This window comes from Salmo trutta, chromosome 25, assembly GCF_901001165.1.
Source record: "Salmo trutta chromosome 25, fSalTru1.1, whole genome shotgun sequence".
In the NCBI taxonomy this organism is placed as follows: Eukaryota; Metazoa; Chordata; class Actinopteri; order Salmoniformes; family Salmonidae; genus Salmo; species Salmo trutta.
In genome coordinates, this window is record NC_042981.1 from 24856060 (window position 1) to 24928148 (window position 72089).

At 44.0% G+C, this 72089-nt stretch overlaps 1 protein-coding gene across 1 annotated transcript; it reads left to right on the forward strand.

Annotated features, from left to right (window-relative positions):
• The first annotated feature begins 16201 nt into the window (after window positions 1-16201).
• Window positions 16202-51945, forward strand: LOC115162231 (estrogen receptor beta). Its single transcript, XM_029713348.1, has 9 exons — window positions 16202-16744; window positions 16943-17073; window positions 17332-17448; window positions 17602-17925; window positions 38152-38290; window positions 41050-41183; window positions 50677-50860; window positions 51099-51201; window positions 51299-51945. Exons 1-8 carry the CDS (start codon window positions 16248-16250, stop codon window positions 51190-51192), a joined length of 1620 nt encoding a protein of 539 aa, XP_029569208.1. The 5' UTR covers window positions 16202-16247; the 3' UTR covers window positions 51193-51201; window positions 51299-51945.
• The last annotated feature ends 20144 nt before the right edge of the window (window positions 51946-72089 follow it).

The window sequence follows — 72089 nt, forward strand, 5'->3', positions numbered from 1 at the left end:
AAGCGGGAGGGATTGTTGGTTCCGCTACCGAACTGCCCCTAATCAAAACGGCCTAAACCCAGCTGTCAGAAAACACAGAAAATTTAACTTTTTTCAATGTGTCAATCACTCTCGAGTCATCTGGGACCCACGGGCTAAGCCCAAGGGACTACTAGGAGGGCACTTGAACATTCGTAGTGTCATTCCAAAAAGTGATCAAATTCAACATCTACTCACAGACACCAAAAGTGTGTTTTTTGATGAGTTTAATAACATGCTTAGGGAATGTGATTTTGGGAAGGAGGTCATCTTAATGGGAGATTTTAATATTAATTATGAAGACAAGGCTTGTAGGAAAACCCTCAAACGGATCACTAATACCTTTGACCATACACAGCTCGTTAAAGGGCCAACCAGGGTGACTTGTTGCTCTAAAACACAGATTGATTTGGTGTTCAGTAATAAACCAGAGAGAGTGACTAAATCATTCAAAATGGTTACTACTGGGCTGTCTGATCATAATTTGACACTTATAGCCAGAAAGTTGTTTAAGAGCAGGTTTAAGCTCTCTACTGTTAGAAAGCCGGATCAACTAAGAATACCTAAGAGTGAATTAAACTATTTTGAAAACGCAATTAATGGAATTAACTGGAATGATCTCTTGTCCTATACAGACGTGGAAGCTGATAGTGAGGTTTTTCTATCCACAATCCAGGCTACAATAAATGGTTTCCTAAAGAAAATCAAATCCAAACCTGGCCAAAAGAGCACTCTTCCTTGGCTAAATGGAGAAATTTGGAAATTGATGAAAGAACGAGATTATGCTCTAAAAACAGCCCTAAAATCCAAATTAGAGCATGACAGACGTAGGTTTACCATGTTGAGAAATAAGGTGATGAAAGAAATCAGACAGGCCAAGGCAAACTTTTTTATTAACATAATTGGTGAGGCAAAGGGAAATTCAAAATTGATCTGGGAGAATCTAAAAAAGTTAACAGGGAAAGACCATAGTAACACTGCAAAAAGACTAGAAATCATGGTGAATAACAATCTAACACAGGATGCAGTCGAAATAGCAATAGCCTTCAATTCCTACTTTATTGACTATGTCAAGGTACTGACACAGAACCCCTCCACTGGTTTATTGGGCTCAGTGCTAGTGAATGACGCTCAACCTGTTTTCATCATAAGGGAGGTTTCTGAGTCAAAGGTGAACAAGGTGATTAGCTCACTAAAGAACTCTAAATCCAAAGATGTGTTTGGGCTGGACTCTACCTTTCTTAAAAACTACAAAGAGTCACTCATTGGCCCCATTACTAAGGTCACCAACACATCTATTGGTCTGGGGGTGTTTCCAAGGGTATGGAAGTCAGCCATAATAACGGCCATCTTTAAATCGGGCGACCCTGCTGACGTGAGTAACTACAGGCCCATTAGTATACTACCTGTAGTGTCGAAGGTTGTTGAAAAGTGTGTAGCAGAACAACTGATTTCCCACCTCAACAACAGCCCCTTCACATTACACTCCATGCAGTTTGGCTTCAGAGCGAAACACTCCACAGAAACGGCCAACTGCTTTCTTCTGGAAAATGTGAAGTCCAAGATGGACAAAGGGGGCGTTGTTGGGGCTGTGTTTCTGGACCTAAGGAAGGCTTTCGATACTGTTAACCATGAGATTCTCATCACAAAATTGTCCAAGTTCAACTTTTCCCCCGATGCCTTGAGATGGATGAAATCATACCTTGAAGGCAGAACTCAGTGCGTCAGAGTGAGCAATGAGCTTTCGCCCACTCTTAGCTATGATGTGGGTGTGCCCCAAGGGTCATTACTGGGGCCCTCTTGTTCAGCCTGTACATTAATGATCTGCCTTCCGTCTGCACTGGGTCTGAAGTTCAAATGTGTGCAGATGATACAGTGATATATGTGCATGCAAAGAGCAAACAACAAGCTGCACAAGAACTCACTACTGTAATGGTCCAGGTTACAAAGTGGCTCAGTGACTCGTGTTTGCATCTCAATGTGATGCAAACAAAGAGGGCAACAGATGCTACTGAGCCAGATGTCTATGTGTCAGGGGAGAAGCTCCAGGTGGTATCTGATTTTAAGTACCTTGGAATCATACTTGATTCCAACCTCTCTTTTAAAAAGTATGTGAAAAAGGTAATTCAAATAACCAAATTCAACCTAACTAATTTCCGATTTATACGAAATTGTTTGACCACAGAGGTAGCAAGACTGTACTTCAAATCGATGATACTCCCCCACTTAACATACTGCTTGACTAGTTGGACCCAAGCTTGCTATACAACATTAAAACCTATTCAGTCTGTCTACAAACAGGCTCTCAAAGTGCTCGATAGGAAGCCCAATAGCCATCATCACTGTTACATCCTCAGAAAGCATGAGCTCTTGAGTTGGGAAAATCTGGTGCAATACACCGACGCATGTCTTGTATTCAAGATCCTAAATGGCCTAGCTCCCCCTCCACTCAGTACTTTTGTTAAACAGAAAATCCAAACATATGGCAGCAGATCCACAAGGTCTGCCATGAGAGGTGACTGTATAGTTCCCTTAAGGAAAAGCACCTTTAGTAAATCCGCTTTCTCTGTGAGAGCGTCCCATGTCTGGAATACACTGCCATCAGACACACATAACTGCACCACATATCACACTTTCACAAAATGCATGAAGACATGGCTAAAGGTCAATCAGATTTGGGAACATAATCCCTAGCTGTGTATTGCCGCTTTCCATGTTGTCTGTAGCTTGTGAGGTGTGGAAACACTTTGTTTTTATGGATTTTGTCTTGTTGCTTTTTGTCCTATGTTGCTCTGTCTGTATGCTACATCTTGCTTGTCCTATGTTGCTCTCTCTGTATGCTATGTCTTGCTTGTCCTATGTTACTCTGCGTGTGCTCACTGTTCTATGATTGTCTGTATTGTAATTGTTTTTAACAACCTGCCCAGGGACTGCGGTTAAAAATTAGCCGGCTGGCTAAAACCGGCACTTTTACTGAAACGTTGATTAATGTGCACTGTCCCTGTAAAAATAAAATAAACTCAAACAAACTCAAAGGAGCAAAATAAATAAATAAATACAGTAAGGGAAGAGGTAGTTGTTTGGGCGATTTATAGATGGGCTATGTACAGGTGCAGTGATCTGTGAGCTGCTCTTACAGCTGGTGCTTAAAGCTAGTGAGGGAGATAAGTGTTTCCAGTTTCAGAGATTTATGTAGTTCGTTCCAGTCATTGGCAGCAGAGAACTGGAAGGAAAGGCGGCCAAAGGAGGAATTGGCTTTGGGGGTGACAAGTACAAACAACATGATGGCATCTGCCTTTTAGGTGGTTTATATAAAAATGTAATTGTAAGTAAAGACTAAACAGAGACTAAGTGAGGACTTATGGTTTGTTTGTTGAGTTCCGTTCTTGTTGGAATGAAGCAGTGGCTTCCATCAGATTTTGATAGGATTGAACATATTGAACAAGGAGGCAATACTGATTGAGAGATGATGATTAGGCTAAACCCTGGCTCTTATCTAAATAACGATGTTAAGACTGATTTATCTTGTTAACATATGTGTTATTCAAATGAGCGTAGGCCAAATATTGGCGCTGGAGGGAATGGCGCCAGAGGGTAAGGCGGACGTTTTACGAGCTCTGACCAATTGTGCTATTTTGTGTATTTTTTTCGCTGATCGTAACTTGTTTTGTACATAATGTTTCCCCCATCATTTCCTATGACCGGAAGAGATTCTGGAAATCAGAACAGCTATCACTAACCTCCATGTGGACGAGGACTTCTACTTGAATGAGTCGGAGGTGAAAGACATATTGATTATCCATGACCAGGCACCGTGATGAGACTACGGGGGTGAATGAATAAACCTCCTCTGCCCTCTGTTCTATTGGCGAATGTGCAGTTGCTGGAGAATAAACTGGACCATTCGAGACTATCCTATCAATGGGAGATTAAGAACTGTAATATGTTATGCTTCTTGGGGTCACGGATGAACAAGGACATGAAAATATACATCTAGCTGGTTTTTCTATGCATTGGCAGACAGAACGGCAGAGTCCGTTAAGATTGGGGGGGGTCTATTAACAACAGCTGGTGCGCAATCTCTATTATTAAGGAAGTCTCAAGGTTCTGCTCGCCTGAGTTATAATAAATATGTATGATAAGCTTTAGACCATATATTTACCAAGAGAGTTTTAGTTCGTTTTTTTTGTAGCTCTCTATTTACGCCTAGTGGCCAGTGATTTTAATGCAGCAAAACAAAAATCTGTTTGACCTCATTTCTACCAGCATTTAACCTGTGCAACTAGAGGGGGAAAAAAACTCTAGATCACCTTTACTCCATACAAAAAGACTTACAGAAAGCTCTCCCCCGCCCTTCATTTGGAAAATCGGACCATAACTATATCCTCCTGATTCCTGCTTACCAAAAAAAAATAAAACAGGAAGTACCAGTGATGCGCACATTATGGAAGTGGTCAGATGAAGCGGATGCTAAGTTATAGGACTGTTTCACTAGCAAAGACTGAAATATGCTGTGTGATTAATCTGATGGCATTAACCTGTCTGGGCCAGTGGGACGCTTGCGTCCCACCCTAATCAACAGCCAGTGGAATCGCGTCGCGCGGAATGCAAAACCTCATAAATGCTATAACTTCAATTTCTCAAACATATGACTATTTTACACCGTTTTATAGATACACCGCTCCTGAATTGAACCACGTTGTCCGATTTCAAAAAGGCTTTACAGCAAAAGCAAAACATTAGATTATGTTAGGAGAGAACCCAGCCAGAAATAATCACACAGCCATTTTCAAAGCAACTAGCATGCATCACAAATACCCAAAACACAGCTAAATGCAGCACTAACCTTTGACAATCTTCATCAGATGACAAACTTAGGACATCATGTTACACAATACATGCATTTTTTGTTCGATCAAGTTCATATTTATATATAAAAACAGCATTTTACATCGGCGCATGACATTCAGAAAATCTTTTCCCTCAAATGCTTCCGATGAATCAGCGCTACAATTTACAAAATTACTATTCGAAAACATTGTTAAAATGTAATATTGTCATTCAAAGACTTATAGATTAACATGTCTTGAAATAGGCTAGGCTATACATGTTGGAGCCATCTTGGAATGATCAACCATCAAAAATACTATTGTAAATAAAACCTTACCTTTGATTATCTTTATCAGAAAGCACTTCCAGGAATCCCAGGTCCATAACAAATGTAGTTTTGTTCGAAAAAGTTTATCATTTATGTCCCAATTGTAAGCGCGCTCCGAAGGCTACTGAAAATGTACCGTGCTGAGTAGGACTTGTCGTCACGAATGTACAAAAAAAAATATTTAAGTTCGTTCAAACATGTCAAACGTTGTATAACATAAATCTTTAGAGCCTTTTTCAACCAGAGCTTCAGTAATATTCCATGGGGACGTTTGCATTGTCTTTCAAAACATTTCGAAAGGGGAGGGTAACCATGGGTGGCCGCGTCATAATGGTAAATGGCCCTCCACCTGTGACCACTTTCCACAGCCTCTCTTTCAGTCAGTTTTGATAGTAGGAGACTCAAACCCCTTTGTAAAGACTGGGGACATCTAGTGGAATCCTTAGGAAGTGCTAAATAATTCATAAGCCACTGTGTGTTTCAATGGCAAATGTTTGAAGTGATATCCACACATCAGATTTCAGTTTCCTGTCAGGATTTGTCTCAGGGTTTTGACTGCCATATGAGTTCTGTTATACTCACAGACACCATTCAAACAGTTTTAGAAACTTTAGGGTGTTTTCTATCCAAATCAAGTAATTATATGCATATTCTAGTTACTGGGCAGGAGTAGTAACCAGATTAAATCGGGTACGTTTTTTATCCGGCAGTGCAAATACTGCCCCCTATCCCCAACAGGTTCAGTCACTGGCATCATTAATAAGTGCATTGACGGTGTTGTCCCCTCAGTGACCATACATACATATCCCAACCAGAAGTCATGGATTACAGGCAACATTCGCACTGGGCTAAAGGCTAGAGCTGCCACTTACAAGAATACAGGACACTTATCCAGACACTCAGAAAAATCCCGCAATGCCCTCAAACTAACCATAAAACAGGATTAAGATATAATCTTACCACACCGGCTCTGACACTCGTCGGATGTGGCAGGGCTTGCAAACTATCACGAATTGCAAAGGGAAACCCAGCCGATTGTTTCCCATTGATGCGATGCCTACCAGACGAGTTGAATGCCTTCTATGCTCGCTTCGAGGCAAGCAACACTGAAACATGCGTGTGAGCACCAGCTGTTCCGGACGACTGTATAATCTCGCTCTCCGTAGCCGATTTAAGTAAGACCTTTAAACAGGTTAACATTAACAAGGCCGGAGGGCCAGATGGATTACGAGGACGCGTGCCCAGAGCATGTGCTGACCAGCAGGCAATTGTCTTCAATGACATTGTCAACCACTTTCTGACCAATTCTGTAATGTTTCAAGAAAACCACTCACATCCGTAGCCATGAAATGCTTTGAAAAGCTGGTCATGGCTCACATAAACACCATCATCCCACTCCAATTCACCTACCGCCCCAACAGATCCACAGCTGACGCAATCTCTATTGCACTCCAGACTGCCCTTTCCTATCAGGAGAAAAGGAGCACTTACGTGAGAATGCTGTTCATTAACTACAGCTCAGCGTTCAACACCATAGTGCCTTCCAAACTCGTCACTAAGCTAAGGACCCTGGGACTGAGCACCTCCCTCTGCAACTGGATCCTGAACTTCCTGACAGGCGCGTCCAGGTGGTGAGGGTAGGCAACAACACATCCGCCATACTGACCCTAAACACAGGGCCCCTTAGGGGTGTGTGCTAAGTCCCCTCCTGTACTCCCTTTTCACCCATGACTGCGTGGCCACGCGTGACTCTAACACCATTATTAAGTTTGCCGCTGACACAATGGTGGTAGGCCTGATCACTGACAGTGACATTTTGTGGGTAGACCTGGCTGCCAAGTGGGTGGGCCTATGCCCTCTAAGGTCCACCCATGGTTGAACCCCTGCCCAGTCATGTGAAATCCATAGATTAGGGGCAAGTGAAATAATTTCACTTGACTGATTTCCTTATATGAACTGTAACTCAGTAAAATCTTTGAAATTGTTTTGCGGTAATATTTTTGTTCAGTATAGATTATCGCAGGGGCGCAGACATTGACATTATGGGGTTAAAAACAGCCTATAAAAAAACACTATTCTTTGGTTTTGTTGTGTAGCATATGCAAAACTTTATAGCCTATTTGTTTTTGGGGCTACTATCCTAAAACAATAATTGTCCACCTCAAGGTTCAGCTGTCCAAGATTTGAGACCTAAATGCATCAGGGCCAATAGGCTTAGGTGTCCACTGTATGATAGTAATATTTAAACAATATATAGTGCATTCGGAAAGTATTAAGACCCCTTGAATTCATCCACATTTTGTTACGGTAACAGCCTTATGCTAAAATTGATTAAATTGTTTTTTCCCCCTCACTAATCTACACACAATACCCCATAATGACAAAGCAAAAACAGGTTTAGACATTTTTGCAAATGTATTAAAAATAAAAACTGAAATAACTTGACCCTTTGCTACAAGACTCGAAATTGAGCTCAGATGCATCCTGTTTCAATTGATTATCCTTGAGATGTTTCTCCAAATCAATTTGAGCCCACCTGTGGTAAATTAAATTGATTGGACATGATTTGGAAAGGCACACACCTGTCTATATAAAAAGGTCCACACATTTGACAGTGCATGACAGAGCAAAAACCAAGCCATGAGGTCGAAGGAATTGTCCATAGAGGTCCGAGACAGAATTATGTCGAGGCACAGATTTGGGGAAGGTTACCAAAACATTTCTGCAGCATTGAACGTTCCCAAGAACACATTGGCCTCCATCATTCTTAAATGGATTGAATCAATTTTAGAATAAGGCTGTAACTTAACAAAATGTGGAAAAAGGGAAAGGGGTCTGAATACTTTCCAAATTCACTCAAGGTTGGGTACTTTACTTTCTAAATGTAATTCGTTAGTTACAAGTTACCGGTCCAAAATTGTAATCAGTAACTTAACTCTTGGATTACCCGAATTCAGTAACGTAATCTGATTACATTCCGTTACTTTTAGATAACTTCCCCCTTAAGAGGCATTAGAAAATACAATGTATGTTACCAATTGAACAACATCTATTGCAGGATAAAGTGTTTAAGTGTACATAGCTGGCCACATATAATGTTAAATTTTACATTCTGTGTTGGTTATGTAGGCTTCTTGTAAAACATCCCTTTCTATTACATATAATAATACGATTAAATTAGATCTTTAGATTAAAAACCAAAGTCTATCAGAATGCCAGTCATTCCAATAAATGTTATACCCCTTGATCTTCAAGAATAGGACTTGGAAATATGGAAGTATAGATTAGCCAAATTGTTTTACCTGAGCATGACCACAAAACTAAGGAATTATTTGGGAGCCCTACTCTGCTGTTTGATTGTGTTGTCATGGAGGACTGATTGGGCTCATTGATTCGAGTTGAAAAATAAATGCTGCGCTCATGGAATGGCATGCTTTGCCGAGAGTGTGCAAAACTGTCATCAAGGCAAAGGGTGGCTACTTTGAAGAATCTAAAATATATTTTGATTTGTTGAACACTATTTGGGTTATTACTACATGATTCCTTAAGTGTTATTTGATAGTTTTGATAATTATTCTGCAATGTAGAAAATAGTAAAAATAAAGAAAAACCCTTGAATGAGTAGGTGTGTCTAAACTTTTGACTGGTATTGTATATATCGTTTATAAATCCCAAAATAGATGCAGCAACTACAGATTGCCCTTTTAAGTCTATCAAAAGTGTGCAAGTTTGAGCATGTGTCCATTAGGTTTATGGATTTTTTAAAATTTATCAGCGTGAATTAGATTGAGCCATAAAAACCCCACTTTTATTCCGTAGACTTGGATTCACACTATGCAGCTGTTGCAAGAGCGCATTTTTCACTGGCTGTCCACAACAATGATTGATAGCCAGCTTTCATTTCTTAAATTCAACCATTATTGGGTTAAAATACACATTTAGATTTGTGAACAGCCATCCACAACAACCACAATCTGTAAGGCGCAAATTGCTAACAAACATCAATGCGCTATGAATATATCAATAATAAGTAAAAGCTGTATCACCGTAGACTACACCCCATTTGTCATCCTTACCTTCAAGCGTTTATTCAAATTTAATAATCTTTTGATACAGACAGCAGTCGCACCATTGGAAGACATAGCTTCAACTTCAGCCTGCAAAAACTTCAGCCTATTCCTGCTCTTTTCCCGCGATCCATCAAACACGTTTGGTGTGTCATCATAGTGGTCTCTGATTTGTGGTCAGACTCGGACATGTGGAACTAATTTAAATTTGCGGCTTTTTTTCAATGATGATTTGAATGTCATTGAGAAAAATGAGAAGTGTCAAAGATTTTTTTTCTCGCAAATATCCTTTCTGAATTTAAAACTAATCCTCGAAGTAATCATCTAGTTTTCCAAAAGTATCGGTAATCGGATTACAATATTTTTGCTGGTAATATAATGGATTACAGTTACTATTTTTTGTATGTAATCCCTTACATGTAATCTTCTACTCCCCAACCCTGAATGCACTGTGTATATATATATATATATATCCTGTGTATATATATATATATATATCCTATTTAAAGGAAGAGAAGCTTAAGCAGAGATAGAAACGTTTGAATGAAACATTCAAATCACGGACTTTTGTGCTATTATTCAAATTACATTTTAACTGCAGCCTAGAGTAGAATGTGTACTCGCTTGAAAACAATAAAGAATTATTCATTACATTGTGGAGTTGTAGGTTAGTCTAGGAAGGATAATTCCATTGTACATAAACAAGATCAATAGGGGAGCTTTTTGAGCTGTATGTCATGTCTTCACTGTTCTTTAATGCACAATGATGAATGTGGCCATCCAGCAGCCTATCAGCTATTTCTATTTGTTCTCGTGGATTCATTTAGGAAATTGGACAAATTATCTACCTAGGACTATTGTCACTATGAATGGTGGGTAGAGGGCAAGATGGACCGTTAGACTGGTAGACTATACTGACCTGTGGTATAGTTAAGCAATACGTCCTGAGGGTGTGTGGTATATGGCCAATATAACATGGCTAAGGGCTGTTCTTATGCACGACGCAACGCAGAGTGCCTGGATCCAGCACTTAGCCGTGGTATATTGGCCATATATCACAAACCTCCGAGGTGGCTTATTGCTATTATAAACTGGTTACCAAAATAATTAGAGCACTAAAAATAAATGTTTTGTCATCCGAGTGGTATACGGTCTGATATACCACGACTGTCAGTCAATCATCATTCAGGGTTTGAACCACCTGTCACGTCCTGACCCTAGTAAGATGTAATTTTCTATAGTAGGTTAGGGTGTGACAGGGGGTGTTTTGTGTTTTTCTGTTTTCTATTTCTATGTTTAAGTTCTAGTTTTTCTACTTCTATGTTGGGGTTGTTTGGGTTGATCTCCAATTGGAGGCAGCTGGTCCTCGTTACCTCTGATTGGAGATCATATTTAAGTAGGAGTTTTTCTTCCTGGGTTTTTGTGGGTTATTATCTTTTGAGTAGTGTTTGTTTCTCTCTGCATCACGGTTTGTTGTTTTTTGTAAATTCAGTTATTTTGTGTATTGCAAAAGTTTAACGGATTTAAGAAAATGTGGAACTACAACCTCGCTGCACTTTGGTCTGATCCTTTAGACAGCCGTGACACCACCCAGTTTATAATTAGGCAATAAGGAACGAGGGGGTGTGGCATATGGCCAATATACCACGGCTAAGGGCTGTTCTAAAGCACGACACAAGGCGGAGTGCCTTTATACAGGCCTTAGCTGTGCTATTTTGGCCCTATATCACAAACCCCTGAGGTGCCTTATTTCTATTATAAACTGGTTACCAATGTAATTAGAGCAGTTAAAATAAAATGTTTTGTCATACCCGTGGTATACGGTCTGATATACCATGGCTGTCAACCAATCAGCATTCAGGGCTCGAACCACATAGTTTATAATATAAGTTAGCACACAGAGAGGCATAACGTATAAGGGAAGTACCAAAACACCTTGATTTAAGGGAGGCGCGTACAAGCAGATTAGGAAATTTGGCTAGGATGGAAAAATGATATAGTAAAACCTGCAAGAAATTAATGTAAACCAGGGGGAAAAATGCACTACCCTCCCCTGTGCCCAGTAAAAAACACACAACCCTCCCCAATGCAACATTTTGAACCACCCCCCAAATAAATTGCAAGCTTCTTTCTCTGTTTTTTAGATGCCCTGCAGACCTCAGTGACTGGCACTTGGCTCAACTCACTGACTAGAAGAAAAGTCACCGTTCACTGATCACAGAAGATCGAAATAGAAAGTGACAGGTTGGTTTGATTAAACTATTGCTATTATTGCCATCTTTGAAATGAGAAACAAAGTTAAAGTCAAAAGTAAAAAAAATGTCTATGTATGAAAGTGACAAGTAATAGATGTTGTTTTAAAGGTAACTCACAAAATTGTCATATAGCCTATGAAATTACTAGCCTTTTACACATGATTAAAGTAACTGTGTTAAAGCTTTGTAAAATTGTACTTTTTATGTGTGATTTGGTAGGGTAGCCTATGCTATACTGTTTCAAATCTATAACTGGTATTGTGCTCTGTAAATACCCTTGGGCTACTGTCAGTGAATCAATGAGACATTTTGTTTAGGCTACACTGTGATTTCGATTAACAGTAGCGGTAAGATTTAATACAGGTTTGGTGACAAACTGATAACAGATCTGGATTCATTAAGTGGAATAACAAGAAATATTATGCAATTGACTTGACACTACATTATTCTCTTTTACTGGAAATTGTTGTATAGTCTAGGCTACGGCATCATTAATTGTGTGCCCATTTTCAGTTCTATTATTTTGACATATTTACTCATGTCTCACAATATGCTGACTTTAAATAGCAAATTGAATGAGATTGACAAAAAGAAACACATTGGCAATTTGAGACAAAATGTATGTTAATTTAGGGTTTAATGAGGCATGCATGAAATGAGCTGTGCAAACGAAGACAATCAGAGGTTGAGGACATGATATTTGGAAAGCTGGGTTTGTCTGTGGGAAATAACATTGGTTGACAAGACACCAGTAAGATAAGAGATTCATGCCTTTATGTTTGCATGCTTGCTCGCTCCTCAATTTAAAGAAATAATGTCCAGACTGTGTGAAATAGAGAATTAATGGATAGATGGGTCATTTGCTTTTATGAGTACCATGTTACAGAGTTAGGTTTTTCCATTTATGTTTCGAGGTTGGACTTTAGCACATATAACACGTTAGCACATAGGCTGCACCGATTGGTGTCACCTCGTTAGTCAGTATTTGTTCCATCTGTGCTGGGTTGTCCTTCTCGTTAGTCGGAAGGAGGTTTTACCTGTGCTGGCATAGGTCATTTTTAAGAGCAGCTTGCCCAGTGCTCCCTGTTTTTGTTTTGCTCCACTTTTTGGATTGCTTCCTTTCTTTAAGTTTGGTGTGGGCATTTCTTTTGTTTGCCTCTTCTTGGGCAAATTTAGTGGACGCTCATGGTGGGTGTCTTTCAGGTTCCAGTTGTTGTTGCTATTTAACTTTCAGTGGACACCCCCATAAGGGTCTTCAGAACCCCTCCTAAAAACTCACCCGTTTCGTTTGTGACTCTTTGTTAGTTCCTATTCTGTCTCAGCGATATTATTTGGTTTTCTTGCCAAATTGGGATTGTAACAACCAGCTTATAACACATTTAAAATGTACAGTTAGATTTGGATTTAGTATGGATTTAAGATACAGAGGGAGGAAATTTAGTCCACTCGCTAATCATAGTGTCGTTATCCTCGCAAGGGGAGGGTGCTATTATAAAATTACTTGTTAAACTAAATCTCTTTCTCTGAGCAATTGTATTAGTATAAAATAATATATTTTTTAACATACAATATAGCTCAATATATGTATTATTTATTTATACAGTATTTTTTGCTAATCTTTATCAAGGGTGCCAATAATAATGGACCCCACTTTATTATACAAATATTATCCTATCTGCCACTGGCTTGCATCACATCATACATATTACCAAAATGGCAGCAAGTCCGTTTTTGTTTCTCGTGTTATCTTATTTACTTGGTTCTTTTATCTTTTTATGCACCAGAATAATATTTTATATAAATGAAAATGGTCTTAGCAATCCATTCATATCATTTCTGGAGCACTGCAAAATGTAAACTGGATTTTACATCCCCTCTTGATAGATAGCCTTGAGAATGCTCACAGAGTAATAATTATCTTACTGTTACTGTGGGTTACTCTCATCCTTTTTACTTACAAATAACAACTGTGGGGGATTTAGTGCATTCGGAAAGTATTCAGACCCCTTGACTTCTCAATTTATACACAATACCCCATAATGACAAAGCAAACCAAATTTGTAGAAAATTTTGCAAAAAACTGAAATATCACATTTACATAAGTATTTACTCAGTACTTTGTTGAAGCACCTTTGGCAGCGATTACAGCCTCGAGTCTTCTTGGGTATGATGCTACAAGCTTGGCACACCTGTATTTGGGGAGTTTATCCCATTCTTCTCTGCAGATCCTCTAATGCTCTGTCAGGTTGGATGGGGAGCGTCGCTGCACAGCTTCAGCACATAAAAAAGGGAATCGTGAATGGAAGGGAATTGTACAAGTTATCAATAGGCTTGCAAGGTGATGAAGTTACATTTATTATCCAAAGGTTTTCACTGTAACATTTGCGAAAACATGAAACAATTTCATATTTGATAGTCCATAACTGAATTAATATAATAATGTATGCCTGTAAGTAGCAAAGTCACAAACCAGCTAGACCATGATCATTTTCTTATCAAGTTGACAACCAACCTGAGCTTCGAAACGTCATTATAGCTATCGATCAATCAATGGTTAGGCTTCAGCCTTAGGCTACATGAATTCTTGCAATCAGCAGTCAGTTAGGAATCATAGCTATGTAGGTAGCTAGCTAATAATTACTATAGCTACCTAGATAGCTATATTGGGATCATACATTTTACTGGTAAAATAGCAATCCTGCAGCAGTCATCTCTTCTGCCTGGCTGATCAAACTGCTGGAGAAACTTTTGGCCTTCGGGAGGACGAAAGCGTAGTCAGGCTGCAGCAACCTTACACTTCATATTAATCATATTGTAATTATATTTTAAAGAAGGACTAGGGGGGTTTCCTATACACAGAGAAAGAGAAAGCCGGTTTGCATATAGTCCTGTCTTACTGAACTGTAGGCCTAGAAAATGTACTCACAGTCTATGTCAGCTAGATAGCCCAAACAAATGGGCTATAAATACAAAACGTTACGGCTTCATGTACCCTGGCCAGAGAGACAGGGCACATAGTAGGCTAGACTATGCAGCTGCTGCTGTTAGTAGCCTACTGTTGATCAGACTGAAAAACAGTCTCACTTCCATGCAATACTACATGTCAGATCGCTAATGTTTAGGTGTAGGCCTATAAACTGCTACATTTATGTAAGAGTTTTTGCTGTTGTCTGCGAGGGATGTGTTATAACGCTTGCTAATAAATACCAGATGAAAGTGTAGTGCGCCTTTATATTTGTGCGTTGCATCGGTCCGCGCAACATGCGATTTTCGTGAATCTGATTTGTTCAAGACACACAAAGAGCCTGCCGCAGCACTCTGATGTGAAGAAGTGAATCGGTCTAAGAAAAACAGCACTTTGTCCCACTTTTAACACTTTACATCGATATATTTTATTCAACCAAAGCAAAAGTGTTGTGTTGCTGCCATACCTGATTGAAAAGTGCTGAGGAAAATGCTTCCTCGCCACGTTTTCCGGCGGCCCTGGCTGTGCTGTCCTCTACCTGTGCTGTTGGTAGCTGTGTTATTCACTTTGACCCTGATTAACGTGCTGATGGCCTGTTTGTCCCAGCCTAATAATACAGTATTTTACCTATAGTACATGTAAAAACTGAATACCTGCATAAAAACTCCATATGTTGCACCTAGTTATATTATTTATATATGAGTATTGAACATGTTCTATTATTAAATATAAGTAGGCCTATAGACTTTGTGCAAACTCGGATTCATGCAACATGGACATTTTGCGTGCTTCTCATCCATGTGACCCAGTGTTTTACCCCTCATGCATAAAGTTAGGGCCATAACCTGCGTCCAGTAAGTAAAGGCACCAGCCAACCGCCTGTATGTGTTTATGATTCTTTACGATTGTGCATGTCACTCATCAGAGGCAGAAAGGAAAGGCAAGCAAATGTATTGTGCATAATTTCCAGGAGGCGTCGGTTCAAAGATGCTTTATCTTCCATACACTAGGCATGAATTCCATCTGGCTCTGATCTATCTTAGCTGTGCTATGCTCCAGGGGATAGAGAGGGGCAGACTCTAGCCTGCTAGCTAGCTAGCTAGCTATCAAAAATGTGTTAGCTACTTATCATAGCCTGGCTTTTAGTATCCAGCTGAACATATTGAACAGAGCAAAAATCTATCAAGCTAGCACAGCTGAGTCAGTCACACACACACACACACACACACACACATACACACACACACACACACACACACACACACACACACACACACACACACACACACACACACACACACACACACACACACACACACACACACACACACACACACACACACACACATAGCATGTTTCTTGGAAAGGCCTTCGGGGTGCAGAGGGAGATGCAACGTATGGACAATCTCTCTGATTCCAAGGATTATAACATTTAGGGGACAAATTAATAAAGTGAGGGAATTAATTAATATATTTAGGGAAATAAATATTCAGGGAATTAATAAAAACAAAAAACAGAGGGAACAAATAAAAAAAACAGAGTGAACTCTTTTGCCTGGCTGTTTTTTTTTTCTTCGTCACCATGACTCCTAAGGGACTCCTTAAATTAATTCAAATAATGATCAAATAGTTTTTGTTGAGGAGGATGAGTGAAGATAACATTATCGTTGAGTGACTTTGTGTGTGTACTTGAGAATATCTATGTGGTATTTGAGTGTGACTCAGTATCCACTTTCTCTATCCCGCTCTCTATCCCACTCTCCACCCCTCCCTCCATACTGCAGATGGACTTCTCTCTGACTGGGTCCAGTGAGCTATGCAATAGACATCAGCAGCAGCAGCCACAACTTCAGCCCAACGTTAGCCCCAGCATGGCCTGTTTCCCTGGGAGTGGGACTGACACTTCTCCCCTGCTCCAGGTCCAGAAGGTGGGCTCCATCAAGGCCCCTGGACTCCTGCCCACCATTTACAGCCCCCTCAGTGTCATGGAGAGCTCCAGCCTCTGCATCCCCTCTTCCCACACAGGCAGCAGCCATGATTACAGCTCTCTAGCCTTCTACAACCACTCTACACAGGGCTACAACAGACCAACCATCTCCGACAGCCCCTCTCCGTGTCCCCCACTCAGTCTCCCTCTCTGCTGGCCCCCCCATGACCATGGCCAGCACAACATGCCCTCGCTGATCCAGCACTGTCCCCAACCCTTGGTGTACAGCAATCCCAACCACCACGCCCCCTTTATAGAGCCTAAACCCCACAACCTCAACCTCACCCCCAGCAGGTAGCTACTGTCTTCCAGCATCTGACACTGACACACCCGTTTGTATCTTTCAATCTTTACACCTGTCTTATTTGACCTTTGCTTGTCTCCTGTAACATCTCAGATGGGTAAACAAAAGGAGACAGCCTCTTAGCAAAACATAGGCTCCTATTTTGGAGTTTGTGTGTTAAACAGTGTGATTGATGTTCCTTCTCATAGCCCTCTCCTCCACCCTACCAAGCTTCCCGGGAAGAAACTCTGTGCCGTATGTAATGACCATGCTTTGGGCTACCATTACAGCGTGTGGTCTTGTGAGGGCTGCAAGGCCTTCTTCAAGAGGAGCATCCAAGGTAGGACCAACAGCAAAGCTGTGTGGTGTCATTACAGTGTCTCTGCCCTGGGGACTGGGGTCATGGTGTCCACTGCAGAGTCTAATCACTGTGTTCTCTGCTGAGGCCTCATTATATCCTGTTTTTACCTACTGCACTATAGGTCTCCAAGGATTATCTGCAGTCTATTATGTAGTAATACGGTTCATTGTAGGTCGATCAGATGTGATGTATACAATTCATATAATATCTCCCAATGTCTAGCTCTATCTTTTCTAGGGCACAATGACTACATTTGTCCAGGGACTAACCAGTGCACTATCGACAAGAACCTCCGTAAAAGATGCCAGTCCTGCCGCCTACGCAAGTGTTATGAAGTGGGCATGAAGAAGTGTGGTAGGCAGCCATCGTCCTTATCTACTCTCTCTCACTAGCTGGGTTGTGAAACCCAACCTTACTTAGTCAAACGTGTGAGCTGTGATCCTGTGAGTTTGTAGAAGTATCTGTAGGAGTGAAATCCATCAGTTGTTTGTCTGTGCTGTTGTTCAGGTATGAGGTCAGAGCGCTACAGTTACAGGGGGGCGAGGCACAGGCATGTACCTCAGGGACAGGGGTCACCAGGCGGGCTGGTGGGGGTCGGTGCCAGTGCCCAGAGGAATCTGGAGGGGGGCTCCCTCCCCCGGCTGGAGTTGCACCACTCATCCCTGACCCCTGAACAGCTGATATCCTGCATCATGAATGTAGAGCCGCCAGAGATCTACCTGATGGAGGACGTAAAGAGGCCCTTCACTGAGGCCAGCATGATAATGTCACTCACCAAACTCGCCAACAAGGAGCTGTTCCTCATGATCAGCTGGGCCAAAAAGATCCCTGGTGAGACTGTGTGTGTGTGTGTGTGTGTGTGTGTGTGTGTGTGTGTGTGTGTGTGTGTGTGTGTGTGTGTGTGTGTGTGTGTGTGTGTGTGTGTGTGTGTGTGTGTGTGTGTGTGTGTGTGTGTGTGTGTGTGTGTGTGTGTGTGTGTGTCAGCTTGCGTGCAGAACATGTTCAAGGTTTGGTTGATGCCCCAGGTTTATATGTGAGATACAGTAGGTATGTCTAAAGAAAGAAAGACTACCTGGCTGGCTGTCTGTAGACCCTTCACACCCTACTTCTATATCTACTAACTGTGATCAGTACTGTAGTAGTTGGCCCTTAGCCTTCTCATTACCTCACGTACTGCAGCCAGCCACATGGCTGTGTAGTCCCGAGGGACAGGAAATCATACAGGCTATGAAGGGGTTACTCCTCCTCTCCACTCTACCCTGCTACAGAGCATTGTTCTCCCCTCACTCATGGTTGTAGAAATGAGCCCAGCAGGTGTCCTCTCAGGGGAGATGGGTCTGAGTTCACACACTCTTGTCTGAAATGGGGGTTTGGGGGTTTGGTGAAATAAGGAGATGTGAAAATTAGCTTGTATTTTCAGTTATAAAGAAGAACAAAACTCTACAGACTAGCTGTGTATTGTGGATTTGCTCCAGAGAGCACTGCAGTTTCATTAATGCAAGGTTCTTCAGCATTTGGCTTTGTTCCAATATCCATCCTTCAGTACTTGTCCAGCTAAGACTGTTGTGCACTTTATGGTGTTCAGTATTTGTCCAGCTAAGACTGTTGTGCGCTTTATGGTATTCCTAGTCTGTCAGGGCTTTACTATGCATTTTATCTGTCCTTTATTATTCCCTTTAAATGAAGGGGCCCTTAGGGAGTGAACGTTGTTTATAATAAGGGTTACATGGAGAAAGTTGGAACTCTCCAAAATGAAAATGGATGGCCCTCCCTTCGGCAAAATATATTTTACCTAAACCCTCACTGAACACTTGAAAAAACAAACAAGTGACCCTCCCATATACCGTAATTTCCGGACTGTTAAGCGCACCTGAATATAAGCCGCACCCACTGAATTAAAAAATATATATTTTATTTTGAACATAAATAAGCCGCAGGTGCCTACCGGTACATTGAAACAAATGAACTTTACACAGGCTTTAACGAAACACGGCTTGTAACAAAAATAAATAGGCTTTAACGAAACACGGCTTATAACAAAAAATAAAAAATTTGCAGTAAACAGTAGCCTACCAAGAAAGTCATTGGTCACTATCTTCCTTCGGTGTCGGAGTTGAATAGCCTCAGAATTGCTTCATCCGATATTGGATCGTTTTCATTGTCGCTCTCGTCATTTTCATCCCGGAGGCAAATCCCCCGCTGAGCCCTCTTCAACAGACAGCAGTCCAGCCTTTCGAAACCCGTTGATGATAGTGGATTTTTTGACAATGCTCCACGCTGTCAGGACCCACGCCGGCCACAAAAAAAGTTATTTGACCTTAAAACCCTTTCACGCATGAGTTCCAAATATCTCTATCGGTCGCCCCAGCGTGATTTTTTTTATGCACGTGATGTTCGAACGTTCTCTCCATTCCAGAATGTGATTGTTACATAAACAACAACACTGAATGCCTCAGAGTAGGAGTGAGAGGTTACCGTGATTGATTGCCTGCACGTGCCATGTATCACTATCAGAAAAAGTTGTGTGTGGTATTATTGATATATTTAGTATTTTATTCACGTTTTTCAATTACCCGTGATAAATCATGCGTTCCGATTTTTACATAAATTGTAATGGCCGCTTAGTATGTGTGTAGAATAACGTTTTGAAGATTGTACTGATTATGATGAGCTAAGCTAATTCCAGCTATGTGTATGGAGCCATGTTTGTTGACATACAATGCATTCTGGGTTACACGTAATCATCTGTTTGACCAAAGATGTTATAACAAAATGAGGTAAGTAAGAGTTAACTCATTTTTTGAGGACTTCCGGAAATGAATGGTGGGATGTGAACAACGGTAGATGACACACCCCTTCAACATGCATACTATAAACAGACCAAACTCATCTTGTCTTCTCTTATTATCTTCGGTTTCTGTGAGGAAAAAATGCATGGCTGCGCGCTGAAACTAATCTCGGATAACTTTCGATTTCTAGAAAGTGTTTTACCTAATTATTTCGATCAATGGTGAGCTCACCCGTGATGTGATTAATTAAACATAGTAATTGCTATTAGCTAATTCATATTGTAGTTTACATCAGCCAAGAGTTAGAAAATATGACTGCTTGTATTGGGTCAATCTTTCCTCAGTTAGCGCTAGGACAAATGTAGCCTACACTTTTCCGGTTAGGATGATTGTGTTGTGCTATATATACACACTTCTGTGAATATCTGAACATTGCATCCAAAAATAAACTGCTCACATTCTGGAGATAACTTTAAGGACTGTGTTTGTGTAAATAGTTTCTGAAAAAAGTGTTGCCAGCTCAAATGTTGATTGTTGCTCATTCGAAACTGGCCGTTCTAAATGAGTGTTCTAATCACATGGGGTGTGATTGTACGCTTCACGGACCACTGTGGAACGATCACACCCATTGGTCTAATGAAAGCTTCATGCCGCCAAAAAACTGAGAATGTGTTTTTTTGAGAAAAAAAAAATTGAAAGCGGGAAAAATCCATATATTATCCGCGTCATTGTTTAAGCAGCGAGGTTCAAAGCGTGGGAAAAAAGTTGTCGCTTATAGTCCGGAAATTACATTACCCATAATAATATTTAAAACAAAGTGGATAGCAGAGAACATGTCTACCGTTTACCCTCACTTCTTGGACAGACCAGAGCCTTCGTCCTGTAAGCATTACATGGCAACGCAGGAATTTTGATAGCACATAGTGCTGCGGGCCAGAAGGTTGTGGGTTTGCAGACCATTATGGACAAGAGTAGGTGTCATAGGTGTCATAAGGATTGGACCAAGGCACAGCGGGTAAAGTGCTCATACTTAATTTATTTAAAGATAACACTTGAACAAAATAAACGTATGACGAAAAACAGTTCCATAAGGCACACAGGCTATACAGAAAATAACCACCCACACAACACAAGTGAAACAACCACAACTAAATATGGCCTCCAATTAGAGACAACGACAACCAGCTGCCTCTAATTGGAGGTCAGTGCCAAAAACCCAACATAGAACCAAAAACACCGAAACACAAACAAACACCCCCTGCCACAAAAACAAACACCCCCTGCCACGCCCTGACCAAACTACAATGACAAATAACCCCTTTTACTGGTCAGGACGTAACAGTAGGGGTGTAAAGATCTCTTTCATAGTTAAAGCATTGCATGAATCCATCATCGTGTTTGCAGGTCCAAGTAAAAATGGCCTTTTATTAAAATTAGATGTAATTCTATGTCATTTTACATATTAGTTGAATACATTTTTTAATACCACACCAATTACCGAAATTACAGGCTAAGAATGGACAGAGAGATTGGCCTATGTGTTCATTTTATCATAATTCTCCAATGCCAAATGAGTGTGTCTTGTTTGCAACAAAACTGTCCCTGTTTAAATATTGTAATATTAAATAGAATTATAAAATGACCAACTGGCTTAATTTACAAATTAGTAACAATGTCTTACCCCCTGTTCAAGAATGGCCTTTTTCTCGCTAATTTTATGTTATTTGAAAAATCTTGAAAATCCTGTTATATCTAAAACAAAGCGATTATTATTTATTTAGAATGTGTCACGATTCCCACCGACGGTGGCGCCCCCTCCTCCTCGGGTGGCTCTCGGCGGTCATCGTCACCGGCCTATTAGCTGCCATTGATTCCCTTTTTTGTTTTCCCCCTGTTTGTGATTGTGTGCACCTGTTCTTAGTGGGGGTGATTAGCAGGGCTATTAGTATTAGCTGGTCTGCTTTCTCATTATGATGGAGCGGCAGCTGGGTGCCAGGGATTTCTGCTCCAGCTCGAGCTGTACCTGGCCACGGTCAGACCTGCTCCCTCGGGAGAGGAGAGCGTGAGTGCCCTCGTTTCCTGCCTGACGGGCCGAGCTCTGGAGTGGGCAAATGCTGTCTGGAATGGTCCAGACTCGGCAAGGGATCACTACCCAGAGTTCACCCGCCGCTTTCAGGCCGTGTTCGACCACCCTCCGGAAAGAAGAGTGGCAGATGAGCGGCTGTTCCACCTCAGGCAGGAGACGAGGAGTGCGCAGGACTTCGCGCTGGAGTTCAGGACCTTGGCTGCTGGGGCGGGGTGGAACGACAGGGCCCTTATAGACCATTACCGGTGTAGTCTCCGGGCGGACGTCCACAGGGAGCTAGCCTGTCGAGACACTGCTCTATCCCTTGATGAGCTCATCGATATGTCCATCCGTCTGGACAATCTGCTGGCTGCCCGCGGGCATTCGGAAAGGGTTCTGTCCGTTCCGCCTCCGTGCACCCCCGCCCCTACTCCTGTGGAAGTGGGGGGGGGGGGGGGGGCTGTGCCAAGGGGCACCGGAGGAGGTGGCTCCTCCTGCACCAGCTGTGGTCAGAGAGGACACACGGCCGACCGGTGCTGGAGGAGCCAGTCTGGGAGTCGAGAGGGCAGGCAGAACACTTCTCGGTCACCCCAGGTGAGTCAGCACCAGATTCACCCACAACCCCATTGGTCACGTGTTCTTACCTTTTTTGTTTTCTGATTTTTTTCCCCTCTTCCCAGCATAGGGCGCTAATTCGATTCAGGCGCTGCTGGGAACTTTATGGATCGCGGACTTGCCATTAAGCTGGGCATTCCGCGAGTGCCGATAGATTCCCCCTTCCCCGTGCACTCCCTAGATAGCCGACCATTAGGGTCAGGGCTAGTCAGGGAGTCTACGGTTCCACTGGACATGGTAACGTAGGGGAATCATAAGGACCGGATTAGTTTTTTCCTTATTGATTCGCCTGCGTTTCCGGTGGTGCTGGGAGTCCCCTGGCTGGCTGATCACAATCCCTGGATTTTGTGGAAACAGGGGGTTCTCCAGGGGTGGTCAGAGGAGTGTTCATGGAAGTGTCTAGGGGTTTCCATGGGTGCCACGTTGGTGGAGAGTCCAGACCAGGTGTCCACCGTGCGCATTCCCCTTGAATACGCACGGTGGAATAATTTGGCGATCGCATTCTGTAAAAAGAGGGCGACCAAATTACCACCTCATCGACAGGGGGATTGTGCGATAGATCTCCAGGTTAACGCTGCACTTCCCAAGAGTCACGTGTACCCCTTGTCACAGGAGGGGACGGTGGCAATGGAGACATATGTCACAGAATCCCTGGGACAGGGGTACATTCGGCCCTCCATCTCACCCGCCTCCTCGAGTTTCTTTTTGTGAAGAAAAAGGAGGGAGGTCTGCGTCCGTGCATTGATTACAGAGGTCTAAATGCTATGACGGTGGGGTTTAGTTACCCACTACCTCTCATTGCTATGGCGGTGGAATCATTTCACGCAGCAAAATTCTTCACAAAACTGGATCTTATGAGCGCGTATAACCTGGTGCGTATCAAGGATGGAGACGAGTGGAAAACTGCATTTAGTACCACATCGGGCCATTATGAGTACCTCGTCATGCCGTATGGGTTGAAGAATGCTCCAGCCGTCTTTCAATCCTTTGTAGACGAGATTCTCAGGGACCTGCACGGGCAGGGCGTGATTGTCTATATCGATGATATTCTGATATATTCCGCCACCCGCTCCGCACATGTGTCCCTGGTACGCAAGGTGCTTGGTAGACTGCTGGAGCATGACCTATACGTTAAGGCTGAGAAATGTGTGTTTTCCAAACGAGCCGTTTACTTCCTGGGTTATCGCATTTCCACCACGGGGGTGGTGATGGAGTGTGACCGCGTTAAGGCCGGGCGTAATTGGCCGACTCCAACCACGGTGAAGGAAGTGCAGCGGTTCTTAGGCTTTGCCAATTACTACCGGAGGTTTATCCGGGGTTTTGGCCAGGTAGCGGCTCCCATTACCTCACTGCTGAAGGGGGGGCCGGTGCGTTTGCGGTGGTCGACGGAGGCGGACGGAGCCTTCAAGAAGTTGAAGACGCTGTTCACCGACGCACCCGTGTTGGCGCACCCGGACCCGTCTCTAGCATTCATAGTGGAGGTGGACGCATCCGAGGCTGGGGTGGGTGCCGTGCTATGACAGCGCTCGGGTACGCCATTGAAACTCCGCCCATGCGCTTTCTTTTCGAAGAAGCTCATTTCGGCGGAGCGTAACTATGATGTGGGGACAGGGAGTTTCTAGCGGTGGTAAAAGCCTTGAGGGTGTGGCGACACTGGCTTGAGGCGGCTAAGCACCCCTTTCTCATCTGGACCGACCACCGAAATCTGGAGTACATCCAGGCAGCTAGGAGACTGAATCCGCGTCAGGCAAGGTGGGCCATGTTCTTCGCCCGGTTTAGGTTTACGATCTCCTATAGACCAGGCTCCCTGAACACGAGGGCCGACGCGCTGTCCCATCTTTATGACACGGAGGACCGGCCCATCGATCCAACTCCCATCATTCCAGCGTCTAGGCTGGTGGCACCGGTGGTATGGAAGGTGGACGCGGACATCGAGCGGGCATTATTATTGGAACCTGCGCCTGCACAGTGCCCGTGGGTCACATGTACGTGCAACTCGGTGTTCGGGATCTATTGATTCGGTGGGCGCACACGCTACCCACTTCGGGTCATTCTGGTGTGCCGAGAACAATGCGGAGTCTCAGGGGAGGTACTGGTGGCCCACCTTAGCTAAGGACGTGAGGTTCTATGTCTCTTCCTGTTCGGTGTGCGCCCAGAGTAAGGCTCCTAGGCATCTCCCGAGAGGGAAGTTACAGCCCCTCCCCGTTCCGCAACGGCCATGGTCGCACCTGTCTGTAGACTTCTTGACAGATCTCCCCCCGTCTCAGGGGAACACTACGATTCTGGTGGGTGAGGATTGGTTTTCAAAGTCGTCTCCTCCTGCCGTCTCCTCCTGTTACCCGGTCTCCCTACGGCCCTGCAGACTGCGGAGGCCCTATTTACCCACGTCTTCCGGCACTACGGGGTGCCGGAGGACATTGTCTCTGATCGAGGTTCCCAGTTCACATCCAGGGTCTGGAAAGCGTTTATGGAGCGGCTGGGGTCTCGGTCAGTTTGACCTCAGGTTATCACCCCGAGAGTAATGGGCAGGCGGAGAGGGTGAACCAGGAGGTGGGCAGGTTTCTGAGGTCGTATTGCCAGGACCGGCCAGGGGAGTGGGAGAGGTACATTCCTTGGGCGGAGTTAGCCCAGAACTCACTTCGTCACTCCTCTACTAACATGTCACCCTTTCAGTGTGTTTTGGGTTACCAGCCGGTCCTGGCACCATGGCACCAGAGCCAGACCGAGGCTCCTGCCGTGGAGGACTGCGTACAGCGCTCCAAGGAGACCTGGAGAGCCGTCCAGGAATCCCTGAAGGAGGCCAGTGGACGGCAGAAGAGGAGTGCTGACCGCCACCGCAGTGAGGCACCCGTGTTCATACCAGGTGACAGGGTCTGGCTCTCGACCCGGAACCTGCCCCTCCGCGTGCCCTGTGTGTGGGGCCCTTTAAAGTCCTGAGGAGGATAAACGAGGTGTGTTATCGGTTACAACCTCGCCCTCCTCGGCGCGCTGCAGGAGCCGCACGTCAGGAGGGGGGGGTACTGTCACGATTCCCACAGACGGTGGCGCCCCCTCCTGCTCGGGTGGCCCTCGGCGGTCGTCGTCACCGGCCTATTAGCTGCCACTGATTCCCTTTTTTGTTTTCCCCCTGTTTGTGATTGTGTGCACCTGTTCTTAGTTGGGGTGATTAGCGAGGCTATTAGTATTAGCTGGTCCTCTTTCTCATTGTGCGGGATTATTTCCTGATGTGCTTGTGTTTACGCTTGTGCATTTGTTTTGCGCCGCATGTTATTTCCCCTGTGTTTGGGACACTTTATTTTGTGGGCGCATTATTCGCTTTTTGGGGTGGCTTGTGTGTGCTCGCCTGTTTGACCCATTAAAAAGCCACTACCCTGTGCTCGCTGCTTCCTGCGTTTGATTCCTCACTCACAACGCCCGAGCCTTACAGAATGATATAAAATTCCCTTGGATATTCTCACAGATATATTATTAACCCTGGTATTTGCAGGACAATATACACCACCGTTCAAAAGTTTGAGGTCACTTAGAAATGTTCTTGTTTTTGAAAGAAAAGCCAATTTTTTTGTCCATTAAAATAACACCAAATTGATCAGAAATACAGTGTAGACATTGTTAATGTTGTAAATGACTATTGTAGCTGGAGTCTCAACGTCAACAGTAAAGAGACGACTCCAGGATGCTGGCCTTCTAGGCAGAGTTGCAAAGAAAAAGCCATATCTCAGACTGGCCAATAAAAATAAAAGATTAACCTGGGCAAAAGAACACAGACACTGGACAGAGGAAGGCCAGCATCCTGGAGTCGCCGCTTCACTGTTGACGTTGAGACTGGTGTTATGCAGGTGCTATTGAACTTGTTATGGATAGGGGGCAGTATTTTCACGGCCGGATAAAAAATGTACCCGATTTAATCTGATTATTACTCCTGCCCAGAAACTAGAATATGCATATAATTATTAGCTTTGGATAGAAAACACTCCAAAGTTTCTAAAACTGTTTGAATAGTGTCTGTGAGTATAACAGAACTCATTTGGCAGGCCAAAACCTGAGAAGATTCCAAACAGGAAGCGCTCTCTGACCATTTCATGGCCTTATTGATCATCTCTAACAAAAACAGGGGATCTCTGGCATGACGTGACACTTCCTACGGCTCCCATAGGCTCTCAGAACCCGGGAAAAAGCTGAATGACGTAATTCCAGGCTCTGGCTGAAAAGCATTAGCGCATTTGCTAAGTGGTCTATCAGCGGACAATGGGACTCAGGCTCGTGCACGAGACGACCCCATGTTTTTATTCTTTCGTCTTTGAACGGATACAACGACTCCCGGTCGGAATATTATTGCTTTTTTACGAGTAAAATAGCATAAAAATTGATTTTAAACAGCGGTTGACATGCTTCGAAGTACGGTAATGTAATATTTACAATTTTTTTGTCACGAAATGCGTCGTGCTCGTTAGAAGCAATAGGATTTGAAGCAATAGCCTACAACTATTTTAGCACCGTTTCACGCTGCTCTGAGACAAGCATCGGGACTGGTCTTGATAAATCAATGAGATTTTTATTTTCACTCAATCTCCGTTTGGTATTGGTTAGACTACAATTATACAATTAGGGTGTAAAAATGTTATGCTCTTAGTGTAACCTAAATTTAACTAGGCAAGTCAGTTAAGAACAAATTCTTATTTACAAGGACAGCCTACTCCTTCCTCCCCGTCAGAGATTTGAACCCCGGTTTCCCACGTGCCCCCATGACAAGGGGATTCTTTAGCTAAATAACCCAGTACTGTAACCTTCTCCCAACCTTCAAGTTTTACAGTGCAATATTTTCCGTTCCAGCCTAAGAGAAACGCAGAGGGTTTTTTGTTTTTATTGGAATAGAAACACCAAAATATTAAACAAATTAATTAAGCAAAATTTCCTAAAATCAGTCTAATACATGGAATTCTTACAAAAAAAGGTTTTAAATTCTCTAGTACGGCCACTATTGAAGGCTATCACATGCTTCTCAAAGATGCCCTCTGGTGGTCAAACTAGCACTAACTAGCATTAATGGTGCCAGTGGTTGGCACTTAAATAAAGTGCCATAGAGTTCTGCGGCACCGTGCAAGCTGTGCCGCAGCACGCTGCAACTTTTATAGGACGAACTATTGTAACTTTAATTGGTTACAGAGTTAATGTTTACAGTTAATTCATTGAGCTGTATCTAAAGATTTTTTCTTTACAGTTATTTACATATGTAATTATATTAGAATTCGTGTGTTGGAGATTGAGAGAACTTAAATGCATATTTCTGTTGTATTGGTAAGTATTGGATTACAATATTGACTGCAAGTTCCAGAATGCCTTGCGACAGGAAGTAGAAAGAGAGAGAACGCGCCAGTTATGTACAAGTGGCAAGTGATTATACTGACTTTCGCTAGCAACGGAAGGTGAGCTGGCGATGCGTGAACATGGGGAGGGATGCTCCATAGCGGCATAGAGGCCACCAGAGGCAGTGCACAAGGTGGCTAGTTACAAGTTGATCTGGAATTCAGCGAGGCCTTTGGGAAGAAAGGTTTACATTTTGTGCGATTATATGCTGGAAGCTTACTACTGAATATTGATGAGATACGCCTGTTGGTTCGCAAATTAGAGGTGGGTGTCATATGTTTTACAGAGACATGGTTGGATTAATCTGTTCGTGAAATTTAGATGGGCAATTATTCTGTCAGGAAGGATCAGAACGGTGATTAGATATGTGCCTTTGTTTATAACATTGCTTATAAATTCAGATCAGATTTAATGATCTGGAGATTGCCTGGCTGGATATCTACCTTTTTGTTAGGTAGTTTCAATACTGATGCCTGCAAAAAGGATAGCCCAACCCACAATGTATTTATGCACTTCTGTAGATAATTTGCTCCAAATGATAAAGATCCCACCAGGAAATGTGAAACAGTGCAAAGTACGATTGACTTAACATTGGAGTCTGATAAATCCAAAATATCGCAGAGTAGAGTAATAGTCTATGGAATCAGTAATCATTGTATTACATTTTGCACAAGGGAGTTTTTAAATATCTATTGTCACAAAACTGTTAGAATCAGAAGACAAAAGAAATACAGTGTTGAAATGTTTAGGGAGCAAGTGGGTGAAATTGACTGGTCACCTTTGCTGGATAGTGTAGGGGTTGACAGTGCCTGTGAAGCCTTTAAATGTAGATTCCTTGAGGTGGTGAATGTGATGGCTCCCATTAGACGGGTCAGAGTAAAGCAGAGATCTAGCCCCTGGTTTAATCATGAGATTCTAGAATCTATCAAAGCAAGGAATAAGGCCTTTTAAAAAATGTAAGAACTCTCAAGGCCTGATGTTATCCTATATAAACGTCCCAGAAATGGATGCACAGAGCAGGATGGATGAAGCTAAGAGGGGTTACTTTGTTGATACAATCATTGAGAACTCATTTAAGGAACTAGGCTGTAGTAGTACTACCAAAAACAAACTAAACAGTATAGATACTGAACATCAGAGGGGAGAAGGTATATGAAAAAGCAGAGGTTGCCCCTTGTATTACGCATATCGTTAATCTCTCTTGAACAAGGCATCTTTCCCAGGGACATGAAACAAGCTAAAGTCATAACTCTGTTTAACAAGGGGATAAAGTATGTCCCTGGGAATTATCCTCAGTATAACATCAATGATCCTGGAGAGAGCTGTACATAGCAAATGTATGAATATGTCAACAAACAAAGTCAAATGTATGATTTTCTGTCAGGGTTTAGAAAAAAATTGTCCACTGATTCATGTCTACTTTACTTGACTGACTTCATCAGGAAAGAGATTGACAAGGGAAAACTCTGTTCAATGGTACTGCTTGACCTACAGAAGGCCTTTGATACAGTTAACCACCGTTTTCTCATTTCCAAACTGAAGAAACTGGGGTTTAGCAGTATCCCTCGAGGCTGGGTAAAGTCCTACTTGTCAGGTAGGGAGCAAGTGGTAGAGGCTAATGGTTTGTATTGGAAATTACCATCAAGGACTCAAGTGAATTAGTAAATGAACTGTATTACAGGTCGGTCAGAAGCTGCACTAGGCGGCTGTCCCCGAGCACCTTTTATGCTAGGACATGATTCATCCTCAGCACAAGGGAGGAGGTTTGGGTGCAAAAGAGAATGTGTAACAAGACACCTGCTGCTGATAAAGTTCTCAGAGGCTATTTCTGGGCGTTCACCCAAGAAGCTCAAAGTTCTCTCTTGGTTATTGTCTGCTATAACACACACACACGCACTGAAACTTCATCCACTTGTGAGCACAAAGGGAACTAGTTATAAAATATGTCATGAAGCAAATATGTATTACATTACATCAACCAATACATACAATCATATAGCCAGGGTAAAGAAAATCCACCACATGTCTCAGGGAAAACCAATGAATTGTGGTGACCTGCAGGGGAGCGGGCTTGGGCGTCTTACTGTTTTTACTTTATATAAATGATATGGAAGATGCTTGTTCTTGCCGTCTTTTCCTTTAAGCGGATGACTCTACACTTCTGGTGTCTCATAAAAGTAAAACCGTTGGAGAGCATATTTAGCACAGAGCTTACTAACATTATCAAATGGCGATAATAAGCTACACTAAATGACCAAAAATATGTGGACACCTGCTCGTCGAACAGCTCATTTCAAGATCATGGACATTTAATATGGAGTTGGTCCCCCCTTTGCTGCTATAACAGCCTCCTATTTTCTGGGAAGTCTTTCCACTAGATGTTGGAACATTGCTGCGGGGACTTGCCTCCCCATCAGTGCCCGACCTCACAAACATTAGTGAGGTCGGGCACTGATGTTGGGCGATTAGGCCTGGCTCGCAGTCGGCGTTCCAATTCATCCCAAGGTGTTTGATGGGGTTGAGGTCAGGGCTCTGTGCAGGCCAGTCAAGTTCTTCCACACCGATTTCAACAAACCATTTCTGTATGGACTTTGCATGTGGGTATTGTCATGCTGAAACAGGAAAGGGCCTCCCTCAAGCTGTTGCCATGCTGTGGCGTTAAGATTTCCCTTCGCTGGAACTAAGGAGCCTAGCCCGAACCATGAAAACCAGCCCAAGACCATTATTCCTCTCCCACCGAACTTTACAGTTGGCACTATGCATTCGGGCAGGAAGCGTTCTCCTGGCATCTGCCAACACCAGATTCGACTGTTGGACTGCCAGATGGTGAAGCTGCTCCAGAGTCCAATGGTTGCGAGCTTTACATCACTCCAGCTGATGCTTGGCATTGTGCATGGTGATCTTAGGCATCTGCGACTGCTCGGCCATGGAAGCTCCCAACGAACAGTTCTTGTGCTGACGTTGCTTCCAGAGGCAGTTTGGAACTCAGTAGTAAGTGTTGCAACTGAGGACAGATTTTTTTTTTTTTTACGCGCTACACACTTCAGTACTCTGCGGACCCGTTCTGTGAGCTTGTGTGGTCTACCACTTTGCAGCTCCTAGAAGTTTCCGCTTCACAATAACAGCACTTACAGCTGACCGGGGCAGTTCTAGCAGGGCAGAAATTTGATGGACTGACTTGCTGGAAAAGTGGAATCCTATGACAGTGGCATGTTGAAAATCACTGAGTTCTTCAGTAAGGCCATTCTACTGCCAGTGTTTGTCTATACATTTAACATTTAAGTCATTTAGCAGACGCTCTAATCCAGAGCGTCTTACAAATTGGTGCATTCACCTTATGATATCCAGTGGAACAACCACTTTACAATAGTGCATCTAAATCTTTTAAGGGGGGGGGGTTTTAGAAGGATTACTTTATCCTATCCCAGGTATTCCTTAAAGAGGTGGGGTTTCAGGTGTCTCCGGAAGGTGGTGATTGACTCCGCTGTCCTGGCGTCGTGAGGGAGCTTGTTCCACCATTGGGGTGCCAGAGCAGCGAACAGTTTTGACTGGGCTGAGCGGGAACTGTGCTTCCTCAGAGGTAGGGAGGCGAGCAGGCCAGAGGTGGATGAACGCAGTGCCCTTGTTTGGGTGTAGGGCCTGATCAGAGCCTGAAGGTACGGAGGTGCCGTTCCCCTCACAGCTCCGTAGGCAAGCACCATGGTCTTGTAGCGGATGCGAGCTTCAACTGGAAGCCAGTGGAGAGAGCGGAGGAGCGGGGTGACGTGAGAGAACTTGGGAAGGTTGAACACCAGACGGGCTGCGGCGTTCTGGATGAGTTGTAGGGGTTTAATGGCACAGGCAGGGAGCCCAGCCAACAGCGAGTTGCAGTAATCCAGACGGGAGATGACAAGTGCCTGGATTAGGACCTGCGCCGCTTCCTGTGTGAGGCAGGGTCGTACTCTGCGAATGTTGTAGAGCATGAACCTACAGGATCGGGTCACCGCCTTGATGTTAGTGGAGAACGACAGGGTGTTGTCCAGGATCACGCCAAGGTTCTTAGCACTCTGGGAGGAGGACACAAGGGAGTTGTCAACCGTGATGGCGAGATCATGGAACGGGCAGTCCTTCCCCAGGAGGAAGAGCAGCTCCGTCTTGCTGAGGTTCAGCTTGAGGTGCTGATTCGTCATCCACACTGATATGTCTGCCAGACATGCAGAGATGCGATTCGCCGCCTGGTTATCAGAAGGGGGAAAGGATAAGATTAATTGTGTGTCGTCTGCATAGCAATGATAGGAGAGACCATGTGAGGATATGACAGAGCTAAGTGACTTGGTGTATAGCGAGAATAGGAGAGGGCCTAGAACAGAGCCCTGGGGGACACCAGTGGTGTGAGCGCGTGGTGCGGAGACAGAATCTTGCCACGCCACCTGGTAGGAGCGACCTGTCAGGTAGGACGCAATCCAAGCGTGGGCCGCGCCAGAGATGCCCAACTCGGAGAGGGTGGAGAGGAGGATCTGATGGTTCACAGTATCAAAGGCAGCAGATAGGTCTAGAAGGATGAGAGCAGAGGAGAGAGAGTTAGCTTTAGCAGTGCGGAGAGCCTCCGTGACACAGAGAAGAGCAGTCTCAGTTGAATGCCCAGTCTTGAAACCTGACTGATTAGGATCAAGAAGGTCATTCTGAGAGAGATGGCAGGAGAGCTGGCCAAAGACGGCACGTTCAAGAGTTTGAGAGAAAAGAAAGAAGGGATACTGGTCTGTAGTTGTTGACATCGGAGGGATCGAGTGTAGGTTTTTTCAGAAGGGGTGCAACTCTCGCTCTCTTGAAGACGGAAGGGACGTAGCCAGCGGTCAAGGATGAGTTGATGAGCGAGGTGAGGTAGGGGAGAAGGTCTCCGGAAATGGTCTGGAGAAGAGAGGAGGGGATAGGGTCAAGTGGGCAGGTTGTTGGGCGGCCGGCCGTCACAAGACGCGAGATTTCATCTGGAGAGAGAGGGTAGAAAGAGGTCAAAGCACAGGGTAGGGCAGTGTGAGCAGGACCAGCGGTGTCGTTTGACTTAGCAAACGAGGATCGGATATCGTCAACCTTCTTTTCAAAATGGTTGACGAAGTCATCCGCAGAGAGGGAGGAGGGGGGAGGAGGATTCAGGAGGGAGGAGAAGGTAGCAAAGAGCTTCCTAGGGTTAGAGGCAGATGCTTGGAATTTAGAGTGGTAGAAAGTGGCTTTAGCAGCAGAGACAGAAGAGGAGAATGTAGAGAGGAGGGAGTGAAAGGATGCCAGGTCCGCAGGGAGGCGAGTTTTCCTCCATATCCGCTCGGCTGCCTGGAGCCCTGTTCTGTGAGCTCGCAGTGAGTCGTCGAGCCACGGAGCAGGAGGGGAGGACCGAGCCGGCCTGGAGGATAGGGGACAGAGAAAATCAAAGGATGCAGAAAGGGAGGAGAGGAGGGTTGAGGAGGCAGAATCAGGAGATGGGTTGGAGAAGGTTTGAGCAGAGGGAAGAGATGATAGGATGGAAGAGGAGAGAGTAGCGGGAGAGAGAGAGCGAAGGTTGGGACGGCGCAATACCATCCGAGTAGGGGCAGAGTGAGAAGTGTTGGATGAGAGCGAGAGGGAAAAGGATACAAGGTAGTGGTCGGAGACTTGGAGGGGAGTTGCAATGAGATTAGTGGAAGAACAGCATCTAGTAAAGATGAGGTCAAGCGTATTGCCTGCCTTGTGTGTAGGGGGGGAAGGTGAGAGGGTGAAGTCAAAAGAGGAGAGGAGTGGAAAGAACGAGGCAGAGAGGAATGAGTCAAAGGTAGACGTGGGGAGGTTAAAGTCACCCAGAACTGTGAGAGGTGAGCCATCCTCAGGACAGGAACTTATCAAGGCGTCAAGCTCATTGATGAACTCTCCAAGGGAACCTGGAGGGCGATAAATGATAAGGATGTTAAGCTTGAAAGGGCTGGTAACTGACAGCATGGAATTCAAATGAGGAGATAGACAGATCGGTCAGGTTGAGAAAGAGAGAATGTCCACTTGGGAGAGATGAGGATTCCAGTGCCACCACCCCGCTGGCTCGATGCTCTAGGGGTATGCGAGAACACGTGGGCAGGCGAGGAGAGAGCAGTAGGAGTAGCAGTGTTATCTGTGGTAATCCATGTTTCCGTCAGCGCCAGGAAGTCTAGGGACTGGAGGGTAACATAGGCTGAGATGAACTCAGCCTTGTTGGCCGCAGACCGGCAGTTCCAGAGGCTGCCGGAGACCTGGAACTCCACGTGGGTCGTGTACGCTGGAACCACCAGGTTAGAGTGGCAGCGGCCACGCGGTGTGAAGCGTTTGTATGGCCTGTGCAGAGTGGAGAGAACAGGGATAGACAGACACATAGTTGACAAGCTACAGAAGAGGCTACGCTAATGCAAAGGAGATTGGAATGACAAGTGGACTACACGTCTCGAATGTTCAGAAAGTTAAGCTTACGTTGCAAAAATCTTATTGACTAAAATGATGAAAATGATACAGTACTGCTGGCTGGTGGAGTAGGCTAGCTAGCAGTGGCCACGTTGTTGACTTTGTTAGAACGTGTAGCTGGCTAGGTAACCTCGATAGTTTCAGTACTACACCTTGTCATGATACAAAAGCAACTTTGTAGCTCGCCAACATAACACTAATCAAGACGTTCCTTTGTAATGTATTTAGTTTCTACAGTGCTGCTCGTCGGTAATAGTTGGCTACTTTTGGAAAAATGGCGTCGCGGGGGACGGAAATAGCTGGCTAGCTAACCTCGATAATTACTAAACTACACAATTGTCAAGCTATGACAAAGACAACTATGTAGCTAGCTAGCTGACACTGCACTAGTCAAATCGTTCCGTTGTAATGTATTAGTATCTACAGCGCTGCTAGTCGGTAACGGTTGGCTAGCTAGCAGTGGGTTTGATGATGACTAAGTCTGGAGTCTGGACAACGGCGTCGCGGCTGGCTAGCTAACCTCGATAATTACTCTAAACTACACAATTATCTTAGATACAAAGACAGCAAAGACAACTATGTAGCTAGCTAACTAACACTAACACTAAACTAATCAAGTCGTTCCGTTGTAATGTAATAGTTTCTACAGTGCTGCAAGTCGGTAGAAGTTAGCTAGTTGGCTAGCTAGCTAGCAGTGTTGACTACGTTAGGACGAAAATAGCTAACCTCGATAATACTCTAATTACTCTAAACTACACAATTATCTTTGATACAAAGACGGCTATGTAGCTAGCTAAGAAAAATTGCTCAGATCAAACAAATCAAACCGTTGTAATGTAATGAAGTGTAATATTACCTGTGGAGCGAAGCAAAGTGCGACTGCTCGCTCCAAACCGGAAGTCTATGGAGACTGCATGGCTGTGTGCTCGATATTATACACCTGTCAGCAACGGGTGTGGCTGAAATAGCCGAATCCACCAATTTGAAGGGAGGTCCACATACTTTGTGTATATATAGTGCATCTCTGCACTGGTAAAACTGAGGCAATTATTTTTAGGTCCAGACCTAAATTGTGTAGGTCCTCTGAAATCAGAGTGGAGTTAGGGGGTGAGGTGCTGACTACTAAAACCTCTGTTAGCTAGCTGGGATGCATCCTTGATAGGTGTCAGCATGGCCACTAAAATGCTAGGGAAGGATAATGCCAAGACTATGTTTTTGGCTAGAAAGTCCAAGCTGCTTGATAAGGATTCCATGACAGTGCTAGCCACTGCTCTCATTCAATGCCATTTTGACTACACTAGTACTTCCTGGTTAGGGGTCTTATATATGTTTCTGAAGGGGAAACTCAAGATATTACAGAATAAGCTGATCAGGGTAGTATTGAAGGTGAGTCCACATACTCACATAGGAAGGAGCTGCTTTCAGGAACTCAACTGGCTGCCTGTTGAGGCTAAGGTGTCCCAGGTTAGACTGGGTTTGGTTATGAGGAGGATTTATGATTCTGCACCCAGATATCTAGCTGATTACTTTCTAAATGTTAGGGATGCACACAATCACAGCGCCAGATCAGGTGATGCTAATGTGGGCTTATACAGGTTCAGGAGTAATGCTGGGAAAGATACTTTCTTGTATACTGGAGTCTCAGAGAGGAATGTGTTGCCTCTATCCATAGAAACGATATCCTCTCTGGGCAAAAAACTGATGTCTTCTGGGTACCTTGCGATGCAACTGCAATGATGTCATAGGTGTTCTTCTTCACTTTTATGTTTTATTATGTCGCTGTAATACTGTGTGCAACCGTGTTGGATCTTATCTTGCCATCTTGTCTCAAGAGGACCACAATGGAAATAAGTCCCAGACGTTATTGTGTGTTATCCTCAATGATTTTACCCATGTGCATGCATGGATTTTCAAGTTTTGCGCGTGCTTGTTTTTTTAAATGGTTCAATTAATAAACAAAACTAAATTTATATTTGATTTATAGATGGGGCACACATCGATATACAGTACCAGTCAAAAGTTTGGACACAACTACTCATTCAAGGTTGTTGTAGAATAATAGTGAAGACATCAACGCTATGAAATAACACATGGAATCATGTAGTAACCAAAAAAGTGATAAACTAATAAAAATATATTTGAGATTCTTCTTTACCTTGATGACAGCTTTGCACACTCTTGGCATTCTCTCAACCTCTTCATGTGGTAGTCACCTGGAATGCATTTCAATTAACAGGTGTGCCTTGTTAAAAGTTAATTTGTGGAGTTTCTTTCCTTAATGCGTTTGAGCCAATCAGTTGTCTTGGTACCAGGCAGGGTTGGTATACAGAAGACAGCCCTATTTGGTAAAAGACAAAGTCCATATTATGGCAAGAACAGCTCAAATAAGCAAAGAGAAACAACAGTCCATCATTACTTTAAGACATGAAGCTCAGTCCATCTTGAAATTTTCTGGAACTTTGAAATATCTTCAAGTGCAGTTGCAAAAACCATCAAGTGCTTTGATAAAACTTGCTCTCAATAGGACTGCCACAGGAAAGGAAGACCCAGTGTTACCTCTGCTGCAGAGGATAAGTTCATTTGAGTTACGAGCCTCCGAAATTGCAGCCCAAATAAATGCTTCACAGTGTTCAAGTAACAGACACATCTCAACATCAACTGTTCAGTGGAGACTGCGTAAATCAGGCCTTCATGGTTGAATTGCTGCAAAGAAACCATTACTAAAGGACACAAATAAGAAGAGACTTGCTTGGGCCAAGAAACACAAGCAATGGACATTAGACCGGTGGAAATCTGTCCTTTGGTCTGATGAGTCCGCCGTGTCTTTGTGAGACACAGAGTAGGTGAACAGATGATCTCTGCATGTGTGGTTCCCACCGTAAAGCATGGAGGAGGAAGTGTGATGGTGTGGGGTGCTTTTCTGGTGATGATGTCAGTGATATATTTAGAATTCAAGGCACACTTAACCTGTCTGGGCAAGGGGGCAGTATTTTCACGCCGGATGAAAAACGTACCCAATTTAAGCAGGTTACTACTCTGGTCCAGAAACTAGAATATGCATTTTATAAGTAGATTTGGATAGAAAACACTCTGAAGTTTCTAAAACAGTTTGAATGGTGTTTGTGAGTATAACAGAACTCATATGGCAGACAAAAACCTGAGAACAATCCAAGCATGAAGTGAAAAGTCAGAATTGTAGAGTCTCTTCTTTTGATTCTCTATCGAAGCTACAGTGTCTGTGGGGTGATGTTGCACGTCCTAAGGCTTCCATTGGCTGTCTAAAGCCTTCTGAAAGTGGTTTGAGCCTTCTCCTGTCACTGGGCAGAGTATAGGAGCTCAGTTACTGAGTAGTCTGCCTGGCAACAAAGGGATTGGATATGCGCATTCATGCTAGCACGCCGTTCCTTCTTTTTCTTCTTGTTTAACATTTTGTTGGTTACTACATTATTCCACGTGTTATTTCATAGTTTTGATGTCTTCACTATTATTCTAGATTGTAGAAGAATAGTAAAAATAAAGACAAACCCTTGAATGAGTAGGTGTGTCCAAACTTTTGACTGGTACTTTAAATATATATCATAATAAGCAACTAATTCTAAAATACTGAGAAATATTGAAATTTAATCAATTACAGATTACATGACCCTCCCCTAGACTAGGTTTAAAAATACTAAACCCTCCCCTTGACTGAAATTGATAAAGCATGACCCTCCCCCATTTTTCTCCCTTCAGAATACAATGACCACTAACTTCCTCCACTTTCTTTTCATCTGTATGTGTGTGCTACAGGCTTTGTAGAGCTGAGTCTGACTGACCAGGTGCACCTGTTGGAGAGTTGCTGGCTGGAGGTGCTGATGCTTGGTCTGATGTGGAGGTCTGTCGACCATCCTGGGAAACTCATCTTCTCAGCAGACCTAAAGCTCAACAGGTACAACTGCCTGAATTTCACTACTTATCTCCAGTAAGAATAAGATAAGAATGGTTTAGTGGTCGCTCTATAAATTGCTGAGAGGTTGACATCCCATAAATCTATGAACTATCTGAAAATATAATAATACAGATATCGATGTTTGCTTCAAACATTTAGTCCTTGTATTTTTACATTCCTTATTGATTTTTTTTTTTGTTCTTGAGTTTTGTTTGACTTTGAATTTTGGCCATATCAAACTCTGACTGCTGACAAAGCACCTTTTGAATTGTCAGTAAACAAAGGTGTATGTATCTGTAGTGGCTTCCTTTCCTCTTTACCATAGCCACTGCCCAAGCCTGAAGCGGGGTTGTTTGGTACGCATACAGTCCACACTCAAGGTTTCCAAAAAGCCAAACATTCAATGTGATCCAGGGATATGGTGCAACAAAAATGTTTATTCTTCTTATATCTAACAGGAAAATGAATATCCAATCAACTTAAAACATAGATTACTTGATATGGAAAATACACAATATGACCTGTCTGTATGGTCAAAAAACTACACCGCTCCCGCGTCTAGCAAGGACTCCTCCCCCCAAAGGCCCAACTTCCTGCTTTTATCCTAACACACTTACTGCAGTACAATGAATGGGCAAGAGGGGGGGACAAAACTAAGTTACACTAACAACAAATGAATACATCTCAATCAGGTAAATATAAATCATAAAGGTACGTACCTAATATTTCATCATATACATTCATATTTACACAAATATACATGGAGCTCTGAATGTTCTGTCTTTTATACAAATATGTCCAAATCGGCTCTAACAGTATCTAAAGAACACACATCCCACTTTGTTTGTCAGAATTATATATTTGTGTTGTAGCCCAAAAACCTTTAACATTGGGGTTTGTTAAGCATTGAACATTGGTTATTTAGCTGTAGTTCTGGTGTTGGGTGAATCTGATCAATCCGGAAGGTAAGAGGATTTATTGGCCTTGAGGAGAATGATCTCATCCCTGAGACTATGTAATGGATGTGGGAGTGTGCATATTTGATCCAGGCTGTATCACAATCGGCCATGATAAGGCGGCGCACAATTGGCCCAGCGTCGTCCGGGTTTGGCCAGTGTAGGCCGTCATTGTAAATAAGAATTTGTTCTTAACTGACTTGCCTAGTTAAATAAAGGTTAAAATAAAGTGTTTACAAAAACATTATGCATACTCCATAATCCATTACACTGTATCTTAGTCTCAGTGATGAGAACATTCTCCTCAAGGCCAACAAATCCTCTTACCTTTCGTACCACTTGTCTATATGTGAGTGTGCGTACTATTGGTCTATATGGGAGTTTGTGTACTACTTGTCTATATGTGAGTGTGTGTGTGTACCGCTTGTCTATATGGGAGTGTGCGTACTACTGGTCTATATGGGAGTGAATGTGTACTACTTGTCTAGAGAGGTGGGGGGGGTTTATGACACCTCACGGCCATTGTAAATCTAGGATCGGACACTTTTTTTTCCTAAATTTTGCTTAAAATGACATACCCAAATCTAACTGCCTGTAGCTCAGGACCTGAAGCAAGGATATGCATATTATTGATACCATTTGAAAGAAAACACACTCCTCTCCTCGGCTTTCGAACCTCTCCAGGGGGCAACCATCTTTTCCAAGTTGGACCTTCGGAATGCCTACCACCTAGTTCGGATACTCAAAGGAGATGAGTGGAAGATGGCCTTCAACACAGCTGGTGGACACTATGAGCACCTGGTCATGCCGTTTGGACTCACCAATGCTCCCGCAGTGTTCCAGGCCCTGGTCAACGATGTGCTCCGTGACATGATGAATGGATCTCTGTTTGTCTATCTCAACGACATCTTTGTTTTCTCCCGTTCTGCTCAAGAATACGTCCTCCATGTCCGACAAGTCCTTCAGAGCCTCCTAGAGAACCAGTTGTTTGTGAATGCTGAGAAGTGAGAATTCCACCACTCCACTATCTCCTTTCTGGGATATGTCATCGCTAAAGGGAGTGTTCAGATGGTTCCTGAAAAGGTGAGAGTGGTGGTGGATTGGCCCCAAACCACATCCAGAGTGCAGCTGCAGCATTTCCTGGGAATTGGTCATTTCTACCGCCGCTTCATTTGGGCTACAGCACCCTGGCGGCTCCCCTCTCTGCACTTACTTCTCCCAAGGTGCCGTTCACATGGTCTCCAGCTTTTGACAGGCCGTTTTTGGACCTCAATTGTCGGTTTACCACAGCCCCCATCCTCATCCATCCGTATCCATCTCGTCAGTTCGTGGTTGAGGTCAACGCTTCTGACGTTGGAGTGGGGGCCGTCCTGTCCCAGCGGTCTGCCCAGGACCAAAAGCTGCATCCCTGTGCCTTATTGTCCCATCGTCTCAATCCTGCTGAGAGAAATTACGATGTAGGAAATCGGGAACTTCTGGCGGTAAAGATTGCGTTGGAGTGGAGGCATTGGCTGGAAGGGGCGGAACATGCATTTTTGGTGTGGACCAATCATAATAATTTAGAATATCTCCGCACTGCCAAGCTCCTTAAATTCTAGACAGGCCCGTTGGCTTATCTATATGTGAGTGTGTGTGTGTCCCTATATACGAGTGTCTGTAATACTTGTCTAAGGAGGTGCATGGCTTTTGAGTATAGTAGGTCTGAACTGTTACACAAGTGTACATGTCTGTGAGTGTGTGTTATACAATATGTATAATGTATAATATGTCTCTTTCACTCTGTGTGTGACTGTGTGCTTGTAGGGAAGAGGGGAACTGTGTGGAGGGCATCATGATTATATTTGACATGCTACTGGCAGCCACCACTAGGCTTCGAGAGCTGAACCTCCAGAAAGAGGAGTATGTCTGTCTGAAAGCCATGATCCTCCTCAACTCCAGTAAGTCAAATAACTCCAGTAAGTCAAATAATCAGTACTTCTGTACAGTGACCTGTGGTGAGATCAGAGGCTGGGTAGGCTATTATCAAAACCAGATTTACTCACAAATAAACCTTGATGAACACCAAGTTCACCATACAACAGATAGTTCCAACATCCGGTGGCATAGGCTGTTAACCAAAATTGACAAACAATTTTCACTAAATGTAAATACGGTACCACTGTAGCCAAGTTACACAAGCAATAGCCTCCAATGGTGGCATATTTCATATCATTCGACAAAAGTTATAACCAATAGGTGGCACTAAAATACCAATATAAGCACACATTTCATCCGAGTAGTTTGCAATGCAAACTCCTTAGCCTTTCAGAATGGATTTACAATTCTTCCAATGAACTGCATGCATCATGCACATACACACAATAATAATAATATTAATATTATGTGAAATATTATTACACATAATATATATATATAGAGAGAGATAGAGATCTATATATATATATTTAGATATAGATATAAATAGATAGATAGATAGATATATACGTCTCTCTATATATAGATATATATGTCTCTATATATATATATAGATATATATGTCTCTATATATACACTGCTCAAAAAAATAAAGGGAACACTTAAACAACACAATGTAACTCCAAGTCAATCACACTTCTGTGAAATCAAACTGTCCACTTAGAAAGCAACACTGATTGACAATAAATGTCACATGCTGTTGTGCAAATGGAATAGACAACAGGTGGAAATTATAGGCAATTAGCAAGACACCCCCAATAAAGGAGTGGTTCTGCAGGTGGGGACCACAGACCACTTCTCAGTTCCTATGCTTCCTGGCTGATGTTTTGGTCACTTTTGAATGCTGGCGGTGCTTTCACTCTAGTGGTAACATGAGACGGAGTCTACGACCCACACAAGTGGCTCAGGTAGTGCAGCTCATCCAGGATGGCACATCAATGCGAGCTGTGGCAAGAAGGTTTGCTGTGTCTGTCAGCGTAGTGTCCAGAGCATGGAGGCGCTACCAGGAGACAGGCCAGTACATCAGGAGACGTGGAGGAGGCCGTAGGAGGGCAACAACCCAGCAGCAGGACCGCTACCTCCGCCTTTGTGCAAGGAGGAGCAGGAGAAGCACTGCCAGAGCCCTGCAAAATTACCTCCAGCAGGCCCCAAATGTGCATGTGTCTGCTCAAACGGTCAGAAACAGACTCCATGAGGGTGGTATGAGGGCCCGACGTCCACAGGTGGGGGTTGTGCTTACAGCCCAACACCGTGCAGGACGTTTGGCATTTGCCAGAGAACACCAAGATTGGCAAATTCGCCACTGGCGCCCTGTGCTCTTCACAGATGAAAGCAGGTTCACACTGAGCACGTGACAGAGTCTGGAGACGCCGTGGAGAACGTTCTACTGCCTGCAACATCCTCCAGCATGACCGGTTTGGCGGTGGGTCAGTCATGGTGTGGGGTGGTATTTCTTTGGGGGGCCGCACAGCCCTCCATGTGCTCGCCAGAGGTAGCCTGACTGCCATTAGGTACCGAGATGAGATCCTCAGACCCCTTGTGAGACCATATGCTGGTGCGGTTGGCCCTGGGTTCCTCCTAATGCAAGACAATGCTAGACCTCATGTGGCTGGAGTGTGTCAGCAGTTCCTGCAAGAGGAAGGCATTGATGCTATGGACTGGCCCGCCCGTTCCCCAGACCTGAATCCAATTGAGCACATCTGGGACATCATGTCTCGCTCCATCCACCAACGCCACATTGCACCACAGACTGTCCAGGAGTTGGCGGATGCTTTAGTCCAGGTCTGGGAGGAGATCCCTCAGGAGACCACTCATCAGGAGCATGCCCAGGCATTGTAGGGAGGTCATACAGGCACGTGGAGGCCACACACACTACTGAGCCTCATTTTGACTTGTTTTAAGGACATTACATCAAAGTTGGATCAGCCTGTAGTGTGGTTTTCCACTTTAATTTTGAGTGTGACTCCAAATCCAGACCTCCATGGGTTGATAAATTGGATTTCCATTGATTATTTTTGTTTGATTTTGTTGTCAGCACATTAAACTATGTAAAGAAAAAAGTATTTAATAAGATTATTTCTTTCATTCAGATCTAGGATGTGTTGTTTAAGTGTTCCCTTTATTTTTTTGAGCAGTGTATATATATATATATATATATATATATATATATGTATATATATATGTGTGTATATATATAGATAGATAGATAAAGTTTTAACAAAAGGTCCATATCAACAATCGAAGTGACTGGAAAATTCAGTTCAAAAGGTTTAGTGTCTCATCAAAACTAAATTCTACCTTGATAAATCAAATGCATCAACGGGATGTTGTCTTGTTTCATGTTCATTCAACAGTAGCCTAACCCTCAAAGTATTTAGGGTTACCTTTAGTTTTAAATGAAGTCCATTCAGCTGTCCTTCAGGGTGAACCTCTGTGACAGCGTTGCAGGGCCAAGGATGACAAAATGATCAAACCTTGCTTTCATTTGAAAGCTGCTATTGTCCAAAATGTTGTAAAACAGTCCTCATCTCTGATCGGCTGTCTGCTCCAGGTTGCTGTTTCTGTTAAGTCGAGTGTGGTGCATTCGATCAGATGATTTTCTGTCCATTCCTCTGATGAAGGTCAGGAAGCAGAGGTATTGGGCTTCCTCTTTGAATTATACCAAGATTTCCTGAGAAATTCTACTTAGAAAATTGTTTGAGGTGCAGTATACTAACCATTTGTGAGGTTGTTTTTGCTAGCTAGCTAGCGTTGTTCAATTCAAAGGATGTGAGTGCCTAATTATGTACAGTGCATTCAAAAAGTTTTCAGACCCCTTGACTTTTTCCACATTTTGATACAATACAGCCTTATTCTAAAATTGATTACGGGAAATAAACAATTTAATCAATCTACTCAAAATACCCAATAATGACAAAGCAAAACGAGGATTTTAGAAATGTTTGCAAATTTATTAAAAAGGAAAAACTTACATCACAGTTACATCTCAGTACTTTCTTGAAGCACCTTTGGCAGCGATTACAACCTCGATTCTTCTTGGGTATGGCATTACAAGCTTGGCACACCTGTATTTGGGTTTCATTCTTCTCTGCAGATCATCTCAAGCTCTGCCAGGTTAGATGGGGAGTGTCGCTGCACAGCTATTTTCAGGTCTCCAGAGATATTTGATTGGTCTCTGGCTGGGCCACTCAAGGGCATTCAAAGACTTCTCCCGAATCACTCCTGCATTGTCTTGGCTGTGTGCTTAGGGTTGTTGTCCTGTTAGACTGGGGCAAAGGTTCACCTTCCGAGGTCCTGAGCGCCCTTGAGCAAGTTTTCATCAATGGTCTCTCTGTACTTTGCTCCATTCATCTTTCCCTTGATCCTGACTTGTCTCCCAGTCCATGTCCCTGAAAAACATCCCCACAGCATAATAATGCAACCACCATAGGGATGGCGCCAGGTCCTCCAGACGTGATGCTTGGCATTGACGCAAAATAGTTCAATTTTGGATCATCAGACCAGAGAATCTTGTTTCTGATGGTCTGAGTCCTTTAGGTGCGTTTTGGCAAACTCCAGGAGGGCTGTCATAGGCCTTTTTAATGAGGAGTGGCTTCCGTCTGGCAAATCTACCATAAAGGCCTAATTGGTGGAGTGCTGCAGAAATGTTGTCCTTCTGGAAGGGTCTCCCATCTCCACAGAGGAACTCTTGAGATCTGTTAGAGTGACCATCGGGTTTTTGGTCACCTCCCTGACCAAGGCCCTTCTCCCCTGATTGCTCAGTTTGGCCGGGCGACCAGCTCTAGGAAGAGTCTTGGTGGTTCCAATCTTCTTCCATTTAAAAAGGATGGAGGCCACTGTGTTCTTGGGGACCTTCAATGCTGCAGAAATGTTTTGGTACCCTTCCCCAGACCTGCGCCTAGACCCAATCTTATTTTGGAGCGCTACGCACAATTCCTTTGACCTCATTGCTTGGTTTTTGCTCTGACATGCACTGTCAACTTTGGGACCTTATATAGACCGTTGTGTGCCTTTCCAAATCATGTCCAATCAATTGAATTTACCACAGGTGGACTCCAATCAAGTTGTTGAAACAACTCAAGGATGATCAATGGAAACAGGATGCACCTGATCTCAATTTCGAGTCTTACAGCAAAGTAATATGATACACTTGTCATAATTAGGTTTTATTCAAGAGAGGCTAGAAAAGTGATCAAGATCTTCAATGAGACTGTGCAGGGATCCAGATTGCAGACTTAAGAAAAAACTATTTTATTAACCTTTAGTTTAACTAAGCCAGAAGCATACCACTCTGCATCCCACTGCTGGCTTGTTTCTGAAGCTAAGCTAAGAACAGGCAAAGCGTCAATACAATCGTACTACACCGGCTCTGATGCTCGTCGGATTTGGCAGGGCTTGCAACCATTACAGACTACAAAGGGAAGCACAGCCGAGAGCTGTTCAGTGACACGAGCCTACCAGACGAGCTAAACTACTTCCATTTTCGCTTCGAGGAAAGTAACACTGAAACATGCATGAGATCACCAGCTGCTCCGGAAGACTGTGTGATCACGCTCTCCACAGCCGATGTGAGTAAGACCTTTAAACAGGTCAACATTCACAAGGCCGCAGGACCAGACGGATTACCAGGTAGTGTACTGCGAGCATGCGCTGAGCAGCTGACAAGTGTCTTCACTGACATTTTTAACCTCTCCCTGAGTCTGTAATACCAACATGTTTTAAGCAGACCACCATAGTGCCTGTGCCCAAGCACACTCAGGTCTGTAGCCATGAAGTGCTTTGAATGGCTGGTCATGGCTCACATCAACGCCATTATCCTAGAAACCTTAGACCCACTCCAATTTGCATCCCGCCCCAACAGATCCACAGATGATGGAATCTCTATTGCATTCCACACTGTCCTTTCCCACCTGGACAGCAGGAACACCTATGTGAGAATGCTATTCATTGACTACAGCTCAGCGTTCAACACCATAGTGTCCACAAAGCTTATCAATAAGCTAAGTCTCAATGTTAACATTGAAGAGGCGACTCCAGGATGCTGGCCTTCTAGTCAGAGTTGCAAAGAAAAAGCCATATCTCAGACTGGCCAATAAAAACCAAAGATTAAGATGGGCAAAAGAACACAGACACTGGACAAAGGAACTCTGCTTAGAAGGCAGAGTTCCGTTTTTGTACCATCATCTTTGAAATGCAAGAGAAAGGCCATCATGTATTATTCCAGCCCAGGCACTATTTAGATTTTGCCCAGGTGTGTCCCATTTCTCTGACGACCCTCCCGACTCCGCCCACCGACATCCTATTAAGGAAAACAAGAGCAAAGAGAAAGATTTTTGGTAGACAGAGTGGGAGGGTTGTCACAATGCTGGAGTGTCATGTTAGGTTGAGCCTGCAGGAAGGGTACCACATGAGGGAGGAGGATGTCTTCCCTGTAACGCATAGCATTGAGATTGCCTGCAATGACAAAAAGAGCAGTCCGATGATGCTGTGACACACCGCCCAAGACCATAACAGACTCTTCACCTCCAAATTGATCCTGCTCCAGAGTACAGGCCTCGGTGTAACGCTCATTCCTTCGACGATAAACGCGAATCCGACAATCACCCCTGGTGAGACAATACCGCGACTCATCAGCGAAGAGCACTTTTTGCCAGTGATGGTGGGTTTGTGCCCATAGGCGATGTTGTTGCCGGTGATGTCTGGTGAGGACATGCCTTACAAGAGGCCTACAAGCCCTCAGTCCAGCGCCTCTCAGCCTATTGCAGACAGTCTGAGCACTGATGGAGGGATTGTGCATTCCTGGTGTAACTCGGGCAGTTGTTGTTGCCATCCTGTGTGATGATCGGATGTACCGATCCTGTGCTGGTGTTGTTACACGTGGTCTGCCACTGCGAGGACGATCAGCTGTCCATCCTGTCTCCCTGTAGCGCTGTCTTAGGCATCTCACAGTACGGACGTTGCAATTTATTGCCCTGGCCACATCTGCAATCCTCATGCCTCCTTGCAGCATGCCTAAGGCACGTTCACACAGATGAGTAGGGACCCTGGGCATCTTTCTTTTGTTGTTTTTCAGAGTCAGTAGAAAGGCCTCTTTGGTGTCCTAAGTTTTCATAACTGTGACCTTAATTGCCTACCGCCTGTAAGCTGTTAGTGTCTTAATGACCGTTCCACAGATGCATGTTCATTAATTGTTTAGTGTTCATTGAGCAAGCATGGGAAACAGTGTTTAAACCCTTTACAATTAAGATCTGTGAAGTTATTTGGATTGTAACGAATTATCTTTGAAAGACAGGGTCCTGAAAAAGGGACATTCATATATAAAAAAGCTGTGTTAGACATGACTACCTACACATACTAACCAGCTCAAATAGACAGAAGCGTGCTATATGGCAGACCAAGCTGAACTCATATCTCGGCATGTTCAGCCCACTCATTTTCTGTCTTTTTATGTGGCTAAACCAACTAGGCTTGTAATTGAACAATTTTATTCGTATTTACAGATGGCATACACGTTTGATTTAAAGCACATGAAAGTTCACATGTTCCAGAAGGCATTTCTGCCAAAAACATTTGATTTAAAACATTGTGTTCAAAGGTCTCTCCTGTGAGGTAGTGATCGGCGACATATGCCTAGTTTCCTGAAACGGGTCACAAATCAGTCGGTCAGTAGCAGTGTGTGGATAAAATCACTGAGGAATCCACGCCAAGCCAGTAACAAATACATATTACAACCTATGTTGTGATAATTGCGTTGTTTGCTCTATAACCCATTAGTTCATACACCACATATACAATAAGACCGTGACAACAAAAAGACAAGTCACACATACCACACAAATTTCCCTTTACCTACCTTTGTTTCATCACAAAACCAAGCATCACAAAACCGAGCATCATCATATTGCATACAAACAGTTATCTCCTGTAGCATGGCCAAGCAAGTTAATGTTTTAGACAGTTAACTTAACAACTACTGATTTACAACCACAGAGTTACCGCAAGTCAGCACAAAGACAACAGGAGCACCGCAATTCCATCACTATTTCATCTTAAACATCATCAAATCAACAAGGCTATAAATAAATACAGTAGCAGTCAAAAGTTTGGACACACCTACTCATTCCAGGGTTTTTCTTTATTTTGACTATTTTCTACATTGAAGAAAAATAGTGAAGACATCAAAACTATGAAATAACACATATGGAATCATGTATTAACCAAAAAAGTGTTAAACATATAAAAAATATATTTGAGATTCTTCAAAGTAGCCACCCTTTGCCTTGTTGAAAACTTTGCACATTCTTGGCATTCTCTCAACCAGCTTCACCTCGAATGCTTTTCCAACAGTCTTGAAGGAGTTCCCACATATGCTGAGCACTTGTTGGCTGCTTTTCCTTCAATCTGCGGTCCAACTCATCCCAAACCATCTCAGTTGGGTTGAGGTTTGGTGATTGTGGAGGACAGGTTATCTGATGCAGCACTCCATCACTCTCCTGCTTGGTCAAATAGCCCTTACACAGCCTGGAGGTGTGTTTGGGGTCATTGTCCTGTTGAAAAACAAATGATTGTTCCACTAAGCTCAAACCAGATGGGATGGCATATCGCTTTAATGCAGTGGTAGCCATGCTGGTTGAGAGTGCCTTGAATTCTAAATAAATCAGACACTGTCACCAGCAATGCACCCCCACACCATCACACCTCCTCCATGCCTCACGGTAGGAACCACACATGGACTCATCAGACCAAAGGACAGATTTCCACCAGTCTAATGTCCATTGCTCGTGTTTCTTGACCCAAGCAAGTGTCTTCTTCTTATTGGTGTCCTTTTAGTAGTGGTTTCTTTGCAGAAATTATGCCATGAAGGCCTAATTCATGCAGTCTCCTCTGAACAGTTGACGTTGAGATGCGTCTGTTACTTAAACACTGAAGCATTTATTTGGCCTGCAATTTCTGGAACCTCTGGTAACTCGAATGAACTTATCCTCTGCAACAGAGGTATCTCTGGGTCTTCCTTTCCTGTGGCGGTCCTCATGAGAGCCAGTTTCATCATAGTGCTTGATGGTTTTTGTGACTGTATTTGAAGAAACTTTCAAAGTTGTTGAAATTTTCCGGATTGACTGACCTTCATGTTTTAAAGTAGTGATGGACTGTCATTTCTCTTTGCCTATTCCAGCTGTTCTTGCCACAATATGGTCTTGGTCTTTTACCAAATAGGGCTGTCTTCTGTATACACCCCCCCCCCCCCCCCTATCACAACACAACTGATTGGCTCATTAAGAAGGAAATTCAATTTTAACAAGGTACAGCTGTTAATTGAAATGCATTCCAGGTGACTACCTCATGAAGCTGGTTGAGAGAATGCCTAGAGTGTGCAAAGCTGTCATTAAGGCAAAGGGTGGCTACTTTTAAAAATCTCAAATATAAAATATGTTTCCCTGCAAGTTGTAAGGCCAGCATTTCATATACTTCACTGTGTAAAAGATGACATGTTGATATGCTTCAGTTTGCTGCCATATGACTGGTTTCACATTTGTCTCCGGCGATCATAAAGTAATATACACTGAACAAAAATATAAACGGACATGTCAAGTGTTGGTGTTATGTTACATGAGCTGAAATAAAATATCCCAGAAATGTTCCATAAGCACAAAAATCTTATTTCTCTCAAATGTTGTGCACACATTTGTTTATGTCCCTGTTAATAAGCATTTCTCTTTTGCCAAAATAATCCATCCACCTGACAGGTGTGGCATATCAAGAAGCTGATTATAACAGCATGATCATTACACAGGGTGCACCTTGTGCTGGGGACAATAAAAGGCCACACAACACAATGCCACAGAAGTTTTGAGGGAGGATGCATTTGGCATGCTGACTGCAGGAATGTCCACCAGAACTGTTGCCAGAGAATTGAATGTTCATTTCTCTACCATCAGCCGCCTCCAACGTCGTTTCAGAGAATTTTACAGTATGTCCAACTGGCCTCACAACTGCAGACCACATGTAACCACGCAAGCCCAGGACCTCCACATCTGGCATCTTCACCTGCGGGATCATACCAGCCACCCGGACAGCTGATGAAACTGTGGGTTTGCACAACTGAAGAATTTCTGCACAAACTGTCAGAAACCGACTCGTAGATCACATCTTTGATTACATTCAACTGGTTTTAACCTGTCTCCTCCCTTTCATCGACACTGATTTCAAGTGAATTTATCAAGTGACATCAATAAGGGATCATAGCTTTCACCTCGATTCACCTGGTCAGTCTATGTCATGGAAAGAGCAGGTGTTTGTAATGTTTTGTAAACTCATGCTTAAGTTCAAGGTCAGAATACGCATAGAGAGAAAAGTGCATAAAAAGGGAATTATGTTCCATTTACATATGCTTAACTCGGGTCGGAATTCCCCCCTAAATGAAAAGTCAGTTTACATATGGTTTATGTCCATCTGTAGACATATGCTCTACTTCTCCGGAGATGGCAGAGGATCTGGAGAGCAGGGGGAAGCTGCAGCTTCTGTTGGACTCAATGACAGATGCCCTGGTGTGGGCCATCTCCAAACAAGGCCTGTCCTTCCAGCTGCAGTCAACCCGCCTGGCCCACCTCCTCATGCTGCTCTCAGACATCCGCCACATCAGGTAGACTACAGCTACAACAGCTACAGCTATGTATCACTAGCAGCAAAAAGATCCTGCCTTAAGAGTCTACTTAGTTACTATCTGTTCAGACTTTCAGTGACATAAAAGCACATCTGCAGATCTGTCCATTGTATTTTCAGTCATCAACACTTTTTTGGTTTAAAGTGGCACGCTTGTATGTTTTTAGTTGTTTGTCAAAACTACATTTACATGCGCCTCCTCTCCACTGTCTCCTTAGTGGCAAAGGCATGAAGCACCTCTCCGACATGAAGAATAAGAATATTGTGCAGGTCTCCGACCTGCTCTTGGAAATGCTCACCAACACAACTTGAGAGCAGTACGTAAGTAACTCATGAAGTTGGGTTAGCCACTGAAGACGTAGAATGTATATTTACCAATACTCCATGAATCATAATCCGATGTGTTCACCTTCTCCAGGTACATCCACCCAGGGTGCTGGCCAGCTGAGGGTAGACGTATACCTCAGTGAGAGGGAAAGTGACAGAATACAGCGTGGGACATGGATGGAGACTTCCTGAGACTGTAAAGCACCCTACAGGGGTGACTGGACTGAAAGAGAGGTCAGACTAGCACTAGGACAAGTGATGGATCTGACCGAAGTCCACATCATTCTCAATAACTGCAGAATGTGTCATTGTGAAGTAAATGTCACAGTTTTATCCTTTTCAGATTTTTGGGTTCTCTGGAGAAAATATGATTTCTAACAGTGAATTGACATGTTTTTGATTAATGTATTTTTTGTGTGATTTTCTTATAAATATGTAGTTGGTAAGTGTACTTATGCATCTTGATCATGCCCTGTCTCTCCTGTAATGATTTGGTGCTTGTGCTGTTTATCTGATGTTCAGTGTCAAAGCCATGTTTGTATTTATAGAAAACCCACATTCAGAGATTGTCATATCGAGACATGTTTGCCCCAATGGAATTTCAACCAAACATCTTAAAAGCAGCTATAAAATGTGACTGTAGTAATAGTGACATAAGCACAGGTCATGGATTTTTTTATTGTCAAGTAAAAATTACTTCATCATCCATAAATAACCATTAAAAAATACATCTAACTGTACACACCATTGTTTTCTATATGTTCCATTATACTACTGAGCAGTACAGAGTGACTTGACATTTTACACTAATAATGGATCAGTGTAAATTTAATAGGTTTACACTTTTCGCTGATCAGGTCCATCTTGACTATTGTTGTGACTTTACTTTTATGACTGTTATTCTTATTCGGTCTTACGTAGCAACTTTTGAAATTGTGTTTTTTACAGTGGATAAACGTAGAGACTCAGAGCTACAAAATGGTATATCATACACTACATTGTTGAGGAATAATGGGAAAGTAATTCTGCTTTGAAAGTTGATAAACTTGTAAAATCACTTTTGAGAAAATGCCCTTTGAATTTTTTGTATCTAGTAAAGAGCTCTACACGCTTTATCCCCATTCATCTCGTTTCGCCCTTTGTGCGTTCAGAGTGCACACTTGACGCTCTGGCCGATAATTAGTTTACCTATGGATAATATGAAAAACAGCCTAACCAGCTCTGCTGGCAACAATTTCAGTACGCTTTTTTGCAGACGTTTACTGACACCGGCCATATTCAATGCGTGTTGTACACTTTATATGTAGCTAGCTAGCTAGGTAAACAATGAACCTAGCTACGTAAACAGGGTGTAAGATCACACACATCACGTAACGTTAGCTGACAAGTCAGCCAGCTAACAGTAGCTAGTTAAACAACAATGAACATAGTGCCAAATCATGTCATTACTACCCTGCATTTATATGCTGGGAGCTAACATTAGGCTCTAACTAGCGAATTAAACAGCTGTGGGATATGAATAATAATGTCAGCTACGTTAAAATGGCTCTTCTGTGAAGTCGTGACTTGTGACATACGCCTAGTTTCCTGAACCGGGTCACATTTATCTAATCAACTATGTTTAATTATTACCCAATTAAATTAATAATGTAACAATTAACTCAGTGGGAATTTGGGGCACCACGAGAGCGGTTGTTTAAAGAGTTACCATCTCCCGAATTAAACTCTAAACGGTTTTTACCTATCACATCCATAAAGCAGTCAACGTATTAATCATAACCTCGTATCATATCATCATTCTGAACAGTCGTAACCTCCTGAATCTGCAAAAAACAGCCTTACTTATGATTCAGTACTACACAAATTGGTTTAATTATTTATTTACAAGCTAACTAAATGGTAACACAGGATAATCATACATACTTAATACATTAAAACAGGTCCCTAGCAGACTGACACAATATGGCGGCTTTTTACAAAAGACATGGAGAGGGCGAGAGAGAGGGACAGAGACATAATGCTTTGGTACATTTAGAACTACACTTGCAGTAATCATATACTTTGCACACAAACCGCCGCCCGTTTGGAGTAAGAAATCATGAAGGTATTTACGTGTAAATGTCTTTGTTCGCCGTGTATCTATGTCGGAATCAAGCCTTCTTCGGAAGGTTGTTGGGCCTTTCCACGGCACGTTTGTAAGGCTCTGATTGTCCAAAAGGGTCATTCACCCATCGCTTCCACTGTTGCTCTACTCTGCCGTCGCCCGGCATCCGGCGACCCGTCGTGTAGACCTGAACAGAACTACAGAGTTTATTCTACTTTTAATTTGCTCCTGAAGCTGCTTATTTGAAGATATCTAGACAGCCGTGTTGATGGTTCTCAAGGGTGACGAGAGTAGTAGAATATTTCGGTTTGAAGAGTAGTAGAATGGACCCACTTAAATTCACTTTTCTAGATACTTTACTTAGGACAGGTAATCAGCTGTATCAGTGATTGTCCAGGAGATGAGCTTCTCACCTCTGCCTAATGTTGACCTTCAGAGTTCGAACCACCTTGGACATCAGCTGAAGCTACATACCTCTCTAGTCTGAATGTTAATTTCTTTACCAATCCTTTATGCACTCTGGTCGAAAGGGGCGGTTCCGTCAGGCTGACACGCTCTCTGACCTCACTTGGGCTGTAGCTACTTACTGTGCAAAGTTTATAGGAGACAAATGATCTCTTATGGCTCCTAAAATCACATTCGTATCTTAACAAAAATACTTATTGTTTTTTAAATATTTCAAACACAAAGTTAAGGATGGAGACTTCATATAGTGTATATGCTTTTCAAGTTACAGTATTTCCTTTATAACATATTTAATGACATCACAAAATAACAACCCATATGACATTATTACTCTTTAGATCGCCTCTGACCATTCCCCATGTTCCATTTTAGAAATATTGTTCCAGTATTCGCTTAAAAGTCTCTGGAGACAAAGGAACATTTCTGTGTTAATTTGGAGAGGGAGACTCTGGATCTACTCTCTAATTTACAACAGGGCGTGAGGTGTCAACCCCCCACCAGCTCCCTCCTCCCCCCCTCTGTGGGTGAGAGAGGGTCTAGTTGATGTCATCCATTGCCAAGCTGATCTGACCTATTTGGATCCTCACAGGACAGTCATGACACTATCATTATTCCACTGTTGATTTATAAACATGAGTAAACCTTCTTAGTGGAGATTATGTTGATCAGTGCTGCAGTGTTAAAATGGTTTCTAAGCAGCACTCGATATATCCACACAAACAGGATTACACCCCTCCAGCACAGTGTGGCCTACAGACACACAAGGCTTCTCTGTGGATATTGGGTTACACACTTTCAAAACACACACACACACATCGTCAATAATTTCCTATTGCTTTTTAGTAGTTTGACATTGTGTACAAATATACTAATACAAAATCATTGGTAAACTGATTCAAATATTTTATATACTGTAACAAATATTTTCTAAAGCACTGACTACTGCAAGGCATGTTTGCAGTTGAGCCCTACCATTATTCAGTGAAGATGACATCACAGTGTACATGAATCTAAATCAAACAGAAAAATACTAAATTGCTTTGGTGTAGAAGGAATGGGGTAGAAGGAATGGCCAAAGTTGGACAGGGCACAGCTGTAGTCATCCTCAGACAGAGGCACCAGGCAAGCCAGCAGCAGCAGGAAGAGTAGGTGGAGGGGGAAGGCAGCACACAGCACCCTGTAGAAGAAGATAGATGGAGCGAAAGAGGCATTAGTAAGGCTACGGGCATTAGAGTCAAATGGATGAAAACCTAATTCCATTTTTATGCACTCTTCTCTTTATGGGTATTCTGACCTTGAGCATGCTATTCACCCACTATTCGTTTGTGGTGAAGATCAAATAAATGAAGGTGTGGTGGAGATGTGTCTACACTTACGGCTTATTCTGACCATGACTTAATTCCCTCATAATTCCACCACTATTGATAAGAGCTAGGTACTTCAGTAAGCCATTTGGATAAGGGGATTGTAGATATAAATTGTTTTAGATATATTTTCTCTTGTGATTGCTGGAGACAAATGTGAAACCAGTCACATGGCAGCAAACTGAAGCATATCAACATACCACCTTTGGCCAGTGACGTTTATTAAATTACTTTGCACTGTATTTTTTTACAATTTGCATCATGTTAAATTATTAGCCACTATCGGTAGCTACTGCCAGTTATACCCACATATATTCATTACGGTCACTGACTTTTAGTGTTTTCTTACATTTTGCATTACGTTGTTAGTTTACCTTTCTTTCCTCTGTCATGTTTGTGTGGTTGTTCCTGGGGATTGTTGTTCCTGGGGATCGCTAGCAATAATGGATCATATTAGGCTAATGCATTACAAGTTGTGCAATAATTTGGGACCTGTTTGAATCATTATGGAACACAGACCAAACGCAAGGGTCACGACAACTGGATCGTTGCCACAGTTCCATGATTAGTGAGGATTATTAGGGTATATTTATAGACCACAGTTCAACCCCTACTGTACACTTCTCACCTTACAGTATTTATTGGATTCAACAAGTGAATATAGCAACTTTCAGGATTAATCAAATCACTGTATTTTTGATTTACCAATATATTTTGTGCATAAAGGCTGTCCAAAACATTTTGTTTTTACTATTCATGAGTGTAACATCTCATGGAACTGTCATGCCTGCTCCCCCTCTCTGGCGCTCGAGGGCACTAGGATGCCCTTCACTGCGCACACCTGTCACCATCATTATCAGCGCTCATTGGACTCACCTGGACTCCTTCACGTTTGATTGCCTTCCCTATATCTGTCTGTTTCCTCTGTTTCAACCCTGTGTCTGCATTGTCGTTTTCCGTTTCCTCTGTCCAGACGCTGTCCTTGTGTTCCTGTCCGTTGGCTATTAAATGTTCACTCCCTGTACCTGGTTTTCGACTCCAGCATCGATCCTTACAGGAACTCCTAAATACAGATAGGTCAGAGGTCAATGGGGCAAGTTCAGTCTTATCCATATTTTTTGTTGTTGGTGTGTCTTAACTTACATCCCATTCCCTCCATAGCGTATTATGTTTGACCAGGGCCATAGGACACTATGGGGAATAGAGTGTACTTTGGGGAATAGTGTCATTTGAGACTTGTCCTCAGAGTGTGCATTGTATCCAGTTGGTTCTCTCACCTGGCACTGCATAAATGTGCTCTGCAGTTATTCCTCCAAGCACTCCAGGCCAGTGCAGGCCTGCGTCCAGCTGTGATTGGCTGTCCTCAGGCCCTTCTGCAGCTCAGCACTGTCTCCATGCTGTAAGTCCCACCCACTCAGGTTGATGGAGATCAGAGACTTATAAACTCAGCAAAAGAAACGTCCCTTTTTCAGGACCCTGTCTTTCAAAGATATTTGGATTTTTACTAATTAACTTCACAGAATCACAGATCTTTATTGTAAAGGGTTTAAACACTGTTTCCCATGCTTGTTCAATGAACCATTGTCACGTCCTGACCATAGATGTTATTTTCTATGGTAGAGTAGGTCAGGGCGTGACAGGGGGTGTTTTGTGTTTTCTATGTCTATGTTTAGTTCTAGTTTTCTATTTCTATGTTGTTTTTTGGGATGATCTCCAATTAGAGATCATACTTAAGTAGGGGTTTTTGCACCTGTGTTTCTGGGTAGTTGTATTCTGTTTAGTCTATGTACCTGATAGAACTGTGTGCTTTTGTTTTTCTCTTTTGATATTTTGCCTTTAGTGTTTTTGAGTTCAAATAAATTTCATCATGAGCACTCAACATGCTTCGCTTTGGTCCCTTCTCTACGACAGCCGGTACAACCATAAACAATTAATGATCATGCACCTGTGGAATGGTCGTTAAGGCACTAACAGACGTTAGGCAATTAAGGTCACAGTTATGAAAACTTAGGACACTAAAGAGGCCTTTCTACTGACTCTGAAAAACACCACAAGAAATATGCCCAGGGTACCTGCTGATCTGCGTGAACGTGCCTTAGGCATGCTGCAAGGAGGCATGAGGACTACAGATGTGGCCATGGAAATTAATAAATTGCAATGTCCATACTGTGAAACGCCTAAGACAGCATTACAGGGAGACAGGACGGACAGCTGAACGTCCTCGCAGTGGCAGACCACTTGTAACACCTGCACAGGATTGGTACATCCGAACATCCCACCTGCGGGACAGGTACAGGATGGCAACAACTGCACAAGTTACACCAGGAATGCACAATCCCTCCATCAGTGCTCAGACTGTCCGCAATAGGCTGAGAGAGGCTGGACTGAGGGCTTGTAGGCCTTTTGTAAGGCCTACAGACATCACCGGCAACAATGTCACCTATGTGCACAAACCCACCGTCGCTGGACCAGACAGGACTGGCAAAAAGTGCTCTTCACTGACGAGTCGTGGTTTTGTCTCACCAGGGGTGATGGTCGGATTCGCGTTTATCGTCGAAAGAATGAGCATTACACCGAGGCCTATACTCTGGAGCAGGATCGATTTGGAGGTGGAGGGTCCATCATGTTCTGGGGCGGTGTGTCACAGCATCATCGGACTGAGCTTGTTGTCATTGCAGGCAATCTCAACGCTGTGCGTTACAGGGAAGACATCCTCCTCCCTCATGTGGTACCCTTCCTGCAGGCTCATCCTGACATGACCCTCCAGCATGACAATGCCACCAGCCATACTGCTTGTTCTGTGTGTGATTTCCTGCAAGATAGGAATGTCAGTGTTCTGCCATGGCCAGCGAAGAGGAGTGGAGGCTCCTCAGAGGAGCAAGGGGAGGACCATCCTACTCAGTGAATTTAATAAAAATCCAAATAATGAAACCCTGTTTTGCTATGAAGGTCCACAGTAGCCTTAACTTCCCCCTCTAGGGTAGCACCATAGTGTAGCCACAGGACAGCTATTTTCTGTCTTCTGGTATTGACTTCAATACAAAACCGAGAAGGCTCATGGTACTCACCCACTTCCAAAAACGTACACAGTAATTATGATGACTTCCGGAAGACGTCCGATATTGCAGTATGAACTGACATGATGTCCATCTAATCCAACGATCAGAGAATTAATCTAGTACTGAAAGTATGAGCTACAGCTAGCTAGCACTGCACAGCAAAAAGAGAGAAAGACAATAGTTGAACAGTTTTGAACAAAAAATAATAAAATCACTAATCTTGGCCTGCTGGTGTTACAGGACTCCAATCATACTTGGCCTCTCACCTTGTCTCCGGATGTTGCCCTCCATGTCTTGGATGCTGGTGGTCGGGGACAGCCTCTGCAGCCTCTCTAGCTCTGGCAACATGTGGCCCAGCCAAGAAGTGATCTCATTGAGTTCAGAGTTCAGCTTCTGCCACAGGTCCTGTTTGATGCACAGCTCGTCAGTGAGAGCCTGCAGCAGCTCCCAGTGCTCAATCACACCTGCACAACATGTTATTAATAGGTCACAATGGTTATTCATTTCATCTTTATTTAATCAGGTAGGCCAGTTGAGAACAAGTTCTCATATACAACTGCGACCTGGCCAAGATAAAGCAAAGCAGTGCGACAAAAACAAGAGTTACACATGGGATAGGCAAATGTACAGTCAATAACACAATAGAAAAATCTTCATACAGTGTGTGCAAATGTAGTAAGATTAGGGAGGTATGGCAATAAATAGACCATAGTGGCGAAAGAATAAAAATTTAGCATTAAGACTGGAGTGATAGATGTGCAGATGATGATGTGCAGGTAGAGATACTGGGGTGCAAAAGAGCAAATAAAAAAGCAATATGGCGATGAGGTAGTTGGGTGGGCTATTTACAGATGGGTTGTGTACAGGTGCAGTGATTGGTAAGCTGCTCTGACAGCTGATGCTTATAGTTAGTGAGGGAGATAAGTCTCCAGCTTCAGTGATTTTTGCAATTCGTTCCAGTCATTGGCAGCAGAGAACTGGACGGAAAGGTGGCCAAATGAGGTGTTGGCTTTGGGGATGACCAGTGAAATATACCTGCTGGAGCGTGTGCTACAGGTGGGTGTTGCTGTGGTGACCAGTGAGCTGAGATAAGGCGGGGCTTTACCTAGCAAAGTCATAGATGACCTGGAGCCAGTGGGTTTGGCAACGGATATGTAGCGAGGGCCAGCCAACGAGAGCATACAGGTCGCAGTGGTGGGTAGAATATGGGGCTTTAGTGACAAACGGATGGCACTGTGATAGACTACATCAAATTTGCTGAGTAGAGTGTTGGAGGCTATTTTGTAAATGACATCGCCGAAGTCAAGGATCGGTAGGATAGTGAGTTTTACAAGGGTATGTTTCGCAGCATGAGTGAAGGAGGCTTTGTTGCGAAATAGGTAGCCAATTCTAGATTTAATTTTGGATTGGAGATGCTTAATATGAGTCTGGAAGGAGAGTTTACAGTCTAGTCAGACACCTAGGTATTTGTTGTTGTTCAAATGTTCTAAGTCAGAACCGTCCAGAGTAGTAATGCTAGCCGGGTGGGCGGGTGCGGGCAGCAATCGGTTGAAGAGCATGCATTTAGTTTTACTAGCATTTAAGAGCAGTTGGAGGCCACGGAAGGAGAGTTGTATGGCATTGAAGCTCGTTTGGAGGTTTGTTAACAGTGTCAGAAGGGCCAGGTGTATACAGAATGGTGTCATCTGCGTAGAGGTGGATCAGAGAATCACCAGAAGCAAGAGCGACATCATTGATATATACAGAGAAAACAGTCGGCCCGAGAATTTAACCCTGTGGTACCCCATAGAGACTGCCAGAGGTCCGGACAACAGGCCCTCCAATTTGACACACTGAACTCTGTCTGAGAAGTAGTTGGTGAGCCAGGCGAGGCAGTCATTTGAGAAACCAAGGCTGTTGAGGCTGCCGATAAGAATACGGTGATTGACAGAGTCAAAAGCCTTGACAAGGTCGATGAAGACAGCTGCACAGTACTATCTTTTATTGATGGCGGTTATGATATCGTTTAGGACCTTGAGCGTGGTCAGTGAAATGGTCAGGAGCTGTTTATTAACTTGGCTTTCGAAGACTTTAGAAAGGCAGGGCAGGATGGATATAGGTCTATAACAGTTTGGGTCTAGAGTGTCACCCCCTTTGAAGAGGGGGATGACCGCGGCAGCTTTCCAATCTTTAGGGATCTCGGACGTTACGAAAGAGAGGTTGAACAGACTGGTAATAGGGGTTGCAACAATGGCGGCGGATAATTTTAGAAAGGGGGTCCAGATTGTCTAGCCCAGCTTATTTGTACGGGTCAAGGTTTTGCAGCTCTTTCAGAACATCTGCTATCTGGATTTTGGTGAAGGAGAAGCTAGGGCGGCTTGGGCAAGTAGCTGCGGGGGAGCCAGGAGAAGAGCATGGCCAGCCGTTGAGAAATGCTTATTGAAATTCTCCATTATCGTGGATTTATTGGTGGTGTCAGTGTCACATAGCCTTAGTCCAGTGGGCAGCTGGGAGGAGGTGCTCTTATTCTCCATGAACTTTAGTGTTCCAAAGCTTTTTGGAGTTAGAGCTACAGAATGCAAATTTCTGTTTGAAAAAGCTAATCTTTGCTTTCCTGACAAACAGCGTGTATTGGTTCCTGACTTCCGTGAACAGTTGCATATCGCGGGGAGTATTCGATGCTAGTGCTGTCCTCCACAGGATGTTTTTGTGCTGGTAGAGGGCAGTCAGGTCTGGAGAGAACCAAGGGCTATATCTGTTCTTAGTTCTACATTTTTTAAAGGGCATGCTTATTTAAGATGGTGAGGAAATTACTTTTACAGAATGACCAGGCATCGTCGACTGACGGGATGAGGTCAATATCCTTCTAGGATACCTGGGCCAGGTTGATTAGAAAGGCCTGCTCGCAGAAGTGTTTTAAGGAGAGTTTGACAGTGATGAGGGGTGGTCATTTGACCGCGGACCCATAGCGGATGCAGGCAATGATCGCTGAGATCCTGATTGAAAACAGCAGAGGTGTATATGGAGGGCAAGTTGGTCAGGATAATATCTATGAGGGTGCCCATGTTTACGGATTTAGGGTTGTACCTGGTGGTTTTGTTGATAATTTGTGTGAGATTGAGGGCATCTAGCTTAGATTGTATGACTGCATATCCCACTTTAGGTCAACTAACAGAACGAACTCTGAAGATAGATGGGGGGCAATCAATCATATATGGTGTCCAGGGCACAGCTGGGAGCTGAGGGGGGTCTATAACAGACGGCAACAGGGAGAGATTTATTTCTGGAGAGATACATTTTTTTAATTAGAAGCTCGAACTGTTTGGGCATAGACCTGGAAAGTATGACAGAACTTTGCATGCTATCTCTGGAGTAGATTACAACTCCTCCCCCTTTGGCAGTTCTATCTTGACGGAAAATGTTGTAGTTGGGTATGGAAATCTCAGAATTTTTGGTGGCCTTCCTACTCCAGGATTCAGACAAGGCTAGGACATCAGGGTTGGTGGAGTGTGCTAAAGCAGTGAATAAAACAAACTTTGGGAGGAGGCTTCTGATGTTAACATGCATGAAACCAATGCTTTTACGGTTACAGAGTCAACAAATGAGAGCTCCTGGGGAATAGGTGTAGAATAGGTCCTCACCAGAGGAACAGAGGAGGAGTAGGACAAGGATACGGCTAAAGGCTATAAGAACTAGTCATCTAGTGTGTTGGGAACAGAGAATAAAGCGAGAAGATTTCTGGGCGTGGTAGAATAGATTCAGGGCATAATGTACAGACAAGGGTATGGTAGGATGTGAGTAAAGTGGAGGTAAACCTAGGCATTGAGTGACAATGAGAGAGGTTGGGTTTGTGGAGGCACCAGTTAAGCCAGGTGGGAGGTGGGACAAAAGAGCTACCTAAGGCATGTTGAGCAGGACTGGGGGCTCTACAGTGAAATAAAACAATAACTAACCGAAACAGCAGTAGCCAAGACATTAGAGATAGGCTTAAAGCAATCACAGGTGTTGGTCGGGAGAGCTAAGACAACAGGTATATGGCGATGAATGGGCAGAGAGGGAATGGGCAGAGAGGGTCAGTTAGGTACACACAGGACCCGAGTTCGAGGCTGGGGCCAACAGATTAACAAAATGAGGTACAGTGTTAATGAACAGACCAGCAGGCATCAACTGTATAGCTGAGTGATCATAGGGTCCAATGAGCAACAATAGGTGAGTCAGGGAGCCGTTCGGTAGTCGCTACTACGCTTGGCTAGCGGGAGACATAGAGTTCAGAAAGCTAGCGGGCTGGGGCTAGCAGATGGGTCTTCGGCAACATCACAACGGAAAAGCATATTTAAACCACATCGGACATTTACGTCGGCAGACCAGTCGGGATGGATTGGCAGGACTGTGTGTCGACAATAAAGGGTCCAGGCCAATTGGCAAAAGTACTATTGTAGCCCAAGAATTAGCTGGTATACTTTGTCGGCGGGCCGGGATATGGGCCTAGCTCGAGGCTAACTGGTGCTTGCTTTGGGACAGAGGCGTTTGCCAACAGTAGCCACTCAGTTGCAGCTAGCTAGCTGTGGTGATCCAGTGTAATGGTCCAGAGCTTGCAGCAGGAATCTATTATTCTGACATTTTACATTCTTAAAATAAAGTGGTGATCCTAACTGACCTAAAACAGGGAATTTCTACTAGGATTAAATGTCAGGGATTGTGAAAAACTGAGTTGAAATGTATTTAGCTAAGGTGTATGTAAACATCCGACTTCAACTGTATGTACAGTCACTGTGAGGATGACGTCATCGATGCACTTATTGATGAAGCCAGTGACTGATGTGGGCATCACAGTGTATTGTGCGAAGTTATCAGGTGTAACGTAAGCCGAGATGTACGAAGCTCGAGAGGTCAGAGGCACCTGCCAATAACCTTTTAGGAAATTGAACTTACTAACGTAAGCAGCAGAGCCAATTCTATCAATGCAGTCATCTAAGCGAGGTAGAGGAAAAGAATCAGACTGTAACGGCATCTGGCGGGACGTACCATCTGGCTTAGGAACAAGAATACATGGGGAACTCCAGAAGCTGTTACTGGGTTTTGCCATGTCATTCTGTAATAAATAAGCTACCTCACTTTTCATTATCTCCCTTTTCATTGCATTAACCCGGTACGGATTCTGACGTATAGGAGCAGCGTTCCCCACATCCACGTCATGTTCCAAGATGGACGTGCAACTTGAAACATCCTGAAACATTGAGAAAACTATTTATTAATAGGATAAGATCCTTATTTTGATCGTCATCCAAATTTCCCATTTGAGAGGGTAACTTTTTCAGCATCTCTGAATTGCATAAGTGTTCACTCTGCTGTAACGTATGGCGTAACTCCAACCCGTCCTTCTTATCCTCCTCAAGGTCACAGCCGGGCATCAGCACCACCGCAACCACACTATAGACAGCGGGCTGGACCGGCTTACCTGAGGAACTGTTTGGAGAATCACGCACATAATATGCTTTCAGCATGTTAGCATGACACACACGGGAAGACCGCCTATGATCTGGGGTCTTTATCACATAATTGGTGTCACTGAGTTTCTTCTCCACAAGATATGGCAGGGATGAACCCTAAGGACTCTTGTATTGTTTCCCTAATAGGACAAAGGGAACCCCCTCATCCCAATCGGTACTGGTATCAAATCAAATCAAATGTATTTATATAGCCCTTCTTACATCAGCTGATATCACAAAGTGCTGTACAGAAACCGAGCCTAAAACCCCAAACAGCAAGCAAAGCAGGTGTAGAAGCACGGTGGCTAGGAAAAACTCCCTAGAAAGGCCAAAACCTAGGAACAAACCTAGAAAGGAACCAGGCTATGAGGGGTGGCCAGTCCTCTTCTGGCTGTGCCGGGTGGAGATTATAACAGCACATGGCCTAGATGTTCAAATGTTCATAAATGACCAGCATTGTCAAATAATAATAATCATAGTAGTTGTCGAGGGTGCAACAAGTCAGTAACACAAGAGTAAGTGTCAGTTGGCTTTTTCATAGCCAATCTTTGAGAGTATCTCTACCGCTCCTGCTGTTTCTAGAGAGTTGAAAACAGCAGGTCTGGACAGGTAGCACGTCCGGTGAGTAGGTTAGGGTTCCAGCAGGTCTGGGACAACAGGTCTGGGACAGGTAGCACGTCCGGTGAACAGGTCAGGGTTCCATAGCTGCAGGCAGAACAGTTGGAACTGGAGCAGCAGCACGGCCAGGTGAACTGGGTACAGCAAGGAGTCATCAAGCCAGGTAGTCCTGAGGCATGGTCCTAGGGCTCAGGTCCTCCGAGAAAGAGAGAATTAGAAAGAGAAAGAGAGAATTAGAGACAGCATATTTAAATTCACACATGACACCGGAAAAGACAAGAGAAATACTCCAGATGTGACAGACTGACCCTAGCCCCCGACACATAAACTACTGCAGCATAAATACTGGAGGCTGAGACAGGAGGCCTCAGGAGACACTGTGGCCCCATCCGATGAAACCCCCGGACAGGGCCAAACAGGTAGGATATAACCCCAACCACTTTGCCAAAGCACAGCCTCCACACCACTGGAGGGATATCTCCAACCACCAACATACCATCCCGGGACATGGCCGAGTATAGCCCACAAAGATCTCCGCCACGGCACAGCCCAAGGGGGGGCACCAACCCAGACAGGAAGACCACGTCAGTGACTCAACCCACTGAAGTGACGCACCCCTCCCATGGACGGCATGGAAGAACACCAGTAAGCCAGTGACTCAGCCCCCGTAATAGGGGTAGAGGCAGAGAATCCCAGTGGAAAGAGGGGAAACCGGCCAGGCAGAGACAGCAAGGGCGGTTCGTTGCTCCAGCCTTTCCGTTCACCTTCACACCCCTGGGCCAGACTACACTTAATCATAGGACCTACTGAAGAGATATGTCTTCAGTAAAGACTTAAAGGTTGAGACTGAGTCTGCGTCTCTCACATGGGTAGGCAGACTATTCCATAAAAACTGGATCAATTAGGAGGCCCGCGTCTTGTGACCGTAGCGTACGTGTAGGTATCTACGGCAGGACCAAATCGGAAAGATAGGTAGGATCAAGCCCATGTAATGCTTTGTAGGTTAGCAGTAAAACCTTGAAATCAGCCCTTGCCTTAACAGGAAGCCAGTGTAGGGAGGCTAGCACTGGAGTAATATGAAAAAATGTTTGGTTCTAGTCAGGATTTTAGCAGCCGTATTTAGCACTAACTGAAGTTAATTTAGTGCTTTATCCGGGTAGCCGGAAAGTAGAGCATTGCAGTAGTCCAACCTAGAAGTAACAAAGGCATGGATTAATTTTTCTGCGTCATTTTTGGACAGAAAGTTTTTGATTTTTGCAATGTTACGTAGATGGAAAAAAGCTGTCCTTGAAACGGTCTTGATATGTTCTTCAAAAGAGAGATCAGGGTCCAGAGTAACGCCGAGGTCCTTCACAGTTTTATTTGAGACGACTGTACAACTATCCAGATTAATTGTCAGATTCAACAGAAGATCTCTTTGTTTCTTGGGACCTAGAACAAGCATCTCTGTTTTGTCCGAGTTTAAGAGTAGAAGGTTTGCAGCCATCCACTTCCTTATGGCTGAGACACAGGCTTCTAGCGAGGGCAATTATGGGGCTTCACCATGTTTCATAGAAATGTACAGCTGGTTGTCATCTCCATTGCAGTGAAATTTAACATTATGTTTTCGAATGACATCCCCAAGAGATAAAAATATATAGTGAAAACAATAGTGGTCCTAAAATGGAACCTTAAGGAACACCGAAATGTACAGTTGATTTGTCAGAGGACAAACCATTCAGAGACAAACTGATATCTTTCCGACAGATAAGACCTAAACCAGGCCAGAACTTGTCCATGTAGACCAATTTGGGTTTCCAATCTCTCCAAAAGAATGTGGTGATTGATGGTATCAAAAGCAGCACTAAGATCTAGGAGCACGAGGACAGACACAGAACCTCAGTCTGACGTCATTAAAAGGTCATTTACCACCTTCACAAGTGCAGTCTCAGTGCTATGATGGGGTCTAAAACCAGACTGAAGCGTTTCGTGTACATTGTTTGTCTTCAGGAAGGCAGTGAGTTGCTGCGCAACAGCTTTTTCAAAAAATTTTGAGAGGAATGGAAGATTCGATATAGGCCGATAGTTTTTTATAATTTCTGGGTCAAGATTTGGCTTTTTCAAGAGAGGCTTTATTACTGCCACTTTTAGTGAGTTTGGTACACATCCGGTGGATAGAGAGCCGTTTATTATGTTCAACATAGGAGGGCCAAGCACAGAAAGCAGCTCTTTCAGTAGTTTAGTTGGAATAGGGTCCAGTATGCAGCTTGAAGGTTTAGAGGCCATGATTATTTTCATCATTGTGTCAAGAGATATAGTACTAAAACACTTTAGTGTCTCCCTTGATCCTAGGTCCTGGCAGGGTTGTGCAGACTCAGGACAACGGAGCTTTGGAGGAATACGCAGATTTAAAGAGGAGTCCGTAATTTGCTTTCTAATGATCATGATCTTTTCCTCAAAGAAGTTCATGAATTCATCACTGCTAAAGTGAGAGCCATCCTCTCCTGGGGAATGCAGCTTTTTAGTTAACTTTGCGACAGTGTCACGTCCTGACCAGCAGAGGGCGTAATTGTGTTAGTTTTGGTCAGGATGTGGCAGGTGGTTTGTGTTTGTTAAATGTTGTGTTGGTGATTGGGACTTCCAATTGAAGGCAGGTGTGTTGAGTTGCCTTTGATTGGAAGTCCTATATAGGTGTGTGTGTTTTTCTTTGGGGTTGTGGGTAGTTGTTTTTGCACTGCGTTTTTGTAGCCTGTAAAACTGTTGCTGTTGTCATCTTTATTGTTTTGTGAGTGGATGCTTTACTCCTTTTTTTAAATTAAAACATGAGCATCCATATTCCCGCTGCACCTTGGTCTTCTCTCCATGACAACTTTTGTGACAGACAGTATCAAAAATACATTTCGGATTGCTCTTATTTTCCTCAATTAAGTTGGAAAAATAGGATTATTGAGCAGCAGTGAGGGCTCTTCGATACTGCACGGTACTGTCTTTCCAAGCTAGTCGGAAGACTTCCAGTTTGGTGTGGCGCCATTTCCGTTCCAATTTTCTGGAAGCTTGCTTCAGAGCTCGCGTCTTTTCTGTATACCAGGGAGCTAGTTTCTTATGACGAATGTTTTTAGTTTTTAGGCGTGCAACTGCATCTAGGGTATTGCGCAAGTTTAAATTGAGTTCCTCGGTTGGGCGGTTAACTGATTTTTGTCCTCTGACATCCTTGGGTAGGCAGAGGGAGTCTGGAAGGGCATCAAGGAATCTTTGGGTTGTCTGAGAGTTTCGCAGAGTCTGACCCTGCCTCACACAGGAAGCGGCGCAGGTCCTAATCCAGGCACTTGTCATCTCCCGTCTGGACTACTGCAACTCGCTGTTGGCTGGGCTCCCTGCCTGTGCCATTAAACCCCTACAACTCATCCAGAACGCCGCAGCCCGTCTGGTGTTCAACCTTCCCAAGTTCTCTCACGTCACCCCGCTCCTCCGCTCTCTCCACTGGCTTCCAGTTGAAGCTCGCATCCGCTACAAGACCATGGTGCTTGCCTACGGAGCTGTGAGGGGAACGGCACCTCCGTACCTTCAGGCTCTGATCAGGCCCTACACCCAAACAAGGGCACTGCGTTCATCCACCTCTGGCCTGCTCGCCTCCCTACCTCTGAGGAAGCACAGTTCCCGCTCAGCCGAGTCAAAACTGTTCGCTGCTCTGGCACCCCAATGGTGGAACAAGCTCCCTCACGACGCCAGGACAGCGGAGTCAATCACCACCTTCCGGAGACACCTGAAACCCCACCTCTTTAAGGAATACCTGGGATAGGATAAAGTAATCCTTCTAACCCCCCCCCCTTAAAAGATTTAGATGCACTATTGTAAAGTGGTTGTCCCACTGGATATCATAAGGTGAATGCACCAATTTGTAAGTCGCTCTGGGTAAGAGCGTCTGCTAAATGACTTAAATGTAAATGTAAATAGCACGACTTTTAATGCTTCTTGGTTGGGGTCTGAGCAGATTATTTGTTGCGATTGCGAACATAAAAAAATGGTGGTCCGATAGTCCAGGATTATGAGGAAAAACATTAAGATCCACAACATTTATTCCATGGGACAAAACTAGGTCCAGAGTATGACTGTGGCAGTGAGTAGGTCCAGAGACATGTTGGACAAAACCCACTGAGTCGATGATGGCTCCGAAAGCCTTTTGGAGTGGGTCTGTGGACTTTTCCATGTGAATATTAAAGTCACCAAAAATTGTAATATTATCTGCGATGACTACAAGGTCCCATAGGAATTCAGGGAACTCAGTGAGGAACGCTGCATATGGCCCAGGGGGCCTGTAAACAGTAGCTATAAAAAGTGATTGAGTAGGCTGCATAGATTTCATGACTAGAAGCTCAAAAGACGAAAACGTTGTTGTTGTTTTTTTGGGGGTAAATTTAAATTTGCTATCATAAATGTTAGCAACACCTCCGCCTTTGCGGGATGCGCGGGGGATATGGTCACTAGTGTAACCAGGGGGTGAGGCCTCATTTAACACAGTAAATTCATCAGGCTTAAGCCATGTTTCAGTCAGGCCAATCACATCAAGATTATGATCAGTGATTAGTTCATTGACTATAACTGCCTTTGAAGTGAGGGATCTAACATTAAGTAGTCCTATTTTGAGATGTGAGGTATCACAATCTCTTTCAATAATGGCAGGAATGGAGAAGGTCTTTATACTAGTGAGATTGCTAAAGCGAACACCGCAATCTTTAATTTTGCCCAACCTAGATCGAGGCACAGACACGGTCTCAATGGGGATAGCTGAGCTGACTACACTGACTGTGCTAGTGGCAGACTCCACTAAGCTGGCAGGCTGGCTAACAGCCTGCTGCCTGGCCTGCACCCTATTTCATTGTGGAGCTAGAGGAGTTAGAGCCCTGTCTATGTTCGTAGATAAGATGAGAGCACCCCTCCAGCTAGTATGGAGTCCGTCACTCCTCAACAGGACAGGCTTGGTCCTGTTTGTGGGTGAGTCCCAGAAAGAGGGCCAATTATCTACAAATTCTATCTTTTGGGAGGGGCAGAAAACAGTTTTCAACCAGCGATTGAGTTGTGAGACTCTGCTGTAGAGCTCATCACTCCCCCTAACTGGGAGGGGGCCAGAGACAATTCATCGATGCCGACACATCTTTCTAGCTGATTTACACGCTGAAGCTATGTTGCGCTTGGTGACCTCTGACCGTTTCATCCTAACATCGTTGGTGCCGACTTGGATAACAATATCTCTATACTCTCTACACTCGCCAGTTTTTGCTTTAGCCAGCACCGTCTTTAGATTAGCCTTAACGTCGGTAGCCCTGCCCCCTGGTAAACAGTGTATGATCGCTGGATGATTAGGTTTTAGTCTAATACTGCGGGTAATGGAGTCGCCAATGACTAGGGTTTTCAATTTGTCAGAGCTAATGGTGAGAGGCTTCGGCGTCTCAGACCCCATAACGGGAGGAGCAGAGACCAGAGAAGTTTCGGCTTCCGACTCCGACTCGCTTAATGGGGAGAACCGGTTGAAAGTTTCTGTCGGCTGAATAAGCGACACCAGTTGAGTATTCCTACAGCGTTTCCCTCCAGAAGCCATGAGAAAGTTGTCCGGCTGCGGGGACCGTGCGTACTTATTGGTGGCACAGACGCTGTTTCATCCTTTCCTACACTGAAATTGCCCTTGCCTAACGATTGCGTCTGAAGCTGGGCTTGCAGCACAGCTATCCTCGCCGTAAGGCGATCGTTCTCCTGTATATTATAAGTACAACGACTGCAATTAGAAGGCATCATGTTAATGTTACTTAGCTTCGGCTGTTTGAAGTCCTGACGAACCATGTCCAGATAAAACCTCCGGGATGAAAAAGTTGAATGAAAAAAGTTGAGTGAGGGAAAAACTAAAAATATACGGTAATGAAAAAGTAAAAACCGTGAAGTAAGATCGGCAACAAAACGCACAGCAGCACGTAAACAAGTCTGCAAGTTGTGACCGGAAACACCTGCTCCCTTTCCCTCAACCAATCACATCCCCTCACAAGTTGTGACCAAGACACCTGCTCCTTTTCCCTCAACCAATCACATCCCCTTTCCCTTGGTTTAAAAACCCAGTCAGTATTTTTCTCAACAGTTAAATCTCACTCTCTGTAAACTCAATCTCTCTGAGCTCAAGCTTTCTCCCTCTCTTTGAATGCTCTCTCTCTCTCTCTCTCTCTCTCTCTCTCGTTTTTGCACCTACATGTCACTTTGTCCGGTATCCTGTGAGTATTGTTTTGTTGTTTGACTGTTTGTTTAATGGTGGGAAAAGGGGGTAACCAGACCAGTCACCCATGGGCCTAAATTACACGTAGGAAAACAGTGTCTAAATACACTAGTTAGAACTGGGCGGACCACCCACTGTATTTTTGGTTAGTTAGCTAGCTGTTATTGAAGTAGGCTAGTCTAGCCCAGGGGTGTTTTTGGATTATTGTTTCTTTCCTTGGGTCCAGCTCAGCCCCTCTTCCCACACCCCATTACCGTGTGTTTAAGCAATAAACCAATAGTGTTTGACGGTAGATTTAAGTTGTCTGTGGTTATTTGTTCTCACTGTTCTTTATCACTATTATGATTTGCGTGAGTTATGTTACGGGTCTCGTTTCCATCCCCCCTAGACTGCAGGGCCAAAGGGATTCGTAACAATAATCAATGCACGGGCGCAGACCTCCATCCTTCTTCTTCACAAAAAAGAAACTCGAGGAGATGGGTGAAATGGAGGACCTAATGTACCCCTGACGCAGGGATTCAGAGACATATGTCTCCATAGCCACCGTCTCCGCTTGCTACAGGGATACACGTGACTCTTGGGAAGTGCAGCGTCCACCATGAGATTTATCGCAAAATCTCCCTGTCGATGGGATGGTAATTGAGTCACCTTCCTTTTACAGAAGGCGAGAGCCAAATCGGCATATTCAGGGGGAATGCGCACATTGGAGATCTGGTCTGGACTTTCCACCATAGTAGCACCAACGGAAACCCCTACACACCTACCTAAGCACTCTCGCGACCACCCCGTGAGAGCCCTCTGTGGCCAAGAAAAAGTGGGGTTATGACTAGTTAACCAAGGTAGGCCCAGCACCACGGGATACGCAGGAGTGTCAATAAGGAAAATACTAATTTTTGTTCCTTGTGACCCCCTGCGTCACCATACTCAAAGGAGCTGTGACCTCCTTGATCAACCCTGACCCTAATGGTCGACTATCTAAGGTATGAACGGGGAAAGGCACATCAACGGGTACAACGGGGATCCCGAAACTATGAGCAAAAGCTTGATCAAAGAAATTCTCAGCCACACCTTTATCTACTAGCGCCTTATACTGGGAACGCAGGGAAAAATCAGGAAAATTAACAGACAAATATATGTGCCACAGAGGGCTCTGGATGAGAATGGTGCCTACTCACCTGGGGTGGCGCCAGAGCGCCCTGCCTGCTACCTCGATTCCCAGAGGAAACTACCCTGCACCGACCAGCAGTGTGACCTCTGCGGCCACCAATGGTGCACGAGCGGGAACCCCCTCTAGTCTCCCTGTGCACCCTCCCTCCCAGTTCCATGGGTAGAGGAGAGGGGGTGCGAGAGGATGGAACCACCAGACCCCGATCTGGACGTCCGCGAGCAGCCAGCAGGTTGTCCAGCTGGATGGACAGATCCACCAGCTGGTCAAAGGTAAGGGTGGTGTCTCTGCAGGCCAGCTCCCGACGGACGTCCTCACGCAGACTGCAGCGGTAATGGTCGATCAGGGCCCTGTGATTCCATCCCGTACCTGCCTCAGATGGTAGAGGCACTCACCCACCGCTC

What these genes read in the sequence shown, in the direction of transcription:
- LOC115162231 (XM_029713348.1), top strand. Translation starts at nt 16,248, where the DNA reads ATGGACTTCTCTCTGACTGGGTCCAGTGAGCTATGCAATAGACATCAG. An exon ending in CTTCAAGAGGAGCATCCAAG is followed by an intron (nt 17,074 to 17,331) that starts GTAGGACCAACA and finishes TATCTTTTCTAG; the next exon opens with GGCACAATGACTACATTTGT. An exon ending in CATGATCCTCCTCAACTCCA is followed by an intron (nt 41,184 to 50,676) that starts GTAAGTCAAATA and finishes GTCCATCTGTAG; the next exon opens with ACATATGCTCTACTTCTCCG.